The 72089-nt window shown below is 43.4% G+C and overlaps 3 protein-coding genes and 2 non-coding genes across 5 annotated transcripts; 3 read left to right on the forward strand and 2 right to left on the reverse strand.

Annotated features, from left to right (window-relative positions):
- Positions 1 to 24614: 24614 nt before the first annotated feature.
- Positions 24615 to 25330, forward strand: LOC123052112 (60S ribosomal protein L27a-3). Its single transcript, XM_044475206.1, has one exon. The coding sequence runs from the start codon at positions 24715 to 24717 to the stop codon at positions 25150 to 25152; it is 438 nt and encodes a 145-aa protein (XP_044331141.1). The 5' UTR covers positions 24615 to 24714; the 3' UTR covers positions 25153 to 25330.
- Positions 25331 to 41268: 15938 nt separating this feature from the next.
- On the forward strand, positions 41269 to 44845 carry LOC123052113 (probable GTP diphosphokinase RSH2, chloroplastic). Its single transcript, XM_044475207.1, has 5 exons — positions 41269 to 41765; positions 41888 to 42073; positions 42986 to 43446; positions 43908 to 44262; positions 44369 to 44845. The coding sequence occupies exons 1-5, from the start codon at positions 41394 to 41396 to the stop codon at positions 44603 to 44605; spliced, it is 1611 nt and encodes a 536-aa protein (XP_044331142.1). The 5' UTR covers positions 41269 to 41393; the 3' UTR covers positions 44606 to 44845.
- A 418-nt stretch (positions 44846 to 45263) lies between these two features.
- Positions 45264 to 45345, reverse strand: TRNAS-GCU (transfer RNA serine (anticodon GCU)). Its single transcript has one exon. It is a non-coding gene; the product is annotated as a tRNA-Ser (tRNA).
- Positions 45346 to 47645: 2300 nt separating this feature from the next.
- TRNAS-GCU (transfer RNA serine (anticodon GCU)) lies at positions 47646 to 47727 on the reverse strand. The gene has a single exon. It is a non-coding gene; the product is annotated as a tRNA-Ser (tRNA).
- A 79-nt stretch (positions 47728 to 47806) lies between these two features.
- Positions 47807 to 48480, forward strand: LOC123049015 (transcription initiation factor TFIID subunit 9-like). Its single transcript, XM_044472022.1, has one exon. The coding sequence runs from the start codon at positions 47858 to 47860 to the stop codon at positions 48164 to 48166; it is 309 nt and encodes a 102-aa protein (XP_044327957.1). The 5' UTR covers positions 47807 to 47857; the 3' UTR covers positions 48167 to 48480.
- Positions 48481 to 72089: the final 23609 nt, after the last annotated feature.

Raw genomic sequence — 72089 nt, forward strand, 5'->3', positions numbered from 1 at the left:
ATGCACGCCGGCGAATCTTACCCAGGTTCGGGGCTCTCCGAGGAGATAACACCCCTAGTCCTGCTCTGCGGGGTCTCCGCATGATCACTAGATCGATAAAGGGTAGCTACAATTGCTCCTAGAGCTGTTGAGATCAAGGGAGAAGAAGAACAAGGCTAGCTCTTGCTTCTCTCTATCTATGGTGTGTGTGCTATGCATGGGTGTTAACCTAGAAGCCAACCCTTTGCATGGGTGCTCCGGGGGGTTTATATAGGCCTACCCCCCGGGGGTACAATGGTAATCCGGCTGGGAACTGGTCCCAGCCGTCAGTGTCTACGCTCACCGGCTTCTCCGCCGGCTGCTGGGTCACACCGGCTGGTGGGTCCCGTCGGCTGCCGGCTACTTGGTCAACAGGCCGGCCCCACCGCCTAGGGTCTTGTCGGCGGCTGCTTACTGTAGCCGCGCCTCTGATGATGAGGGCTTTGTCGAGGTAAGCGTGGCTACAGTGATCCGCCTCGGAGGCTATCACTGTAGCCTCACCTCGTCTTGTCTCCTTAATGGGGCTCCTGCTTCGAGGAAGGGAGTAGCCGGCTTCTGGAGGCCGGCTATACTCTTGGCCGACTAGGAAAAGCCGGGCCCCCTTCGCACCTCTCTCTGGCTGAAGGGGCCCGCAGTCCTCAGGCCGTACAGGAGTGGGTCGTGGATGACGTCGAGGCCAGCGTGGCTACAGTGCCGAGCCGCACGGGAGACGTCCCTCCCGTACGGCCTCCTGTAGCCATGCCCGCCTCGGGCTTCAGGGGTCGTGGGCCGCACTGTGGCCACACCCCGTCACGTCGCCGTTATGTAGGAGTGGTTGTGGTCTTGGCCGGCTCCTAGGAGTCGGCGTCCTTCTTGGCCGGCTTCTTGGAGTCGGTGAGGCTGGGTCGCCTTCCGGGGGTCGGCTTTAGTGATAGCCGGCCGGGGAAGGCGGCCCAAATGCTTGGAGTGCTTGAAGGCCCAAAGGCCTGATAAATTTTCCGAAGAGCCAGGGATAGTCGGTTAGGCTACCCGTGGCCATTTACTCCGACACTTGCTCTGTTGGTGTGGGGCGAGCTGCCCCGGCAAGGGTCTTGCCGAGGCTACTGAGGCTGCCCCGGCAAGGGCCTTGCCGGGGTTACCTGCTTCGTCCCTCTGCTCTTTATGGTCTTGGCCTTGGCGTTGCTCTGCCTGTCTTGGGCTTTGGTTTTACCTTGGTTCACCTCCCCTGCTCTGTTTGGTGTGACCGTGGGCACGGCTCTGACTGCCCGTGCACAGGTAAAGGGGTACAAAGGTGTGCCCCTTCTTTTGTACACCGACACTCGTAGACCGAAAGTGGAAGCATTATGACAACGCGGTTGATGTAGTCGTACGTCTTCATGATCCGACCGATCCTAGCACCGAAGGTACGGCACCTCCGTGATCTGCACATGTTCCGCTCGGTGACGTCCCACGAACTCTAGATCCAGCTGAGGTCAAGGGAGAGTTTCGTCAGCATGATGGCGTGGTGACGGTGATGATGAAGCTACCGTCGCAGGGCTTCGCCTAAGCACCGCAACGATATGACCGAGGTGGAAATCTGTGGAGGGGGGCACCGCACACGGCTAAACAATCAACTTGTGTCTATGGGGTGCCCCCTCCCCCGTATATAAAGGAGTGGAGGAGGTGGAGGGCCGGCCCTCTCATGGTGCGTCCAAGGGGGGAGTCCTACTCTCGGTGGGAGTAGGATTCCCCCTTTCCCTAGTTGGAGTAGGAGAAGGGGGGAGGAGGAGAGAGGGAGAAGGAAAGGGGGGCGCCGCCCCCCTTCCCTAGTCCAATTCAGACCCAAGGGGGAGGGGGCGCGCGGCCTGCCCTGGCCGCCCCTCTCTCTCTCCACTATGGCCCAACAAGGCCCAATAACTCCCCGGGGGTTCCGGTAACCCCCCGATACTCCGGTAAATGCCCGAACTCACCTGGAACCATTCCGATGTCCAAACATAGCCTTCCAATATATCAATCTTTATGTCTCGACCATTTCGAGACTCCTCGTCATGTCCGTGATCACATCCGGGACTCCGAACAACCTTCGGTACATCAAAACACATAAACTCATAATACCAATCGTCATCGAACGTTAAGCGTGCGGACCCTACGAGTTCGAGAACTATGTAGACATGACCGAGACTCATCTCCGGTCAATAACCAATAGCGGAACCTAGATTCTCATATTGGTTCCTACATATTCTACGAAGATCTTTATCGGTCAAACCGCATAACAACAGACGTTGTTCCCTTTGTCATCGGTATGTTACTTGCCCGAGATTCGATCGTCGGTATCTCAATACCTAGTTCAATCTCGTTACCGGCAAGTCTCTTTACTCGTTCCGTAATGCATCATCCCGTAACTAACTCATTAGTCACATTGCTTGCAAGGGTTATAGTGATGTGCATTACCGAGAGGGCCCAGAGATACCTCTCTGACAATCGGAGTGACAAATCCTAATCTCGATCTATGCCAACTCAACAAACACCATCGAAGACACCTGTAGAGCATCTTTATAATCACCCAGTTACGTTGTGACGTTTGATAGCACACTAAGTGTTCTCCGCTATTCGGGAGTTGCATAATCTCATAGTCATAGGAACATGTTTAAGTTATGAAGAAAGCAATAGCAACAAACTAAACGATCATCGTGCTAAGCTAACGGATGGGTCAAGTCAATCACATCATTCTCTAATGATGTGATCCCGTTCATCAAATGACAACTCTTGTCCATGGCTAGGAAACTTAACCATCGTTGATTAACGAGCTAGTCAAGTAGAGGCATACTAGTGACACTCTGTTTGTCTATGTATTCACACATGTACTAAGTTTCCGGTTAGTACAATTCTAGCATTAATAATAAACATTTATCATGATATAAGGAAATATAAATAACAACTTTATTATTGCCTCTAGGGCATATTTCTTCACGCCCCACCTCTTGGCCGCCTCCTCTCTCTTCCACTAAAGCCCATGTAGGCCCATTAAACCCCCGGGGGGTTCCGGTAACCCCCCGGTACTCCGGTAAATGCCCGAACTCGTCTGAAACCATTCCGGTGTCCAAAGATAACCTTCCAATATATCAATCTTCATGTCTCGACCATTTCGAGACTCCTCGTCATGTCCGTGATCGCATCCGGGACTCTGAACTACCTTCGGTACATCAAAAACACATAAACTCATAATACCGATCGTCATCGAACGTTAAGCGTGCGGACCCTATGGGTTCGAGAACTATGTAGACATGACCGAGACTCATCGCCGGTAAATAACCAATAGCGGAACCTAGATGCTCATATTGGTTCCTACATATTCTATGAAGATCTTTATCGGCAAACCGCATAACAACATACGTTGTTCCCCTTGTCATCGGTATGTTACTTGCCCGAGATTCGATCGTCGGTATCATCATACCTAGTTCAATCTCCTTACCAGCAAGTCTCTTTACTCGTTCCATAATGCATCATCCCGTAACTAACTCATTAGTCACATTGCTTGCAAGGCTTATAGTGATGTGCATTACCGAGAGGGCCCAGAGATACCTCTCCGACAATCGGAGTGACAAATCCCAATCTTGATCTATGCCAACTCAACAAACACCATCGGAGACACCTGTAGAGCATCTTTATAATCACCCAGTTACGTTGTGACGTTTGATAGCACACTAAGTGTTCCTCCGGTATTCGGGAGTTGCATAATCTCATAGTCATAGGAACATGTATAAGTTATGAAGAAAGCAATAGCAATAAACTAAACGATCATAGTGCTAAGCTAACGGATGGGTCAAGTCAATCACATCATTCTCTAATGATGTGATCTTGTTCATCAAATGACAACTCATGTCTATGGTTAGGAGACTTAACCATCTTTGATTAAGGAGGTAGTCAAGTAGAGGCATACTAGTGACACTCTGTTTGTCTATGTATTCACACATGTACTAAGTTTTCGGTTAATAGAATTCTAGCATGAATAATAAACATTTATCATGATATAAGGAAATATAAATAACAACTTTATTATTGCCTCTAGGGCATATTTCCTTCATGATCACCATCATCACCGGCTTGACACCTTGATCTCCATCGTAGCATCATTGTCGTCTTGCCAACTATTGCTTCTACGACTATCGCTACCGCTTAGTGATAAAGCAAAGCAATTACATGGCGATTGCATTTCATACAATAAAGCGACAACCATATGGCTCCTGCCAGTTGCCGATAACTGTTACAAAACATGACCATCTCATACAACAATTTATATATCATCACGTCTTGACCATATCACATCACAACATGCCCTGCAAAAACAAGTTAGACATCCTCTACTTTGTTGTTGCAAGTTTTACGTGGCTGCTACGGCCTTCTAGCAAGAACCATTCTTACCTAAGCATCAAAACCACAACGATTTTTTTCGTCAAGTGTGATGTTTTAACCTTCAACAAGGACCGGGCGTAGTCAAACTCGATTCAACTAAAGTTGGAGAAACAGACACCCGCTAGCCACCTGTGTGCGAAGCACGTCGGTAGAACCTGTCTCATGAACGTGGTCATGTAATGTCGGTCTGGGCCGCTTCATCCAACAATACTGTCGAATCAAAGTAAGACGTTGGTGGTAAGCAGTATGACTATTATTGCCCACAACTCATTGTGTTCTACTCGTGCATATAACATCTACGCATAGACCTGGCTCGGATGCCACTGTTAGGGAACGCAGTATTTCAAAATTTTACCTACGATCATGCAAGATCTATCTAGGAGATGCATAGCAACGAGCGGGGAAAGTGTGTCCATGTGCCCTCGTAGACCGAAATGTAAGCGTTTAGTAATGCGGTTGATGTAGTCGAACGTCTTCGCGATCCAACTGATCCAAGCACCGAATGTACGGCACCTCCGTGTTCAACACATGTTCAGCTCGATGACGTCCCTCGAAATCTTGATCCAGTTGAGGCCGAGGGAGAGTCCCGTCAGCACGACGGTGTGGCGACGGTGATGATGAAGTTACCGGCGCAGGGCTTCACCTAAGCACTACGACGATATGACCGAGGTGTGTAACTGTGGAGGGGGCACCGCACACGGCTAAGAGAAGACTTGGTGTGTCTTGGGGGTGCCCCCTCCCACGTATATAAAGGGGGGAGGAGAGGTGGCCGGCCCAACAGGCGCTCCAGGTGTGGGGAGTCCTACTAGGACTCCCTAGTCCAAGTAGGATTCCCCTCTCCTTTTTCCTTTTCCGGGATAGTAAAGAGGGAAAGAGAGGAGGAGTAGGAGAGGGAAAGGGGGCGCCGCACCCACCCCTTATCCAATTCGGATTGGCAAGGGGGGCGCGCGCCACCTCCCTGGCCGGCCCTCTCTCCTCCACTAAGGACCATGTGTGGCCCATTAACTTCCCGGGGGGTTCTGATAACCCCCGGTACTCCGAAACTTATTCGATACTTCCCGAAACCATTCTGGTGTCCGAATATAACGTTCCAATATATGAATCTTCACCTCTCGACAATTTCGAGACTCCTCGTCATGTCCGTGATCTCATCTGGGACTCCGAAGAAACTTCGGTCATCAAATCACATAACTCATAATACAAATCGTCATCGAACGTTAAGCGTGCGAACCCTACGGGTTCGAGAACTATGTAGGCATGACCGAGACACATCTCTGGTCAATAACCAACAGCGAAACCTGGATGCTCATATTGGCTCCTACATATTCTACAAAGATCTTTATTGGTCAAACTGCATAACAACATACGTTGTTCCCTTTGTCATCGGTATGTTACTTGCCCGAGATTCGATCGTCGGTATCATCATACCTAGTTCAATCTCGTCACCGGCAAGTCACTTTACTTGTTCCGTAATGCATCATCCCGTAACTAACTCATTAGTCACATTGCTTGCAAGGTTCATAGTGATGTGCATTACCGAGAGGGCCCAGAGATACCTCTCCGTTACATGGAGTGACAAATCCTAACCTCGATCTATGCCAAACCAACAAACACCATCGGAGACACCTGTAGAGCATCTTTATAATGACCCAGTTACGTTGTGACATTTGATAGCACACAAGGTGTTCCTCCGGTATTCGGGAGTTGCGTAATCTCATAGTCTGAGGAACATGTATAAGTCATGAAGAAAGCAATAGCAGAAAAACTAAATGATCATATGCTAAGCTAACAGATGGGTCTTGTCCATCACATCATTCTCTAATGATGTGATCCCGTTCATCAAATGACAACACATGTCTATGGATAGGAAACTTAACCATCTTTGATTAACGAGCTAGTCAAGTAGAGGCATACTAGGGACACTCTGTTTGTCTATGTATTCACACATGTACTAAGTTTCCAGTTAATACAATTCTAGCATGAATAATAAACATTTATCATGATATAAGGAAATATAAACAACAAATTTATTATTGCCTCTAGGGCATATTTCCTTCAAATACTTGCACTCAACACAAACAAGGGGGTTGTCAATCCCCTCGGCGGTTAAATGAAGACCAAACTCGTAACTCAAATATTTGCCTCCGCAATCAGATCGTAGAAACTTTATTTTCTTGTTACGATGATTTTCCACTTCACTCTAAAATTGTTTGAACTTTTCAAATGTTTCAGACTTGTGTTTCATTAAGTAGATATACCCATATCTGCTCAAATCATCTGTGAAGGTCAGAAAATAACGATACCCGCCGCGAGCCTCAACACTCATCGGACCGCATACATCAGTATGTATTATTTCCAATAAGTTAGTTGCTCGCTCCATTGTTCCGGATAATGGAGTCTTAGTCATCTTGCCCATGAGGCATGGTTCACAAGCATCAAGTGATTCCAAAAGCCCATCTGCATGGAGTTTCTTCATGCGTTTTATACCAATATGACCTAAACGGCAGTGCCACAAATATGTTGCACTATCATTATCAACTTTGCATCTTTTGGCATCAATATTATGAATATGCGTATCACCACGACCGAGATTCAACAAAAATAGACCACTCATCAAGGGTGCATGACCATAAAAGATATTACTCATATAAATAGAACAACCATTATTCTCTGATTTAAATGAATAACCGTCTCGCATCGAACAAGATCCAGATATAATGTTCATGCTCAACGCTGGCACCAAATAACAATTATTCACGTCTAAAACTAATCCCAAAGGTAGATGTAGAGGTAGCGTGCCGACAGTGATCACATCGACCATGGAACCATTTCCGACGTGCATCGTCACCTCGTCCTTAGCCAATCTTCGTTTAATCTGTAGCCCCTGCTTCGAGTTGCAAATATGAGCAACAGAACTAGTATCAAATACCCAGGCGCTAGTACGAGCATTAGTAAGGTACACATCAATAACATGTATATCAAATATACCTTTCACTTTGCCATCCTTCTTATCCGCCAAATACTTGGGGCAGTTCCGCTTCCAGTGACCAGTCCCTTTGCAGTAGAAGCACTCAGTTCCAGGCTTAGGTCAAGACTTGGGCTTCTTCCCAGGAGTGGCAACTTGCTTGCCATTCTTCTTAAAGTTCCCCTTCTTTCCTTTGCCTTTTTTCTTGAAACTAGTGGTCTTGTTAACCATCAACACTTGATGCTCCTTCTTGATTTCTACCTCCGCAGCTTTGAGCATTGCGAAGAGCTCGGGAATAGTCTTCTCCACCCCTTGAATATTATAGTTCATCATGAAGCCTTTATAGCTTGGTGGTAGTGATTGAAGAACTCTGTCAATAACACTATCATCTAGAAGATTAACTCCCAGCTGAGTCAAGTGGTTATGATACCCAGACATTCTGAGTATGTGTTCACTGACAGAACTATTCTCCTCCATCTTGCAGCCATAGAACTTGTTGGAGACTTCATATCTCTCAACTCGGGCATTTGCTTGAAATATTAACTTCAACTCCTGGAACATCTCATATGCTCCATGATGTTCAAAACGTCTTTGAAGTCCTGATTCTAAGCCGTAAAGCATGGCACACTAAACTATCGAGTAGTCATCAGATCGAGCTTGCCAGACGTTCATAGCATCAGCATCTGCTCCTACAGCAGGCCTTTCACCTAGTGGTGCATCAAGGACATAATTCTTCTATGCAGCAATGAGGATAATCCTCAAGTTACGGACCCAGTCCGTGTAGTTGCTACCATCATCGTTCAACTTAGCTTTCTCTAGGAACACATTAAAATTCAAGGGAATATTAGCACGGGCCATTGATCTACAACAACATAGATATGCAGAAACTATCAGGACTAAGTTCATGATAAATTTAAGTCCAATTAATCATATTACTAAAGAACTCCCACTTAGATAGACATCCCTCGAGTCATCTAAATGATCACGTGATCCATATCAACTAAACCATGTCCGATCAACACGTGAGATGGAGTAGTTTTCAATGGTGAACATCTCTATGTTGATCATATCTACTATATGATTCACGTTCGACCTTTCGGTCTCAGTGTTCCAAGGCCATGTTTGTACATGCTAGGCTCGTCAAGTTTAACATGGGTATTCCGCACGTGCAAAACTGTCTTGCACCCGTTGTATGTGAATGTAGAGCTTATCACACCCGATCATCACATGGTGTCTTGGCACGATGAACTGTCGCGACGGTGCATACTTGATAACCCACAGGTATAGGGGATCGCAACAGTTTTCGAGGGTAGAGTATTCAACCCAAATTTATTGATTCGACACAAGGGGAGCCAAAGAATATTCTCAAGTATTAGCAATTGAATTGTCAATTCAACCACACCTGGATAACTTAGTATCTGCAACAAAGTATTTAGTAGCAAAGTAATATGATAGTAGTGGTAACGGTAACAAAAGTAACGGTAGCAAAAGTAATATTTTTGGTGTTTTGTAGTGATTGTAACAGTAGCAACGGAAAAGTAAATAAGCGAAGAACAATATGTGAAAAGCTCGTAGGCATTGGATCGGTGATGGAGAATTATGCCGGATGCGGTTCATCATGTAACAATCATAACATAGGGTGACATAGAACTAGCTCCAATTCATCAATGTAATGTAGGCATGTATTCCGAATATAGTCGTACGTGCTTATGGAAAAGAACTTGCATGACATCTTTTGTACTACCCTCCCGTGGCAGCGGGGTCCTAATGGAAACTAAGGGATATTAAGGCCTCCTTTTAATAGAGTACCAGAACAAAGCATTAGCACATAGTGAATACATGAACTCCTCAAACTATGATCATCACCGGGAGTGGTCCCGATTATTGTCACTTCGGGGTTGCCGGATCATAACACATAGTAGGTGACTATAGACTTGCAAGATAGGATCAAGAACTCACATATATTCATGAAAACATAATAGGTTCAGATCTGAAATCATGGCACTCGGGCCCTAGTGACAAGCATTAAGCATAGGAAAGTCATAGCAACATCAATCTCAGAACATAGTGGATACTAGGGATCAAACCCTAACAAAACTAACTCGATTACATGATAGATCTCATCCAACCCATCACCGTCCAGCAAGCCTACGATGGAATTACTCACGCACGGCGGTGAGCATCATGAAATTGGTGATGGAGGATGGTTGATGATGACGATGGCGACGAATCCCCCTCTCCGGAGCCCCGAACGGACTCCAGATCAGCCCTCCCGAGAGGTTTTAGGGCTTGGCGGCGGCTCCGTATCGTAAAACGCGATGAATTCTTCTCTCTGATTTTTTTCTCCCCGAAAGCAAATATATAGAGTTGGAGTTGAGGTCGGAGGGGCTCCAGGGGGCCCACGAGGTAGGGGGGCACGCCCTAGGGGGGAGGGCGCGCCCTCCACCCTCGTGGCCAGGGTGTGGGCCCCCTGGTCTTCATCTTTTGCAAGGATTTTATATTATTTCCAAATAGACGTTCCGTGGAGTTTCAGGTCATTCCGAGAGCTTTTGTTTCTGCACATAAATAACACCATGGAAAGTCTGCTGAAAACAGCGTCAGTCCGGGTTAGTTCCATTCAAATCATGCAAGTTAGAGTCCAAAACAAGGGCAAAAGTGTTTGGAAAAGTAGATACGACGGAGACGTATCAACTCCCCCAAGCTTAAACCTTTGCTTGTCCTCAAGCAATTCAGTTGACAAACTGAAAGTGATAAAGAAAAACTTTTACAAACTCTGTTTGCTCTTGTTGTTGTAAATATGTAAAGCCAGCATTCAAGGTTTCAGCAAAGATTATGACTAACCACATTTGCAATAACTCTCAGGTCTCATGTTTACTCGTATCAATGGCATAATCAACTAGCGAGCCATAATAATAAATCTCGGATGACAACACTTTCTCAAAACAATCATAATATGACATAACAAGATGGTATCTCGCTAGCCCTTTCTGAGACCGCAAAACATAAATGCAGAGCACCTTTAAAGATTAAGGACTGACTAGACATTGTAATTCATGGTAAAAGAGATCCAGTCATAGTCATACCCAATATAAATTAACAGTAATGGATGCAAATGACAGCTGCGCTCTCCAGCTAGTGCTTTTTAATAAGAGGGTGATGACTCAACATAAAAGTAAATAGATAGGCCCTTCGCAGAGGGAAGCAGAGATTTGTAGAGGTGCCAGAGCTCGATTTTGAAATAGAGATAAATAATATTTTGAGCGGCATACTTTCATTGTCAACATAACAACCAAGAGATGGCGATATCTTCCATGCTACACACATTATAGGCGGTTCCCAAACAGAATGGTAAAGTTTATACTCCCCCTCCACCAACAAGCATCAATCCATGACTTGCTCGAAACAACGAGTGTCTCCAACTAGCAACAGCCCCAGGGGGAGTTTTGTTTGCAATTATTTTGATTTAGTTTGCATAAAGCATGGGACTGGGCATCCCGGTGACCAGCCATTTTCTCGTGAGTGAGGAGCGGAGTCCACTCCTCTTGAGAATAACCCGCCTAACATGGAAGATAAGGGCAGCCCTAGTTGATACATGAGCTATTCGAGCATACAGAACAGAATGTTTATTTGAAGGTTTAGAGTTTGGCACATACAAATTTACTTGGAACGGCAGGTAGATACCGCATATAGGAAGGTATAGTGGACTCATATGGAATAACTTTGGGGTTTAAGGGATTGGATGCACAAGCAGTATTCCCGCTTAGTACAAGTGAAGGCTAGCAAAAGACTGGGAAGCGACCAACTAGAGAGCGACAACAGTCATGAACATGCATTAAAATTAATAAACATTGGGTGCAAGCATGAGTAGGATATAATCCACCATGAACATAAATATCGTGAAGGCTATGTTGATTTTGTTTCAACTACATGTGTGAACATGTGCCAAGTCAAGTCACTTAAATCATTCAAAGGAGGATACCACCCCCACTATACCACATCACAACCATTTTAATAGCATGTTGGCACGCAAGGTAAACCATTATAACTCATAGATAATCAAGCATGGCACGAGCAACTATGATCTCTAATTGTCATTGCAAACATGTTTATTCATAATAAGCTGAATGAGGAACGATGAACTCATCATATTTACAAAAACAAGAGAGGTCGAGTTCATACCAGCTTTTCTCATCTCAGTCAGTCCATCATATATCGTCATAATTACCTTTCGCTTGCACGACCGAACGATGTGAATAATAATATGAGTGCACGTGCATTGGACTAAGCTGGAATCTGCGAGCATTCAATAAACAGAAGAAGACAAGGCAATATGGGCTCTTGGTTAAATCAACAATAATGCATATAAGAGCCACTTCAACAATTTAATCATGGTCTTCTCCTATCGACCCCCGAAGAAAAGAAAAGAAAAAAAAGTTCTTTACACGGGAAAGCTCCCAACAAGCAAAAGAACAACGGGAAATCTTTTTGGGTTTTCTTTTTAATTATTACTACTACAGCAAGAAAAGTAAACTAATTAAAAGCTACACTAATCTTTTTTGGTTTTTCTTAAGGTTTATCAAACACACAAGAAGAAAGCAAGAAAAAGAAAATAAACTAGCATGGATATTACAGTGAAAGAGTATGAGCACCGACATCTAGCAATGAGTGTGTGAACATAAATGTAATGTCGGTGGGAAATACGTACTCCCCCAAGCTTAGGCTTTTGGCCTAAGTTGGTTCATTGCCACGGATGGCCTGGTGGATATCCATAGTTGTAGCTGGGGTCGTACTGAGATGCAGCGGTTATCGCCTCCTGAGCTGCAGCGTGGCGGCGAGCTGCCTCCGCCCTCCTCTCGTACTCATCTGCCTCCTCTCTGGTAATAAAATGTCTTCCTTTTGCCTGATAATCAAAGAAGGCAGGAGCAGGGAGAGTAATACGGACAGCATGACGTCTGTCAAAGATTAAGCGATATCGGAGAGGTGATTCATTCCTCTCGACAAACTGGTGGTAGACCATAGAATTATAGTCTAAATAAGTAGGAGGCAACTCAATATCATCCTCACGAACGTCCACACCAAGAAAATCAGCTAAGCGGGTTGCATAAATTCCTCCAAAGAAATCTCCATTAAATCTATTATTATGCAACCTACGCGTAACAATGGCTCCCAGATTATAAGATTTGTCTCCTAACACAGAACTCCTAAGAATACTAAGGTCAGGGACACACATATGACATGCTTCATCTTTACCATTTATGCACCTACCTATGAAGAGAGCAAAATAATGTATAGCACGAAAATGAATGCTCCCTATGGTAGCTTGTGCTATATCTCTAGATTCCCCCACGGTTATACCAGCAAGAAAGTTTCTAAATTCAAATTTACGGGGTTCACTAACACTACCCCATTGTGGAAGTTTGCAATCAGAAGTAAAATCCTCTAAGTCCATGGTATAAGATTTTTCATAAAGATCAAACAGGACAGTTGGAGAATTACGTGAAGATGAAAATTCAAACTTCCTCACAAATGAACTAGTGAGATGATGGTATTGGCTGCACTTCTCTGCCTCAAAGCTCACAAGATCAGCGTTACGCAAATATGCGTTAAATTCTTCCTTGATTCCCGCTCGATCCATAAAATTTTCTGAAGGCCATTCACAGGGCTGCACTGGAGCGTCCCTTGGTGGCTCCTCGTCAGCATCATGCATTGCAAGCCTGGGTCCTTGCTTCCTTGAAGAACCACCTTGGAACATTTTCCTAAGCATATTTCTTCCTCTGAAAAATTTCTGAAATTTTTAGTAACTTCAAACAAAAGTGAACCAAACTCAATAAAATTGATAGCAACTACTCCTACAAGTGCCTAGAGACTATATCATGCATTAGAACTACTTGCAACCATATAAATTTGACATGCAAGCTCAAGAACATGGTCACCTAGGCAGCACAAATTTGCAATGAATAGAACACTAGAACAAAAACTAATTGGACCAATGGAGGAGTCACATACCAAGGAACAATCTCCCCAAGCAGTTTTGTGAGAGGTGCTTTGAGAAAGGAGATCGAAAATCATAGCAAAATGAGCTAGAACTCGTGCTTGAGATGGATATTGGTGTTTGTGGGAGGAAGAAGGAGTGTATGGGTGCAGGAATAAGTGGAGGAGGGCCACCGTGGGCCCACGAGGCAGGGGGCGCGCCCTGGGGGTAGGGCGCGCCCTCCACCCTCGTGGCCAGGTGCTTGCCCCTCCTGCTGTGTTCTCAGTGCCAGATATTCTCAAATATTCCCGAAAAAATCATATTCCATTTTCAGGGCATTTGGAGAACTTTTATTTTTGGGGTATTTTTGTATTACACAGATAAATCAGAAAACAGACAGAAAAAATACTATTTTTACTTTATTTCAACTAAATAACAGAAAATAGAAGGAGGGTACAGAAGGTTGTGCCTTCTAGTTTCATCCATCTCATGCTCATCAAAAGGAATCCACTAACAAGGTTGATCAAGTCTTGTTAACAAACTCATTCCGAATAACATGAAACCGGAGAAATTTCGAATAACACTATGTTACCTCAACGGGGATATGCATATCCCCAATAATAATAATATCATATTTCTTCTTGACAGTAGGAAGAGAAAATTCAAAACCTCCAAATATAATCGATGGAATATTTCCAATAGAGTTGATACTATGAACTTGAGGTTGTTTCCTCGGAAAGTGTACCGTATGCTCATTGCCATTAACATGAAAAGTGACATTGCCTTTGTTGCAATCAATAACAGCCCCTGCAGTATTCAGAAAAGGTCTTCCAAGAATAATAGACATGTTATCGTCCTCGGGAATATCAAGGATAACAAAGTCCGTTAAAATAGTAACGTTTGCAACCACAACAGGCACGTCCTCACAAATACCGACAGGTATAGCAGTTGATTTATCAGCCATTTGCAAAGATATTTCAGTAGGTGTCAACTTATTCAAATCAAGTCTACGATATAAAGAGAGAGGCATAACACTAACACCGGCTCCAAGATCACATAAAGCAGTTCTAACATAGTTTCTTTTAATGGAGCATGGTATAGTTGGTACTCCTAGATCTCCTGGTTTCTTTGGTATTCCACCCTTAAAAGTATAATTAGCAAGCATGGTGGAAATCTCAGCTTCCGGTATCTTTCTCTTATTTGTACCAATATCCTTCATATACTTAGCATAAGGATTCATTTTGAGCATATCAGTTAATCGCATACGCAAAAAGATAGGTCTAATCATTTCAGCAAAGCGCTCAAAATCCTCGTCATCCTTTTTCTTGGATGGTTTCGGAGGAAAAGGCATGGGTTTCTAAACCCATGGCCCTTTCTTTACCATGTTTCCTAGCAACAAAGTCTCTCTTATCATACCGTTGATTCTTTGATTGATCAACAGCAGGTTCAATTTCTACATCATTGTCATTACTAGGTTGAGCATCATCATGAACATCTTCATTAACATTTTCACTAGGTTCATGTTCATTACCAGATTGTGTTTCAGCATCAAAAATAGAGATATCATTTGGATTCTCAGGTGGTTCAGCAATACGTTCACTAGAAGCATGCAAAGTCCTATCATTTTTCTTTTTCTTCTTTTTAGAAGGACTAGGTGCATCTATATTATTTCTCTGAGAATCTTGTTCAATTCTCTTAGGGTGGCCTTCAGGATACAAAGGTTCCTGAGTCATTCTACCAGTTCTAGTAGCCACTCTAACAGCATAATCATTTTTCTTACTATTCATTTCATTGAGCAAATCATTTTGAGCTTTAAGTACTTGTTCTACTTGAGTGGTAACCATAGAAGCATGTTTACTAATGAGTTTAAGTTCACCTTTAACTCTAGACATATAATCACCCAAGTGTTTAAGTGTATAAGCATTTTGTTTTAATTGTCTACCAAAATAAGCATTGAAATCTTCTTGCTTAACCATAAAGTTATCAAACTCATCCAAGCATTGGCTAGCAATTTTAGTAGGAGGGATTTCAGCTTTATCAAATCTATAGAGAGAATTTACCTTTACTACCTGTGTCGGGTTATCAAGACCATGAGGTTCTTCAGTAGGTAATGGATTAAGATCATATGTTTCTTCAACAGGCGGTAAATTAAGACCATGTATTTATTCAATAGGAGGTAAATTCTTAACATCTTCAGCTTTAATACCTTTTTCTTTCAAAGATTTCTTTGCCTCTTGCATATCTTCAGGACTGAGAAATAGAACACCTCTTTTCTTCGGAGTTGGTTTAGGAATAGGCTCAGGAGCTGGCTCAGGAAGTGTCCAATTATTTTCATTTGTCAACATATTATTCAATAGAATTTCAGCTTCATCCGGTGTTCTTTCCCTGAAAACAGAACCAGCACAACTATCCAGGAAATCTCTGGAAGCATCGGTTAGTCCATTATAAAAGATATCAAGTATTTCATTTTTCTTGAGAGGATGATCAGGCAAAGCATTAAGTAACTTGAGAAGCCTCCCCCAAGCTTGTGGGAGACTCTCTTCTTCAATTTGCACAAAGTTGTATATTTCCCTCAAAGCAGCTTGTTTCTTATGAGCAGGGAAATATTTAGCAGAGAAGTAATAAATCATATCCCGGGGACTACGCACACAACCAGGATCAAGGGAATTAAACCATATCTTAGCATCATCCTTTAATGAGAACGGAAATATTTTAAGGATATAAAAGTAGCGAGATCTCTCATCATTAGTGAACAGGGTGGCTATATCATTTAATTTAGTAAGATGTGCCACAACAGTTTTAGATTCATAGCCATGAAAAGGATCAGATTCAACCAAAGTAATTATATCAGGATCAACAGAGAATTAATAATCCTTATCGGTAACACAGATAGGTGAAGTTGCAAAAGCAGGGTCAGGTTTCATTCTAGCATTAAGAGATTGTTGATTCCATTTAGCTAATAACCTCTTGAGTTCATATCTATCTTTGCATGCTAAAATAGCTGAAGAAGCTTCTTTATCAAAAACATAACCCTCAGGAATAACAGGCAAGTCTTCATCGTCACTTTCATCAATATAATCAGTTTCAATAATTTCTTTCTCTCTAGCCCTAGCAATTTGTTCATCAAGAAATTCACTAAGGGGCACAGTTGTATCAAGCATAGAAGTAGTTTCATCATAAGTATCATGCATAGCAGAAGTGGCATCATCAATAACATGCGACATATCAGAACGAATAGCAGAAGCAGGTTTAGGTGTCGCAAGCTTACTCAAAACAGAAGGTGAATCAAGTGCAGAGCTAGATGGCAGTTCCTTACCTCCCCTCGTAGTTGAGGGATAAATTGTTGTCTTAGCGTCTTTCAAGTTCTTCATAGTGACCAGCAGATATAAATCCCAAGTGACTCAAAGAATAGAGCTATGCTCCCCGGCAACGGCGCCAGAAAATAGTCTTGATAACCCACAAGTATAGGGGATCGCAACAGTTTTCGAGGGTAGAGTATTCAACCCAAATTTATTGATTTGACACAAGGGGAGCCAAAGAATATTCTCAAGTATTAGCAGTTGAGTTGTCAATTCAACCACACCTGGATAACTTAGTATCTGCAGCAAAGTATTTAGTAGCAAAGTAATATGATAGTAGTGGTAACGGTAACAAAAGTAACTGTAGCAAACGTAATATTTTTGGTGTGTTGTAGTGATTGTAACAGTAGCAACGGAAAAGTAAATAAGCGAAGAACAATATGTGAAAAGCTCGTAGGCATTGGATCGGTGATGGAGAATTATGCCGGATGCGGTTCATCATGTAACAATCATAACATAGGGTGACACAGAACTAGCTCCAATTCATCAATGTAATGTAGGCATGTATTCCGAATATAATCATACGTGCTTATGGAAAAGAACTTGCATGACATCTTTTGTCCTACCCTCCCGTGGCAGCGGGGTCCTAATGGAAACTAAGGGATATTAAGGCCTCCTTTTAATAGAGTACCGGAACAAAGCATTAGCACATAGTGAATACATGAACTCCTCAAACTATGATCATCACCGGGAGTGGTCCCGATTATTGTCACTTCGGGGTTGCCGGATTATAACACGTAGTAGGTGACTATAGACTTGCAAGATAGGATCAAGAACTCACATATATTCATGAAAGCATAATAGGTTCAGATCTGAAATCATGGCACTCGGGCCCTAGTGACAAGCATTAAGCATAGGAAAGTCATAGCAACATCAATCTCAGAACATAGTGGATACTAGGGATCAAACCCTAACAAAACTAACTCGATTACATGATAGATCTCATCCAACCCATCACCGTCCAGCAAGCCTACGATGGAATTACTCACGCACGGCAGTGAGCATCAATTGGTGATGGAGGATGGTTGATGATGACGATGGCGATGAATCCCCCTCTCCGGAGCCCCGAACGGACTCCAGATCAGCCCTCCCGAGAGGTTTTAGGGCTTGGCGGCGGCTCCATATCGTAAAACGCGATGAATTCTTCTCTCTGATTTTTTCTCCCCGAAAGCAAATATATAGAGTTGGAGTTGAGGTCGGAGGGGCTCCAAGGGGCCCACGAGGTAGGGGGCGCGCCCTCCACCCTCGTGGCCAGGGTGTGGCCCCCCTGGTCTTCATCTTTTGCAAGGATTTTTTATTATTTCCAAATAGACGTTCCGTGGAGTTTCACGTCATTCCGAGAACTTTTGTTTCTGCACATAAATAACACCATGGAAAGTCTGCTAAAAATAGCGTCAGTCCGGGTTAGTTCCATTCAAATCATGCAAGTTAGAGTCCAAAACAAGGGCAAAAGTGTTTGGAAAAGTAGATACGACAGATACGTATCAATACTCAGGGAGAACACTTATACCTTGAAATTTAGTGAGGGATCATCTTATAATGCTACTGCCGTACTAAGCAAAATAAGATGCATAAAAGATAAACATCACATGCAATCAAAATATGTGACATGATATGGTCATCGTCATCTTGTGCCTTTGATCTCCATCTCCAAAGCACCGTCATGATCTCCATCGTCACCGGCTTGACACCTTGATCTCCATCGTAGTGTCGTTGTCATCTCGCCAACTATTGCTTCTACAACTATCGCTACCGCATAGTGATAAAGTAAAGCAATTACATGGCGATTGCATTTCATACAATAGCGACAACCATAAGGCTCCTGCCAGTTGCCGATAACTTTTACAAAACATGATCATCTCATACAATAATCATCTCATACAATAACGTATATCACATCATGTCTTGACCATATCATATCACAACATGCCCTGCAAAAACAAGTTAGACGTCCTCTACTTTGTTGTTGCAAGTTTTACGTGGCTGCTACGAGCTTCTAGTAAGAACCGTTCTTACCTACGCATCAAAACCACACCGATTTTTCGTCAAGTGTGCTATTTTAACCTTCAACAAGGACCAGCCATAGTCAAATTTGATTCAACTAAAGTTGGAGAAACAGACACCCGCCAGCCACCTTTATGCAAAACAAGTTGCATGTCTGTTGGTGGAACCGGTCTCATAAACGTGGTCATGTAAGGTTGGTCCGGGCCGCTTCATCCAACAATACCTCCAAATCAAAATAAGATGTTGGTGGTAAGCAGTATGACTATGATCGCCCACAGCTCTTTGTGTTCTACTCGTGCATATAATCTACGCATAGACCTGGCTTTGATACCACTGTTGGGGAACGTAGCATGCAATTTCAAAAATTTCCTACGACTACGCAAGATCTATCTACGAGATGCATAACAACGAGAGGGGGAGAGTGTGTCCACATACCCTCATAGACCGAAAGCGGAAGCGTTAGATTAACACGGTTGATGTAGTCGAACGTCTTCGTGATCCAACCGATCAAGCACCGAACGCACGGCACCTCCGAGTTCTGCACACGTTCAGCTCGATGACGTCCCTCGAACTCTTGATCCAGCAAAGTGTTGAGGGAGAGTTTCATCAGCACAATGGCGTGGTGATGGCGATGGTGATGTGATCCGCGCAGGGCTTCGCCTAAGCGCTACGTGAATATGACCGGAGGAGTAAACCGTGGAGGGAGACGCCGCACAGGGCTTGAAACAATTGGTGTGTCTCTAAGGGGTGCCCTGCCCACGTATATAAAGGAGGGAGAGGGAGGAGGCCGGCCCTAGGGGGCGCGCCAAGTGGGGGGAGTCCTACTAGGACTCCCAGTCCTAGTAGGATTCGGCCCCCCTCTTATTCCTTCTCGTGGAGGGGGAAAGAGGGAAGAGAGAGGGAGGAGGAGAAGGAAAAGGGGGCGCCGGCCCCTCTCCTTGTCCAATTCGGACTCCCATAGGGGGGGGGGCACGGCCACCCCTTGTGGGCTGCCTCCTCTCTCCCCTATGGCCCATGAGGCCTATTACTTTCCCCGGGGGGGGGGGGGTTCCGGTAATCTCCCGGTACTCCGAAAAATACCTGAAACGACCCGGAACCATTCCAGTATCTGAATACTATCATCCAATATATCAATCTTTACCTCTTGACTATTTCGAGACTCCTCGTCATGTCCGTGATCTCATTTGGGACTCCGAGCAATCTTTGGTCACCAAAACACATAACTCATAAAACAAATCGTCATCGAACGTTAAGCGTGCAGACCCTATGGGTTCGAGAACTATGTAGACATGACCGAGACACATCTCTGATTAACCAACAGCGGAACCTGGATGCTCATATTGGTTCCTACATATTCTACTAAGATCTTTATCGGTCAAACCGCAATGACAACATACGTTATTCCCTTTGTCATCGGTATGTTACTTGCCCGAGATTCGATCGTTGGTATCTACCTAGTTCAATCTCGTTACTGGCAAGTCTCTTTACTCGTTTCGTAATGCATCATCCCGTAACTAACTCATTAGTCACATTGCTTGTAAGGCTTATCATGATGTGCATTACCGAGAGGGCCCAGAGATACCTCTCCGATACTCGGAGTGAAAAATGCTAATCTTGATGTATGCCAACCCAACAAACACCTTCGGAGACACGTGTAGAGCATCTTTATAATCACCCAGTTACGTTGTGATGTTTGATAGCACACAAGGTGTTCCTCTAGTATTCGGGAGTTGCATAATCTCGTAGTCAAAGGAATATGCATAAGTCGTGAAGAAAGCAATAGCAATAAAACTTAACGATCATTATGCTAAGCTAATGGATGGGTCTTGTCCATCACATCATTCTCCTAATGATGTGATCCCGTTCATCAAATGACAACACATGTCTATGGTCAGGAAACTTAACCATCTTTGATTAACGAGCTAGTCAAGTAGAGGCATACTAGGGACACTTTGTTTGTCTATGTATTCACACATGTATCAAGTTTCTGGTTAATACAATTCTAGCATGAATAATAAACATTTATCATGATATAAGGAAATATAAATAACAACTTTATTATTGCCTCTAGGGCATATTTCCTTCACACGCAAAGTCTATCTAGGAGATGCATAGCAACGAGAGGGGGAGAGTGTGTCTACGTACCCTCATAGATCGTAAGCAGAAGCGTTTGACAATGTGGTTGATGTAGTCGAACTTCTTCTAGCTCCGACCGATCAAGTACCGAATGCACGTCACCTCCGAGTTATGCACACGTTCAGCTCGATGACATCCCTCGTCCTCTTGATCCAGCAAGATGTCGAGGAAGTAGATGAGTTCCATCAACACGACGGCGTGGTGACAGTGATGGTGAAGTGATCCGCACAGGGCTTCGCTTAAGCACTACGAGGATAAGACCGTGGGAGTAAACGGTGGAGGCGAGCGCCGCACACGGCTAACAATGTTTGATGTGTTTTCTAGCGGTGCCCCCCTCATATATATAGGTTGGAGGGGAGGAGAGGCAGCCAAGGGGGCGCCCCAAGTAGGAGGAATCCTACATGGGCACCTCCCAATTCGGCCTCCCCCCTTTCCTATTCCTATTCGGAGTAGGAAGGAAGAGGAGGAAAGGGGGAATCCTATTCCCCTTTTCCTTTCCTCCTTCCCCTTTCCTTCTCCAAATTGGCCAGCCCATATGGGGGGTGCACCAGCCCCTTTGTGGCTGGTTTGTTTCCCCTCCTGGCCCATAAGGCCAATATCTTTTGCCGAGGGTGCCCGGAACCCCTTCCGGTGACCCGATAAGTACCCAGTGCTTCCCGGAACACTTCCGGTGTCCGAATACCATTGTCCTATGTATCAATCTTTACCTCTCGACCATTTCGAGGCTCCTCGTCATGTCTGTGATCTCATCCGGGACTCCGAACAACATTCGGTCACCAAATCACATAACTCATATAATACAAATCGTTATCGAACGTTAAGCGTGCGGTCCCTACAGGTTCGAGAACTATGTAGACATGACCGAGACTCTGATGCCTGCTAGAACTACGTCGATATTTCCCCAAATAGGAAGGGATGATGCAGCGCATCGACGGTAGGTATTTCCCTCAGTGATGAGAGCAAGGTTATCGAACCAGTAGGAGAACCAAGCAACTCTACGTAAAACAGCACCTGCACACAAATAACAAATACTCGCAACCCGATGTGTAAAAGGGGTTGTCAATCCCTTTCGGGTAGCGGCGCCAGAGATGGGCAAACAGACGTGAGAGAGTTGTAAATATTGATAGATCGAATGCCAAATAAAATAAATTGCAGTAAGGTATTTTTGTATTTTTTTGGTTTAATAGATTTGAAAATAAAAAGCAAATAAAATAGATCGCAAAGGCAAATAATATGAGAAAGAGACCCGGGGCCCGTAGGTTTCACTAGTGGCTTCTCTCGAGAAAATAGCAAACGGTGGGTGAACAAATTACTGTTGGGCAATTGATAGAACTTAAAATAATCATGATGATATCCAGGCAAAGATCATTATATAGGCATCATGTCCAAGATTACTAGACCGACTCCTGCCTGCATCTACTACTATTACTCCACACATCGACAGCTATCCAGCATGCATCTAGTGTATTGAGTTCATGGAAAAACGGAGTAATGCAATAAGAATGATGACATGATGTAGACAAGATCTATTTATGTAGAAATAGACCCCATCGTTTTATCCTTTAGCAATGATACATACGTGTCGGTTCCCCTTCTGTCACTGGGATCAAGCACTGTAAGATCGAACCCACTACAAAGCACCTCTTCCCATTGCAAGATAAATAGATCAAGTTGGCCAAACAAAACCCAAATATCGGAGAAGAAATACAATGCTATAAGCAATCATGCATATAAAAGATCAAAGAAACTCAAATAACCTTCATAGATAAAAAGATAGAACTGATAGCACACAAGGTATTCCTCCGGTATCCGGGAGTTGCATAATCTCATAGTCGAAGGAATATGTATATGACATGAAGAAAGCAATAGCAATACAACTTAACGATCATTATGCTAAGCTAACGGATGTGTCTTGTCCATCACATCATTCGCCTAATGATGTGACCCCGTTCATCAAATGACAACTCATGTCTATGGTTAGGAAACTTAACCATCTTTGATTAACGAGCTAGTCTAGTAGAGGCTTACTAGGGACACTGTGTTTTGTCTATATATCCACACATGTATCAAGTTTCCGGTTAATACAATTCTAGCATGAATAATAAACATTTATCATGATATAAGAAAAATATAAAATAACAACTTTATTATTGCCTCTAGGGCATATTTCCTTCATCTTGTCCATCACTTCATTGTCCTAATGATGTGATCCCGTTATCAAATGACAACTCATGTCCATGGTTAGGAAACTTTAACCATCTTTGATCAACGAGCTAGTCAAGTAGAGGCTTACCAGGGACACGGTGTTTGTTTATATATTCAGACATGTATTTAGGTTTCCGATCAATACAATTCTAACATGAATAATAAATTTTTATCATGAATAAGGAAATACAAAATAACAAATTTATTATTGCCTTTAGGACATATTTCCTTCACTCGCAAGTTTTTGACAAAGGAGATCATGAAAGGAAAGATACCGTTGGAAGTGATGTCGGTGTAACCGAATTTAAGGAGTACCCCACCGACCATGGCCTGACCACCCCTAGTCGGACATATGGCGTTGCATGTCAATGACGCTTTTTCTAAGGCGGACGACACATCGGTAGCAGGTATGACTATGCATGGTCACGGTGCCCTAGTCGTGTTTGTAACATATAGCTTCCTGTTCAACCGTGGTGATGCTCCGAAGGTAGAAATTCACGCAATAATGTAAGGTGGCACTTCCATACAACGTACCGAGCATTCAGTCGTTGTGCAATCTTACTCGTCCATGGCCCTTTCCATCTTCTCCGGTGATTCTTTGGACCGCTCGGTGTATGGCGAGTTTACTTCGCTTAAACTTATTCGTAGTGAGAACAAAATTGCATACACTTTGGCAAGATACAACTGTATTGAACGTAGCATCGCCGTTTGACATGTACTCCCTACGTAAAAAAAACCCTCTTCATAGTGAGAACAGAGTTGAATATACTTTGTCTAGATACATCTATATCTCGATAAATCAAAGATAAGTTTTTTTAGGACAGAGGTAATATTAAGGAAATCTTCTCTAGTTTGAACTATACACATTCGGAATATAACTCTAATTTACCTCCCACCCCAAAACCCGATAATGTTACCTAGAGAGGGGTGGCAAGCAAACCCTCTTTGATGATATTTTTAGTTATGAGAAGTGATAAAATGATGACAGTTTTTAAACAAAAATTGCCTTCTCAGAAAGAAACTGACATGTCATGAAGAAAACGTCACCACCCAACCACTTTCTCACAACTAAAACTGCCACAAAATCATTTGTATATGTCACCCTCTGGCAAACATTCACCAGTTAACAGGGTCAATTTTTTTTATGTTCCTGTTCTATACGATCACAATATGCCATCACATCGCGAGCCCACACCCACCAACGGACTAGCTGTTCTTCCGTCGTGACAGCTGACTAGTGTCCCACTGCTAGTCTCAAACGCAAGAAAACTTTCGCAACGAGACCATGTTCCTCTTTTTTTTAAGGCGAGCGACGAGACAATGTTTTTTTCAGGGGAGCAGCGAGAAATGGTAACACGTCTCGCTATAGATTAGGCCGAAAGCCCAATATAGCACCCGAGACCCAGGGCACGGGCCATCGGTCCAGCCTATCACCGAAGCCAGGCCCAGCCCATAGCCCTCCCCCTCTCGGCCGCACCAAAGCAAAACCCTAGGAACCTACATCCAACGGCCTGAACCACCCAATCCCCCATCCGACGGTCGACGCCCCACGCACCAGCCTTATAAGTCCTTCCATTCCCACCCGCAAGGGTTCCCTCCCACACACCTCCGCCTCCACCCCACCCGTCCCGACCCCTCTCCTCCAAGGTAAGCCCGCGGCGGCGGCGAGCGAGCGAGCGGCGGCGATGACGACCCGCTTCAAGAAGAACCGGAAGAAGCGCGGCCACGTGTCCGCCGGGCACGGGCGTGTGGGCAAGCACCGCAAGCATCCCGGAGGCCGCGGTAACGCCGGAGGCATGCACCACCACCGCATCCTCTTCGACAAGTACCATCCCGGCTACTTCGGCAAGGTCGGTATGCGCTACTTCCACAAGCTCAGCAACAGGTTCTACACACCGACGGTCAACGTCGAGAGGCTCTGGTCCATGGTTCCGTCCGACAAGGCGGCGGAGGCCGGCGGCGACAAGGCCCCCGTGGTCGACGTCTCGCAGTTCGGCTACTTCAAGGTGCTCGGCAAGGGGATGCTGCCGGAGAAGCCCATCGTCGTCAAGGCCAAGCTCATCTCCAAGATCGCCGAAAAGAAGATCAAGGCCGCCGGCGGCGCAGTCGTGCTCGTTGCCTAGGGTTCTGTTCCCGACCGTGCCCCGAGATCTATATCTGAACTATTAGTTGTTTCCCGTACCAGCAATTTGTGTTGAAGAAGACATCGTTAGTTTGTTATCCTGGTTCCTGTGTGGTAAACCAACATCTTATGAGAATTTTGCGCTATGTTATGCCAGTTTATATCAGACGAGTTATCCATATCTGTGCTCCTATTTATGCTTCGTTTGATCTGTGTTAATCGTTATCGACCCCTAATGCATATACTGTTATTTTGCATGGTGCATCACTATAAGATTCTATGCCTGCTAGTCATGTTAACTGTGATTCTGTGCCTGCTAGTCATGTGAGATTTGCACTGCCAGTTTATATCAACTATTGTTTATGCTTTGTTTGATCTTTGTCTTTACTGATTTACTGATACCTTATGCCTATTCTGTTACTTGTCATAGTGCATTACTACAGGATTTGTAGTATTTCTTGCAGTCATAGTTAACTATGAATTGTATGATAGTGATTTGCTTGTTGATTACATTGAAGTTTATGTCTGTAAGAGGTTGTTTGTAGCCATACTAGTTAACATGATCTGGGTCCTAGTGTTGCCCAGGAGCTAGTTGGGCCAGCAAATTTCCCTCTTGTACTAGTATTTATCTTTGGAATTTCTAGCAGGTACTTGCAGATTGCATCTTCCTTTTAAATTTACACTAGTTTAGTGCAACCTCAATAGTTAAATAAACACCTGGGAGTAAGCTATCGTGCTGTCATTGTTGTGCTGTTGAGTGAAGTACTGACATCCATTTGCATCTTTGCTGAAAGGGCTACTTGTTCTTTGAGCAATCTTCCTTTGATCCCTTCTGTCTCCTTCGTTTTTGCTAGAACAAAGATGTTAATTCTTTAGGAGTGTTTTATTTGTTTTTGCTTGCTGTGGCACTTGACCACCTGTTTTATCTGTTGAGCTTTGTTATTCAAGCATTTGTTACTGTATTTCCCAGAGTGCATTAGTACAAGATTACGTTTCTGCTAGTTTCGTTCGGATGTTTATAGACTACTCCGTATGTTCAGGTTCATGTAGTCATACATCTGTTCGCCCATATAGTTGTGCCAGCAAATTTTCCTGTCAATAGTCCTACCTTTGGACAGGCTCTTGCAGTGTTAGGTTTTATCTTTTTAATTTTACTCTATTTGGCTTGTTTAGTGCCACATCCTGACTTCAAGAAACATGACGTGTTAAGCCATTGTGTTGTCTTAATATGTTGAAGTTCTTAATCGGTGCTTGCAAAGCAATTGAAACTATCCAAACGTGCTTTTCTGTGTATGTATATTCATTTGCCTCTTTGCTAAAATAGCTAGATGTTCATATTATCTTTGTAGGTGTTACTTGTGGAATCATGTTTGTTGTGTTTGCTTGTTGCTCGATTGATCTTTAGGGCTCCTTTGTTTCAAAGGATTTTATAGGAATTTTGGATTATTTGAGTTCCAAGGGATTTTTTCTCCGTTGGTTGTTTGATTCAGATGATTGAATCCTAATAGGGTTTATTTGTACTACTTCCCATAGGATTTCTAGGATCGATATGAACCTTTTTAAATAGTCCTTTGCCTTTGTTTTTCGTATGATGCACTCAAACGACCGGGATTGAGATGAGCATGACAATTCAATTCTACGTATTTCGTATTTCCTGTGTTTCCAGAATCCCGCGAATCAAATAGTCTGTTTCTTTGAAAATTGTGGTTTGTATAGATTTGGTGCAATGAAATTTTAAATGAAGCCGTCGCTTTTGTATTGCATCGGAAGTATCATATACCTACAATGGTGTTGATACAGCTTCCATAAGTACCATATCAGTACAGATGGTGTTGATACATTTGCCGCTCCCTTAATTTGTTTGCCCACGCACGTCGCCTGAATCTGTTGTGCACAACTGACTCCCGTGCCCTCTAGTATTCCACCACTCTGCCGGCCATCGGAGGCACAACATCCATCAGTTTCAGTTGATTGACAAGCGAGTTTTTGGGTCATTTTCTCCGGCCCGTTGCCATCGATCGAAAGAAACATTGGCGCCGTGACACGAGACGGTGAGTAGAACAAACGCATCAGCTGTTGGTCCGTGCCGCCAATGCCTGCTTTGCCCAATCGGCAAGCGATCCCTCGTCCACACGCACAAGGAACCCTCCGTTTGACATGCGTGCGCCCCGCCCCGTCGTATGCGGCCCTCCGTGACACGGGGGAAGTGGCACGTTTAAGCACGAGGCACCCTCACGTTGATGCATATCACTTCCGTGGTACGTGGACAGAAGGAACATGTCTCACGGTTGTTAGGTGGAGGAATTCAGAATTTTCTGTATAACGATGATATCTTAGGATTGGTGAGCTTAACGAGAGATAATAATTAATAAGAAAAAGGTTGTATTTTTTCTTAATTAGGATAGAATCTCTTAGCAATAATATCTATCACCCCTCGCCACATATTTAGAAATATTTAGTTATCAAAGAAAAGACTAGTGCCATGTATTTTTTTATTTTTTATTTAGATTACGTGACGGGTTTGATATAAGACTATCTTACTTGCCCTTATAGAAAACGTTGAAAAGAACATTTAAATACTCCGATGAACAAATACCTTCATGCGCCCTCCACGGGCACTAAGTGCACCGATGGAACATGGATAGGACGGGCAGGCCATTATTTCTAAACCGGGCAACGTCGTCGCCCCGCGGCCTCGACTAACACACAGAGAATTTTAAAACCAGGCTAAATAAAAACCAAGACGCTTATGCCGCTGTAAGCCAAATATGAGCCAGAGGTCGAGCCAAACGCCATCTAGGACCCTGTATGCCGTCGGTGCAGGTAGCACCGCCTGTAAGTGTCCTCGGTTGAGAATTGCCGCCGCTCGAACACAAATCAACCGCTATCACCAGCCTTGATCTGCCGCATCCGGCCAACCCGGTCGCATGAACTCCATGTGAACAGATCATCCCGCACCGCAGATGCCACATGGGTTTTGCTTGACGATGGACTTTGGCAGCAGCGAGAGCGTAACGTTGGTGGCGGCTTAGGGCTTTAGAGTTCGTTGCGAGATGTAAGGACGAGTGAATCAGGTTAGGTAATTACGGTCGGTGGAGCCCCGAAGCAGAAATGAATATGACTTTGAACTACATAATTTCACATGCTTATGAACATTACATGTCTAATATAAAGTATCATGTCTAATGATGGTGTACCACATTCCGATGGGCAGGGATAGGTTTGTGACAATTCGGATGAAAATCTTGCTCGTCTTTGGCTGGTGCCACCCGTGACGGCCCCCTGTGGGTGTCGTTTCCCCTCCTTGAAGGCGTTGCTTTTTTTGGAGATAGCGCCTTGGAGATGTTGCTGTGGTGTGTCGACACCTCACTCTTTCTCACTTGATTGGTTGTCTCTGGGCAAAAGCCTAGGTTCGGATCCGGATCGGTGATGGCGGCATCCTTGATGTCGTTCTTCTGTTGGGATCATTGCTTTTGGAGGCACGACTTGGAGGTCCTAGTTTGCTTTCCTGTGGTCAGGGCCGTCTCCAGGAATTCGGGACCCCGGTGCGAAAAGAAAAATGGGGCCCTAAATTAAAAAAAATGCAAATACGCAAGCATAATCACCTAATTATGTAATTAAAATTTATGTTATTTCATACAATGCTTAGAATATACTAAAGTATCAATGCGAAATACTAAAACCAATAAACTGACCTCATGCTCTATTGAAAAGTGTCATCCGTCTTGTGTTCCTTGAAATGAAATCTTCAATTACATCTTCATATTTAATCTTCTCCAAGACATCATTTTCAAGTGCTATTGTTGCCAAACCATTGAGTCTTTCTTGTGTCATAGTTGAACGCAAATAGGATTTCAACAACTTGAGTTTAGAGAAGCTCCTTTCTGCAGTTGCAATAGTTACAGGAATGGTTAACAAAATCCTGTACGCAATAATAGCATTAGGATAGAAGGGGCGCTTCATCAGAATCTCAAGAATATCAACATGGCCCATAGATTTCTTAACTAAATCCTGGATGAAAATTAACTCGTAAAACAATTCAACTCCATCAATGTCTTTGTGTTCTCCACTCTTAAGGGCATCCTCAAGATTAACACAAGCAGCCAACAAACTCTTATGATCCAAAGATCGCAGCCTATCTGAAGTAAATAAGAAACCAAAAGTTTTTTCATACTCCTGATATTGCTCAAACCTCCTGGTAAGTGAAACTATAGCTTGATCGACCACTTCCAGAAAATAATTGACCCTAAATGACTCCTCTGTAGATTGTGAAACAATAGATGCATCATCTGCGCCCTCATCGAATTGTCTTCTTCTTTTGATTTTCTGCTTGGTGCGGAACTCTAGATGAATATCCATCTCATGTGCAATTTCTTTTGCAGCTTCCAATGCTTTTGAAAAGCCAATTTCTCTATACTTCTTGAAAAATGAAAGCAGACCCTGTATAGACTCAATTGCAATATCAATAAGCATGTCCTTCGATTGTAGCTGCTTGCTGACCAAATTAACTGCGGATAATATATCATACCTGATAATTATTGACACTACAAATTCAAAACCACCAAGTTCATTTTCTGCCAATGATTGTGCTTCACTACTTGTCAATGGATCCTTATCAGTTTCAACCACTTGTAGTAAAGCCTCCCTTATTTCTGGCATTTGAATCCATATAGCCTTAACACTCTCAACATGACTCTCCCAACGAGTAGATGACAATGACTTGACAGTCAACTTCTTAAGTTATCTTTGAGAATTTGCCATCGTTTAGTCGAATTAGCAAATATTGTATAGATGCGTTGTATAACTCCAAAGAAGTGTGTTGCTTTATGGCAAGACTTCGCCATATCGCACAGTGCCAGATTTAGACTATGACAACCACAAGCTAAATAAAATGCCCTTGGATTTTTTTTCCAGAAATTTATTTTGTACCCCTTTATTGTTTCATTTCATATTTGACCCATTATCATAACCCTGTCCTCTCACATTGTCCACATCAAGGCTAAGATTATTCAACTCCTCCTCTAGAACATTAAACAAACCTTGCCCAGTGGTATCATTCACCTCCAAAAAGCCTAAAAAAGATTCTTCGATGCATCTACATAATTATCAAAGGCATCTGCTCTTGGTGGCTTGCATCAGGAGTACAATCAAGAATAACTGAGAAATATTTTGCTTCCTTTACCTTTTCAATGATTCTAGACCGAATGGCAATAGCGAGCATATTTATTAACTCATTCTGTATAGAAGGGCCGAGGTAGTGATCAAGAATTTTATCATTGGTGATGCGGTCAACATGCTCTTTGATAACTGGGTCAAATTCAGCCAACAATTCAACCAGTCCTAGGAAATTCCCATTGCTCTCTTGGTACAACTGTTGGAAATATGCCCTAGAGGCAATAATAAATAGGTTATTATTATATTTCCTTGTTCATGATAATCGTTTATTATCCATGCTAGAATTGTATTGATAGGAAACTCAGATACATGTGTGGATGCATAGACAACACCATGTCCCCAGTAAGCCTCTAGTTGACTAGCTCGTTGATCAATAGATGGTTACGGTTTCCTGACCATGGACATTGGATGTCGTTGATAACGGGATCACATCATTAGGAGAATGATGTGATGGACGAGACCCAATCCTAAGCCTAGCACAAGATCGTGTAGTTCGTTTGCTCAGAGCTTTTCTAATGTCAAGTATCAGTTCCTTAGACCATGAGATTGTGCAACTCCCGGATACCGTAGGAATGCTTTGGGTGTACCAAACGTCACAACGTAACTGGGTGGCTATAAAGGTGCACTACAGGTATTTCCGAAAGTGTCTGTTGGGTTGGCACGAATCGAGACTGGGATTTGTCACTCCGTGTAAACAGAGAGGTATCTCTGGGCCCACTCGGTAGGACATCATCATAATGTGCACAATGTGACCAAGGAGTTGATCACGGGATGATGTGAGTTACGGAACGAGTAAAGAGACTTGCCGGTAACGAGATTGAACAAGGTATAGGGATACCGACGATCGAATCTCGGGCAAGTAACATACCGATAGACAAAGGGAATTGTATACGGGATTGATTGAATCCCCGACATCGTGGTTCATCCGATGAGATCATCGTGGAATATGTGGGAGCCAACATGGGTATCCAGATCCCGCTGTTGGTTATTGACCGGAGAACGTCTCGGTCATGTCTGCATGGTTCCCGAACCCGTAGGGTCTACACACTTAAGGTTCGATGACGCTAGGGTTATAGGGAAAGTTTGTACGTGGTTACCGAATGTTGTTCGGAGTCCCGGATGAGATCCCGGACATCACGAGGAGTTCCGGAATGGTCCGGAGGTAAAGATTTATATATGGGAAGTCCTGTTTTGGTCACCGAAAAAGTTTCGGGTGATATCGGTAATGTACCGGGACCACCGGGAGGGTCCCGGGGGTCCACCAAGTGGGGCCACCGGCCCCAGAGGGCTGCATGGGCCAAGTGTGGGAGGGGACCAGCCCCAGGTGGGCTGGTGCGCCCCCCACAAGAGGCCCAGGGCGCAGGAAAGGGGGGAAGGGGGAAACCCTAGGCTCAGATGGGCCTAAGGCCCATCTAGTGGGGCGCCCCCTCTCTCTCCCCCTTTGGCCGCCCCCCAAGCCCCATCTAGGGCTGGCCGCACCCCTTGGGGGGGGGGGGAACCCTAGATGGGGGCGCAGCCCTTCCCCTCCCCTATATATATTGGGGTTTTGGGGCTGCCCAAGACACGAGAACGTCTCTCTTTCGGTGTAGCCCTACCCCTCTCCCTCCTCCTCCTCTCCCGCGGTGCTTGGCGAAGCCCTGCGGGATTGCCACGCTCCTCCACCACCACCACGCCGTCGTGCTGCTGCTGGATGGAGTCTTCCCCAACCTCTCCCTCTCTCCTTGCTGGATCAAGGCGTGGGAGACGTCACCGGGCTGCACGTGTGTTGAACGCGGAGGCACCGTTCTTCGGTGCTTAGATCGGAATCAACCGCGATCTGAATCGCTACGAGTACGATTCCCGCATCCGCATTCTTGCAACGCTTCCGCATCGCGATCTACAAGGGTATGTAGATCCACTCCCCTTCCCCTCGTTGCTAGAGTACTCCATAGATTGATCTTGGTGATGCGTAGAAAATTTTGAATTTTTGTTCCCCAACAGTGGCATCATGAGCTAGGTCTATGCGTAGTTTCTATGCACGAGTAGAACACAAAGTAGTTGTGGGCGTAGATGTTGCCAATTCTTCTTGCCGCTACTAGTCTTATCTTGTTTCGGCGGCATTGTGGGATGAAGCGGCCCGGACCGACCTTACACGTACGCTTACGTGAGACAGGTTCCACCGACTGACATGCACTAGTTGCATAAGGTGGCTAGCGGGTGTCTGTCTCTCCCACTTTAGTCGGAACGGATTCGATGAAAAGGGTCCTTATGAAGGGTAAATAGAAATTGGCATATCACGTTGTGGTTTTACGTAGGTAAGAAACGTTGTTGCTAGAAACCTATACAAGCCACGTAAAAACTTGCAACAACAATTAGAGGACGTCTAACTTGTTTTTGCAGCATGTGCTATATGATGTGATATGGCCAGAAGATGTGATGAATGATATATGTGATGTATGAGATTGATCATATTCTTGTAATAGGAATCACGACTTGCATGTCGATGAGTATGACAACCGGCAGGAGCCATAGGAGTTGTCTTTATTTTTTGTATGACCTGCGTGTCATTGAATAACGCCATGTAAATTACTTTACTTTATTGCTAAGCGCGTTAGCCATAGAAGTAGAAGTAATCGTTGGCGTGACAACTTCATGAAGACACAATGATGGAGATCATGGTGTCATGTCGGTGACAAAGACGATCATGGTGCCCCGAAGATGGAGATCAAAGGAGCAAAATGATATTGGCCATATCATGTCACTATTTGATTGCATGTGATGTTTATCATGTTTACATCTTATTTGCTTAGAACGACGGTAGCATAAATAAGATGATCCCTCACTAAAATTTCAAGAAAGTGTTCCCCCTAACTGTGCACCGTTGCGAAGGTTCGTTGTTTCGAAGCACCACGTGATGATCGGGTGTGATAGATTCTAACGTTCGAATACAACGGGTGTTGACGAGCCTAGCATGTACAGACATGGCCTCGGAACACATGCAAAACACTTAGGTTGACTTGATGAGCCTAGCATGTACAGACATGGCCTCGGAACACAAGAGACCGAAAGGTCGAACATGAGTCGTATAGTAGATACGATCAACATGGAGATGTTCACCGATGATGACTAGTCCGTCTCACGTGATGATCGGACACGGCCTAGTTTGACTCGGATCATGTATCACTTAGATGACTAGAGGGATGTCTATCTGAGTGGGAGTTCATAATCAGATGAACTTCATTATCATGAACATAGTCAAAAGATCTTTGCAAATTATGTCATACGCCTTAGTTCTACTGTTTAAGATATGTTCCTAGAGAAAATTTAGTTGAAAGTTAATAGTAGCAATTATGCGGACTGGGTCCGTAAACTGAGGATTGTCCTCATTGCTGCACAGAAGGCTTATGTCCTTAATGCACCGCTCGGTGTGATGAACCTCAGCGTCGTCTGTAGATGTTGCGAAACATCTGACATACACGTTTTGATGACTACGTGATAGTTCAGTGCGTAATGCTAACGGTTTAGAATTGTGGCACCAAAGACGTTTTTTGAAACGTCGCAGAACATATGAGATGTTCCGAAGACTGAAATCGGGATTTCAGACTAGTGCCCACGTCAAGAGGTATGAGACCTCTGACAAGTTTCTTAAGCCTGCAAACTAAGGGGAAAAAAAGCTCAATCGTTGAGCATGTGCTCAGATTGTCTGAGTACCACAATCGCTTGAATCGAGTGGGAGTTAATCTCCCAGATGAGATAGTGATAGTTCTCCATAGTCACTGCCACCAAGCTAGTAGAGCTTCGTGATGAACTATAACATATCAGGGATAGTTATGATGATCCTTGAGCTATTCGCGATGTTTGACACCGCGAGAGTAGAAATCAAGAAGGAGCATCAATTGTTGATGGTTAGTAAAACCACTAGTTTAAGAAGGGCAAGGGCAAAAGGGATACTTCATGAAACAGCAAGTCGTTTGCTGCTCTAGTGAAGAATCCCAAGGTTGAACCCAAACCCGAGACTAAGTGCTTCTGTAATGAGGGGAACAGTCACTGAAGCAGGACTACCCTAGATACTTGGTAGATGAGAAGGCAGGCAAGATCGACAGAAGTATATTGGATATACATTATATGAATGTGTACTTTACTAGTACTCCTAGCAGCACCAGGTATTAGATACCAGTTCGGTTGCTAAGTGTTAGTAACACGAAATAAAAGCTGCGGAATAAACGGAGACTAGCTAAAGGTGAGATGACGATATGTGTTGGAAGTGTTTCCAAGGTTGATGTGATCAAGCATCGCATGCTCCCTCTACCATCGAGATTTGATGTTTGCGTTGAGCATGATTGGATTATGTTTATCGCAATACGGTTATTCATTTAAGGAGAATAATGGTTACTCTGTTTATTTGAATAATACCTTCAATGGTCTTGCACCTAAAATGAATCTCGATCGTAGTGATACACATGTTCGTGCCAAAAGATATAAAATAGTAATGATAGTTCCACATACTTGTGGCACTGCCATTTGAGTCATATTGGTATAGAACGCATGAAGAAGCTCCATGTAGATGGATCTTTGGACTCACTCAGTTTTGAAAAGATTGAGACATGCGAACCATGTCTATTGGTATATATGCATGAAGAAACTCCATGCAGATGGATCGTTTGGACTCACTTGATTTTGAATCACTTGAGACATGCAAATCATACCACATGGGCAAGATGACTGAAAGGCCTCGTTTTCAGTAAGATGGAACAAGAGAGCAACTTATTGGAAGTAATACATTTTGATGTAAGCAGTCCAATGAGTGCTAAGGCATGCAGTGGATATCATTATGTTCTTACTTCACAGATGGTTTGAGTAGATGCTGAGTGTATTTGCTTGATGAAACACAAGTCTGAATTATTGAAAGGTTCAAGTAATTTCAGAGTGAAGTTGAAGATCGTCGTGACAAGAGGATAAAATGTCTGTGATATGATCATAGAGATGAGTATCTGAGTTACGAGTTTGGCACACAGTTAAGACATTGTGGAAAGTGTTTCACAATTAATACCGCCTGGAACACCATAGTGTGATGGTGTGTCCGAACATCATAACTACACCCTATTGGATATGGTGCATACCATGATGTCTCTTATCGAATTACCACTATCGTTTATGGGTTAGGCATTAGAGACAACCGCATTCACTTTAAAAGGGGCACCACGCAATTCCGTTGAGACGACACCGTTTAGAGAAACCTAAGTTGTCGTTTCTTAAAATTTTGGGGCTGCGACGCTTATGTGAAAAAAATGTTTCAGGCTGATAAGCTCGAACCCAAAGAGGATAAATGCATCTTCATAGAAAACCCAAAACAGTTGGGTATACCTCCTATTTCAGATCTGGAAGCAAAAGTAATTGCTTCTAGAAACGAGTCCTTTCTCGAGGAAAAGTTTCTCTCGAAAGAATTGAGTGGGAGGATGGTGGAGACTTGACAAGGTTATTGAACCGTCACTTCAACTAGTGTGTAGCAGGGCACAGGAAGTTGTTCCTGTGGCACCTACACCAATTGAAGTGGAAGCTTATGATAGTGATCATGAAACTTCGGATCAAGTCACTACCAAACCTCGTAGGACGACGAGGATGCGTGCTACTTCAGAGTGGTACATGATCCTGTCTGAGATATCATGTTGTTGGACAATACTGAACCTACGAGCTATGGAGAAGCGATGGTGGGCCCATATTCCGACAAATGGTTAGAAGCCATGAAATCCTAGATAAATGGATCTTTGAGAAGAAGACGGACGTGGACGGTAATGTTACCGTCTATGAAGCTCAACTTGTGGCAAAGAGTATTTCCACAAGTTCAAGGAGTTGACTACAATGAGATTTTCTCATCCGTAGCGATGCTTAAGTCCGTCGGAATCACGTTAGCATTAGCTGCATTTATGAAATCTGGCAGATGGATGTCAAAACAAGTTTCCTTACCAGTTTTCGTAAGGAAAGGTTGTATGTGATACAATCAGAAAGGTTTTGTCGATCCTAAGGATGCTAATAGGTATGCTAGCTCCAGCGATCCTTCCATGGACTAGAGCAAGCATCTCGGAGTCAGAATATACGCTTTGATGGAGTGATCAAAGTTTTTGGGTTTATACAAAGTTTGTTAGAAACTTGTATTTACAATAAAGTGAGTGGGAGCGCTACAACATTTCTGATAAGTATATGTGAATGACATATTGTTGATCCGAAATGATGTAATATTTCTGGAAAGCATAAAGGGTTGTTTGAAAGGAGTTTTTCAAAGGAAGACCTGGATAAAGCTGCTTACATATTGGGCATCAAGATCTATAGAGATAGATCAAGACGCCTGATGATACTTTCAAAGAACGCACACCTTGACATGATTTTGAAAGAGTTCAAAATAGATCAGCAAAGAAGGAGTTCTTGGCTGTGTTACAAGGTGTGAGTATTGAGTAAGACTCAAGACCTGACCACAGCAGAAGAGAGAGAAAGGACGAAGGTCGTCCCCTATGCTTTAGACATAGGCTCTACAGTATGCTATGCTGTGTACCGCACATAAAGTGTGCCTTGCCATGAGTCGGTCAAGGGGTACAATAGTGATCCGGGAATGGATCACATGACAGCGGTCGAACTTATCCTTAGTATCTAGTGGACTAAGGATTTTCTCGATTATGGAGGTGAAAAGGAGTTCGTCGTAAAGGGTTACGTCGATGCGAACTTTGACACTAATCCGGATGACTCTGAGTAGTAAACCGGATTCGTATAGTAGAGCAGATACTTGAAATGGCTCCAAGTAGCACGTGGTAGCATCCACAAGATGACATAGATATTCGTAAAGCACAAACGGATCTGAAAGGTTCAGACCCGTTGACTAATAACCTCTCTCACAAGCATAGCATGATCAAACCAGAACTCATTGAGTGTTAATCACATAGTGATGTGAACTAGATTGTTGACTCTAGTAAACTCTTTGGATGTTGGTCACATGGTGATGTGACCTATGAGTGCTAATCACATGGTGATGTGGACTAGATTATTGACTCTAGTGCAAGTGGGAGACTATTGGAAATATGCCCTAGAGGCAATAATAAATAGGTTATTATTATATTTCCTTGTTCATGATAATCGTTTATTATCCATGCTAGAATTGTATTGATAGGAAACTCAGATACATGTGTGGATACATAGACAACACCATGTCCCTAGTAAGCCTCTAGTTGACTAGCTCGTTGATCAATAGATGGTTACGGTTTCCTGACCATGGACATTGGATGTCGTTGATAACGGGATCACATCATTAGGAGAATGATGTGATGGACGAGACCCAATCCTAAGCCTAGCACAAGATCGTGTAGTTCGTTTGCTCAGAGCTTTTCTAATGTCAAGTATCAGTTCCTTAGACCATGAGATTGTGCAACTCCCGGATACCGTAGGAATGCTTTGGGTGTACCAAACGTCACAACGTAACTGGGTGGCTATAAAGGTGCACTACAGGTATTTCCGAAAGTGTCTGTTGGGTTGGCACGAATCGAGACTGGGATTTGTCACTCCGTGTAAACGGAGAGGTATCTCTGGGCCCACTCGGTAGTACATCATCATAATGTGCACAATGTGACCAAGGAGTTGATCACGGGATGATGTGAGTTACGGAACGAGTAAAGAGACTTGCCGGTAACGAGATTGAACAAGGTATAGGGATACCGACGATCGAATCTCGGGCAAGTAACATACCGATAGACAAAGGGAATTGTATACGGGATTGATTGAATCCCCGACATCGTGGTTCATCCGATGAGATCATCGTGGAACATGTGGGAGCCAACATGGGTATCCAGATCCCGCTGTTGGTTATTGACCGGAGAACGTCTCGGTCATGTCTGCATGGTTCCCGAACCCGTAGGGTCTACACACTTAAGGTTCGATGACGCTAGGGTTATAGGGAAAGTTTGTACGTGGTTACCGAATGTTGTTCGGAGTCCCGGATGAGATCCCGGACGTCACGAGGAGTTCCGGAATGGTCCGGAGGTAAAGATTTATATATGGGAAGTCCTGTTTTGGTCACCGGAAAAGTTTCGGGTGATATCGGTAATGTACCGGGACCACCGGGAGGGTCCCGGGGGTCCACCAAGTGGGGCCACCGGCCCCAGAGGGCTGCATGGGCCAAGTGTGGGAGGGGACCAGCCCCAGGTGGGCTGGTGCGCCCCCCACAAGAGGCCCAGGGCGCAGGAAAGGGGGGAAGGGGGAAACCCTAGGCTCAGATGGGCCTAAGGCCCATCTAGTGGGGCGCCCCCTCTCTCTCCCCCTTTGGCCGCCCCCCAAGCCCCATCTAGGGCTGGCCGCACCCCTTGGGGGGGGGGAACCCTAGATGGGGGCGCAGCCCTCCCCCTCCCCTATATATATTGGGGTTTTGGGGCTGCCCAAGACACGAGAACGTCTCTCTTTCGGTGCAACCCTACCCCTCTCCCTCCTCCTCCTTTCCCGCGGTGCTTGGCGAAGCCCTGCGGGATTGCCACGCTCCTCCACCACCACCACGCCGTCGTGCTGCTGCTGGATGGAGTCTTCCCCAACCTCTCCCTCTCTCCTTACTGGATCAAGGCGTGGGAGACGTCACCGGGCTGCACGTGTGTTGAACGCGGAGGCACCGTTCTTCGGTGCTTAGATCGGAATCAACCGCGATCTGAATCGCTACGAGTACGACTCCCGCATCCGCGTTCTTGCAACGCTTCCGCATCGCGATCTACAAGGGTATGTAGATCCACTCCCCTTCCCCTCGTTGCTAGAGTACTCCATAGATTGATGCGTAGAAAATTTTGAATTTCTGCTACGTTCCCCAACAACAACTTGCTATTGCTGCCACGAAATGCTATATTATGTTCTGCAAGAAATTTTACAATCAACAAAATCCTGAGCAAAACTTTTCTCCAATGCTCCTTTTCCTTTTCAAGTTCTCGCTGAGCAACTTTATCAATTGTTTCATTCTTCTGCATCCTGAGACGGAAGTCATACCATGCAGTCATATTTGTGATATGCTCTCTACTTGATTCATGCTCTTTTATTCTAGCCCCATGATGAATCCAGTCACTTAAACCCTCATTTGCTAGCTGTCCTATCACATGCCCCCTTTTTAATAATTTGCAACAAAAACAAAATGCTTTGTCGAGACCGTTGTTGTACACAAGCCACTCTCTGTCAAACTTTTCTTCATTTGAGAGAATTCTACTAAGTGATAATGCAGAAAACCTTCTAGAGAACTTGTCGTAAGGACCATACTCAATATCTTCTCTTTTAGGACCCTTTTGCAGCAAGATATCAATCTTTTTAGGATCAAGTCCATCCCAATTTCTAGGATCAAATATATCAGGCTGAACGGAATTATTCATGTCATCCAAAATATTAGGATCATGATCTTCGTCTAAAATATTGACATCATTACCTTCATCAATTTCTGTAGCGGCAACCTCATCCTCTTGTGCATTATCACCATGACCATGATCAACTTCATGAATTTCTGCAGTGACAACCTCAACCTCTACTGCATTATCATCATGACCATCATCAATATTACCATCTGAAGTATGATTTCCAGAATTAGTTTGGGGTACTATCACAACATATTTATCAAGAGCACCCCTTTGAATTTGAGCATCTTCTTCTAATTTCGGTTTCTTCTTACACTTGAAGGCACCAGAATCATACTTTCTTCCAGAACTAGAATGCATGATTGTTTCTGTTTCAATGAAATATATACTCTTTAAATTTATTTGAACTGACGAGCTCACATGAAACATAAGCTTGTGACATGTATAGGTACTAGTAGTTCGAAAAACTTACAATCAGATAGAACCTTGATTTTGGACTTGGACGATAGTACGAGCAACTACTGAAATTCTTGAATCTGTGACTACTTCTGAACTTGAATGACTACACAAAAAATCGTCCCCAAACATATTAACACAACTTTATATTTTTGTATCAAAATTAGAGAAAAGGGGAGAGCGTAGGGAGCAGGGAGGGCAGGGCACCACACCGGTTGGTCTTTCCTGTTGGGCGGCACCGCGGCAGTGTCGGCCGGCCGTCGGCGGCGCGGCGTCCAGCGCTCGAAAGTCGCGTGCAGTTCTGCTTCTTGCCCGTCGCCTCGTTGAACCTGCAAGGCTGAAATGCGATCGCCGCTGACGAGCCGCCGATTCAGTCGGAAAGCAATTGTGAGATGGAAGCCAAGCGATCAGGGAAGGAATAGGAAGCGGAAGTTAGGGAACATACTGCGCTGGGGCTGTCGTTTCGTCTACGATCGATCAATCTACCTCATCCACGCGACGGGAAAGAGGATCGCTCCGGACCAGGCCCAAGAAGGCCTAAAACTGAAATATTTTCAGACTATACATATATGTATATGGACCCTAGTTGGGGGCAGCGCACAGCTCGCACAGGCCCTTGGACGGCCCTGCCTGTGGTACTCGCCGTTGTTCTGAATTGTTTGTCAGGGCCTAAAGGTACTATGTACACCGTCGTGGGTGATTCCAAGATGATGACTTTCTTAGGGCCGTTCGCGTCTTGCCACCCACCTGCCAACTCTTTTAGGCAATCAAGAATGGTTAATGCCACACACTGGTTGAAGTTGTTGCTCATTAGAGGTGACCAACGTTGGTCGAGACGCGGCTCTTGTTGGTCAATTTAGAACAGATACTTTTGTGTTGGAGTTCTTTGTGTGCGTGTAAGTTGGAGTGGTGTTTGCCTCTCATCGGCATGTGGTGGGAGTTTGTCAGAATTGAATTCTTGTATTTTATCATGTGCCTTCTATAGAACTAAAACTACGGCACATAATTTAATCGTGCTTTCGAGAAAAAGGAATACTTCCTCGTTCGAAATTTAGCAAGCCAAGCCAACCCAAATGATTTGGCGACTTGAGGTCTAAAATAATAAACGACCACCCATCTTCCCACGAGTAGGCTTACTATTCATAACCACGCCAGCACGCGCGAAGAGCCCAACGTCCCAACTAGAGCTCTCTTCCACGCCTCTTTCTCCAATCTCCACCTCCCCACTCCCCCTCTTCCTCCGCCGAACTCCAACTCGCCAAGGCAACCAGCGGCCATGCCGGCGGCGGTCGCTTGCTCCGTCAAGTGCCGGCCCCACCACCGCCTCTCGGCGCCGCAGCCCCACGCCGCGCTGGAGCTCCTCCCCCGCGCCCCGGCCTCCGCCGCCGGCGAGCTGCGGGCGACCCGGTGCCGGACCCCGCCTTCCCTCTCCTTCGCGCGCGCCTCCGACCAAGGGGAGGCTCCCTATGCCCGCCCGCCGTCCGCAAGGCGGGCCCGCGCTGCCGTGGCGGGGTGCGAGGAAGTCGGCCCCGCTTCTTCCGCGGCCGCGGCCGCCCTGCTCGCCGGCGCGCAGTCGCGGCACGCTATCTTCCGCGAGGAGCTCGTGAGGAGGGCCTACTACGCGGCGGAGGCGGCCCACCGCGGCCAGGTGCTCGACCGTGCCCCTCTCGCTCTCTGTCTGCTCATCGTTTCAGCGTGGCTTGTCGAACGTCTGAAATTTGAAGTGACCGGGCCGCGTTTCTCGGCTGGGCGTTTTGGTGGTTTCTGCAGATGCGCGCGAGCGGCGACCCTTACCTGCAGCACTGCGTGGAGACGGCGGCGCTGCTCGCGGAGCTCGGCGCAGGCCCTCCGGTTATCGCGGCGGGGCTGTTGCACGACACGGTGGACGACGCAGGCCTGGATTACGGCTCCATCTCCGAGCAATTCGGTGCTGGCGTTGCGGACCTCGTGAAGGGGGTAAGAATTCGGATCTATCTAGTTACTGTACTGGATATAACTGACATTAGGATGTGACGAGCAGGCTCGCTGATACAGTATGTAACTATTCAGTAGAACTGTTTTTCTCTGTTAAAACTCGCTTAGTGTGGTAGTATTATTTTCTGAAACGAACCAAAGTAAGGTGCCATTGCTGCTACACCGTTTCCACCGTACTGATAAAGTGATAATGTAGCAATTCAGAGCTTCTTCACTGGTAGATTATTCGTACCGGCATATACAGATGATTTTCTGAGCATGACTTAGTCTGTGCCAGTGTCCAGGATCAGGCCGTAGTTTTTTAGGCGAAGGATCAGGTCATAGTCACAATTGATTAGTTATATGGTTATGTTTCCGCGTGGGTCCCTCTTCTTTTATTTTCATCTTTCTCGGTGTTGTCTTTTTCGTCATTTGGAGAAGTGGATGTTGCTAGTTTGGCTACCTTGCTAAAATAATTTTTTGCGATTATGACTGACAGACCATAATTGATTGTTACGTTATTGATAGGGCTTCTAGAACAAATACAAATCTTATGTTTATCTAAGTTAGGTATTAAGTTAACATCACCTCTATTAAAGTAGGCTGTAGGCATCTCCTAGGATTGACTTGTGCTTTGGTATATTTTAGAATTTCTTCCTCGCTGTTTACCAGATCAAAGCAGACACACGTTTTGGTGATTTTATGCGTCTTCTTTCATGATATCACATTTATTATCTGGAACTTGGGAAAGGCTGTTGTTTGTTCTGCTACATGTTGTCGCCTTGTCGGTCATCTTTATCAATATTACACCTGCAATATGTTAGGGCGCTTCACCATTTTTTGGCAACAAGGGTGCTCTGGCCGTTTGAGGACATTGTGGAATGACTTGACTTAGTTGTGTCGAATATTTGACAGGTTTCTAATCTAAGTCATTTGAGCAAACTGGCTCGTAGAAACGATACGGCGAGCAGAACTGATGAAGCTGACAGATTGCGTACAGTCTTCCTTGCAATGGAGGATGCGAGAGCAGTGCTTATCAAACTTGCTGATAGGCTACACAATATGAGGACGTTGGATTCATTGCCCAAGATCAAACAGCAGTGCTTTGCAAAGGAAACACTGGAGATATTTGCTCCATTGGCGAATCAATTGGGCATCTTGAACTGGAAGGAGCAGCTTGAAAATCTGTGTTTCAAGCATCTTTACCCAGAGCAATATGAGGAACTGTCATCCAACCTTCATGAGTTTTACAACAGAGATATGATTGCAGCTGCAATAAGGCGATTGGAACAGGCCCTTCAGGTGAGAGGTCTATCCTATCGTTCCATATCAGGGAGACACAAGAGCATATACAGCATCTACAGCAAGATGACAAGGTAAACTCGTGCGTCCTGTTTTCATTATGGTGTCTTTACTAGATTTTTTTTTTCAAATGATTTGCCTTTCATTTTAGTTGTGTTGTTAATGAAGTCAAATGAATCATTATCTAAAATAGATAAGTCCTGCACTGACTTCATCATGACCTTTGAAGTAACCTTGCTAGCCGGAGAGACATATGCCACTAAACATGCTAATGTGATTGCTTTTTTATTACACAAAAAAACTGGACATGGATGAAATCTATGATGTACATGGAGTGCGTGTGATACTCGAGAATAAAGCTGATTGCTTCACCACATTAGAAGTTGTCCATCACTTGTGGCCTAGAATTCCTGGGAAGTTTAAAGACTATGTCAGCAGCCCCAAATCTAATGGGTACGACCATGCAAAATATTGCTATGCTATGCAGAAAAAAAATGTATGTCACGGTGCTAACTTGATGCTTCTTAACTTGTAGGTACCAATCGCTGCACACGGTTGTTCTCAGTGAAGAAACACTCCCATTAGAGATCCAAATTCGTACTGCGGACATGCACTTGCAGGCAGAGTTTGGAATCGCTGCACATTGGAGATACAAGGAAGGCGTACGTAACTGCTCTTCATCTCTGCCTGAAATGGTTGAATGGGTTAGATGTGTCGTTACATGGCAGTGTGAAACTTTGCACATAGACCACCCTTCGCCTCCTGGACTTGGTTCTTCCCCAAGGGCAACATGCACCTTCCCTTCTGACTCTGATGGCTGTCCTTTCTCCTATTCAAAACAATGTGACCACACTGGACCAATCCTAGTGATACTTCTGGAGAATGAAAAGGTTGAGAACCGTCATAATATTTCAAGTGCTTTCTGATTAACTAAAGTTGCAATGTGTTAATTTAGAAGAGCAGCAGAACTGAATTTGCTATGTTTGTTTTCTTCAGATGTCGGTGCAAGAGCTCCCACAAAATTCGAAAATACTGGACCTGTTGAAGAGGGCTTCAAGCTACGACATGCAGTTGAGCCTAAGGCTGAACAGCCATGCTGTGCACAACCTGAACCAGGAGCTGAAGATGGGCGACGTGCTGGAGCTGATCCCTTCAACTCCATGCAAATCTGGAGGCTACATGAGGGAGCTCAACCAAATGTCTGATCACCGTCTCGCCGTTTCGCAGTCTTGACAGCCGTAGACCAGCAGATCTTGTGAATACATATATGACAGCGCAGCTAAATCGTCTGAAGTTTAGGTGACCGCACTGATAGAATCATAACAGATAGTGTAGCATTTGGTGTATATTTTTGTTGATACATTTGTTCAAGTAGAGCAAAAAAAGTTAACTTGTAAATAGTACGTGATACAGCTCGGGAATTGTTCTTAGTTTTAAAACACCTATTGAGAAAATAGAACATGGTTAGGCTAAGTGATTTCAGTTTTCTACTTGTTCAGATATTGGCTATGAATTTGCAATTACATGTGAATATTTTTTTGCTCGGTGAGCTTGACTGCTTAAGATGCAAAATGAGAAGTGAAAAAGAAAAAGAACAGAAAGGCTGTGATAAGTGATTTGAGTTCTCTTCTAATTCAGACATTGGCTATGGAGTGCGAATTTGTGAAAATATTTTGTTCAGCGAGCTAGACAACGAAAAGACTGGGTGCTTTACTGCTGATGGTGCAAAATCATAAGTGAAAGGGAAAAAATATATACAAAAATGCTATAATAAGTGTTTCAGTTATATACTTCAGACATTGGCTATGGCTTTTGCATTTCTGAAAAATATGCTGCTCAACGGAAATGTGTGCGTGTGGGGCTTGGCTGTTTCAAAAAATTAAAAAATAATCGACACCTGAGAGATTCGAACTCTCGCGGGGAAACCCCATGTACTTAGCAGGCACACGCCTTAACCACTCGGCCAAAGTGTCGTCGTTGTGCAGAGTAGTGAAATGATTTTATTTGGTAGGATATAAGCCATATTTCACTCAAACCCAAACTGTTCGTTGCCTCCACCAATAAGAGTCGCCTATGTCGCACAAATCAGTGCCATATTGTTCTCACAAAGGAGAGATATACGTTCATATGTTGACTGTTTCTTGGCTTTTGATGTTTGGTGGAAAGAGGCAGAGAACAAGGTCAACTCAAGTCATGCTAACAGAGAGGTGGAAGCAACTATTCTGGCTTTGTTCATGAATTGGCCTCCATGTAGTACAAAATGGTAGTGCTATAGTTGAAATATTGGCATTACCCTGACTCCCCGAGCAAAAGACGAGTCTAAACAAATGTAAAACGTGTGGGAGAAACATGACATGGATGAGATATGGTCAGTTCAGTTCCACTTGAGCTATTACGCGGTGGCATGGCGTGGTGCAGTCCTGTCAAAGGCGGATCTGTGCCGGCGATCTGGTGGTTTTTTCTACGGATTGGTTCGGATCAGAGACGGTGACGAGCGCGCGGGATCCATCTCGGCGGCTCTCACGGTTTGGCGAGGTGGGGTGGGAGCCCTCCTCCCAGGCTCCAGTGGTGGCACACTTAGGCAGTGGCCGGTGCGTCAGGGCTCCTACGGTGGCACTGCTGTTGCGGTTGGTCGCCGGATCTAGGCGTCTAGATCTGGGGCTTTGAAGGCGGTCGAGACGTTGCACATTTTGTCGGTTGGATTTCTTGGGACGGATCCGGGTGAAAACCTGGTCTTCGGTTGGTGGTCGGAGCCGGTGATGATGACACCCTTATCATCGTTTCCTTGATGAAGGCATCATCGAGATGAAGCTCCCAACCCCACCGAATACCTCCGGGGGAAACCCTAGATCAGCTGATCGGATGACGGCGACAATCTTGTGTCGTTTCCCCCTTGGGGGCGGCATTCTTGGAGGTGCACTCGGGCTAGAGGGACCAGTGGACGGCATCTTCGGTGGAGCGGTGTTTCATTCTACATATTCATGGCGGCGGATCTCGACAGCATGGAGCAGTGGAGGCTCGGCATCCGATGTGTGGCGACGGACTCGCGCAGGTGGACGACGTTGTCTGGTGTCGTGGTGGCATCGATGGCAGAGAGGCCTGACAAAGTCGATGCGTCAGTATCTGCTTTGAGGATGGATCGATGGAAGACGGAGGTGAGCGTGCGCATGTGGTGCTCACTAAGAGTGCGTTGAACCGGTGTGTCATCCAGTCCCGGCTTTGTGGCTTGGATGGGGCATCCGGTTTTAGATGTTAGTCTTTGGTGCGATGTCTGTTTGGTATTTGGTTCAGACATTCGCCACTCCTTTATAAAGGGATAGAAGTAGCGACAGGTGTTGTCAAGATGATGGCTTTGGACTTACGAATGTATTAATTTGTAAGGTCTTTATGAATAATTAATAAAATAATCGTATGAATCACCCAGATACAGAGGCGGGGGTGCATCCTCCTTTTAAAAGGGAAGTAAGTCGATGTTCTCTTAGTTGATGAGGTCCCTAGCCGTGATGGTTGATAACGACTCTGTAAAGGACAAGTTTCCAACTCTATTCTTAATGCAAAGCATGCACCTACTCCCTTTGCTAAGTTTTTTTTAGAGATTTCAATATGAATTACACACAAATGTATATAGACATATTTTAGGATGTTGATTCACTTATTTTATATTTCGCAAAAAAAAGATTCACTCATTTTATTTTATATGTAGTCTATATTAAAATATTTAAAAAGACTTATATTTAGAAACGGATGAAATAGTTCGTTAAAATACACTGGCATTTTTTTTTTTTTTGCGATTGCCACAACTCAAGCACGCAGTTCACGCTTCTCCCACACGTTTTCTATTTGTTTAGACTGGTCAGGCAGTTAAACTATTTTTGTGTTTGTGTAAAAGAAGCTAAAAACATAAATACGAAATGCGAGTCCTTTGAAAGGCCCAAGGTTCATGTTTGTCCCGCACAATTTACATTTATTTGTGTCGTTTTTGTTTTTTACTGTTTGAATTTTCGAGTAAAGCAGAAAAAAGAAAGCTACTCGTAGGTACAAATACTCAAAACACTTGCTTAAGACATGGAAATGCCAATATGTTTTCTACACATGAAATCGACAAATATATGAATATGTTGCGTTTTAAAACCGGGTGAGCTTTAGTGTCTGACAATATCTGATTGTTCAAAGTGCTCACTCCTTGAGATAAGCAAATGTTGTGGAGCTTGATTGCCTACGCAGCAAAAGGAAATGTTGTGCAGGCCTAAGCAGCAAAAAAGAAAAAAGAAATCGACGCCTGAGAGATTCGAACTCTCGCGGGGAAACCCCATGTACTTAGCAGGCACACGCCTTAACCACTCGGCCAAAGCGTCGTTGTTGTATAGATGGCTGAAATGACTCTATATCTAACGTGCAGATACATCCTTTTACTTAAACCCAAATTCTATTTTGCCTCTCCCGCGAAGAGTTGCCCGACACACCGCAAATCTGCGCCCTACCCTAATGGACACCGGGGTCGGACGGACCCCTCCTCCTGCGGCGGCGGCGGACGCCGGCGATGAGCCACGGGACGCGCGTGTCGTGAAGGAGATCTTGCGTTCGGTGGGGCTTAATGAAGGGGATTACGAGCCGGCGGTGGTCCACCAGTTCCTGAGGCTCGCCCACCGGTACACCGGCGACGTGCTCGGCGACGCGCTGGCCTACGCGGATCACGCTGGCAGGGCGTCGCTCCAAGCAGACGACGTCCACCTCGCCATCCGCTCCAACGCAACGTTCGGCCACGAGCCGCCGGGCCGCGAGGTACGTGCTTAGCCCTAAACCTCTCCGTTCCTCATGAGGATTTCGCTGCTGTTGGCTGCGTCAATCGCGTTCGCGGCTGTCGGGGATGGGGTTGTTTGGATCCTGCGCTTTCGTGTCCTGATCGATCGGAACTTTACTCGCGGATCACGGGATCGGTGGTTAGACTGGTGTTCAAGAAGCAGCATGAGTTTGCAGTTTCCACGCACTCTCCGTTCCTTTCAGATCGTGCGCGTTGGAAGTTCTGAGTTTTTATTCACCCGGATTTCCTCGTAGATACGAAACAATTGAATATTTTATTATCAGATAATGGAAGTATAATTCCCCTGCCTTTGCATAGAAAAACTAATTAAATCTGTAAAATGAAATTTGAACCATGACGTTCTGCGAAAACTTGCAATCAAGATGGAGAGACACAAACTCGGAGATCCGTTAGGAGTATCATAAGAACTGACTCGATGTCATCATGTTAAAACGGGTGTTAACGGCATCTACAAAGGTGGAGTCACTCCTTGACTCTCTGGTTCCTCGTCATCAGGAGTTGATAGTAAAACATTTTATATGAAGGGCATGTCTTTAGATTGACTCTACAGAAAAGTTATAACTAAATATGACGAAGGGGGTGTTTGGTTCCAGGGACTTTTTTGTGTTGGGACTAGAAAAAACCCTAGCAAACCAAATAGGGTGGAACTTTTTTGGGACTTTTTGTTAAAAGTCCTTAGAAGCACCTCCTTGAGAGTCTTTTTCAAAAAGTCCTAGGGACTAGAAAAAGTCTTAGGACTAGAGAACCAAACACCACCGAAGTACATGGCTTGACTCTTATTAGCACATGTGCAATAGTGCTATCTTAACAAAATCAGTATCAGATAGGTTGATTTCTAAGTTGGGAAGAGAGAGCGAGACTAAAAAAAGAGGTTTGCATTCTCTTAGCTAAGGGACGATCTCTTAGTAAGGAGGATAAGACAATTCTCTCCCTTCTACCAAAAGTCATCACTTAGTTAAATATTGTCTAGTTTAGTCCATAATTTTAGGAGCATGCAACAATCAAGTGTCAGAGATATCTATAGCACGATATGTTTTTCTTGCCTTCTCTAGAAGGCATGCATTGCATATGAAAAAGTTGTCTTATCATTCAAGAACAAGTTTGACTCTAAGAAACCAAATTTGTTTTTCTCTCCTTATTATCTCCCTCCCATATCAACAACTAATCAATTAAGTGACAACATTAAGAGTCAACATGTATAGATCCCTTATAAAGTAACCTAGCCCCTCTTTTGTTGCTTTAACACATGGACTAGGGCATTCCTGCCCAATATGTTATTGTATGAATGCAAATAATGTACAAAAAGGCACATATGAGGCCCATCATCCCATATAAGGATCAACTCCATCCTTTTGTATGAACATAATTCATAGTGGCAGGTGGCTTACCACTACCAATCATATGTAACTTTGGTGCTTTAACTAGATTTTTGTTTATGCTCTCTTTTAGATTTCTGGCCAATCCATCTACACTGTCAGTAGGCAAATAAGACAATATGATCCTCACATGTAAGACTTGGAGAAAAGAAATAAAACATTTTCTTATGATTCACTTTAACACCCAAAATAACAAAATATTTTTTTGGAAATAAAGGAATTCTTATTGTCCAGTATGCCATTTGGATAAATTTTCACTTATTATCTAGTCAAGTATAGAATACACACGATGATTGAATTATCAAACTATACTCCATAAGTTATCTAGCTACATATTAGCGAGGGGATTTAACTAAACTTTCTCTTGGCTTGGATCCCTCAATGGTGCCAAGTTCACAATATTAACATTTAATTATGATGATTAGTTGTGTTTTTTATGTATATATGTATGTCATTTTCAAGGAGCCATGAAGTTTGAACGGGCTACTGACCTAATACCTAATGCATCACATACATTTCATGCGGGCATTATATTGTTATCATAACATTCAAATTCTTCACTTTGGGTAGGTTTTTCTTGAAATGGCTCATAGCTTGAACAAAAACCCTCTACCCAAGCCCCCTCCCGGATCAACCTGTCTGCCACATGATCAAGACATGATGATGGGACAAAAATACTTATGCATTCCACAAATGAAGCCACCGACTGATAATGTTAAGGGAACCAAGAGCGACAACACCTGCGAAACCTCCAATCCTAAAGTTGCTTCTCCCAGTTGCAACAATGAAGATCAAACTAGTAGTAGTAATCAACAATGTTCTAAGAGGATTTCCTCCCACCTCAATGCTATGGCCGCTAGGGCAGCAAGGCGATGTATAATGAAGAACAGAAGATCCAAAATGTCCCAGCCTTGAATATATGATTAATTTCTGTTCAACTCATTATGTGTTTTTTGTTTAATTAGTTTCTTGTTGGTGGAAAAATCTAGCATGATGATGTAAAAGGGTGGTTGGTACACCAACAAGTGCATCTCAACTTGGCACATCTAAACTTTATGCAAATCCCTTGCTAGTGGTCATGATTGTTTCCATAAATTGTTGTGTACATGGTTATTGGATTGTGTCACGCCAAAAAATTATTGTATACATGGTTATTGGATTGTGACGTGCCAAAAATAGCATGGAGGCTAAAACCCCACATGGCAAGATTGACATATGGAAGGAGTTTGTGTGTGGTGTGAGGAGGTGAACCATATGAATCAAAACAAAGGTTCAAGATTAGACTTCAGTCAGCTCAATCCAGACACAAAAGTTACTATGATCATAAACATCTCGAGGTTAACTTTGAACCCGGAGAATATGCTTACCTCTGAGTGATACACACTACAGAGGTTTCAAGCAAAACAAAAACTTGTCCAGGATTTATTGGACCTTTCCAAGTCTCGTCAAGAAAAGGAAATGTGGCATATCTGCTAGGTCTACTAGAAGACCTAGCAGAGGTCCATGATGTGCTTCACATATCACAACATGGATGCCAACATCGTGTCCCACAACAAGGATGCCGTGAGGCCAGAGAATGAGCCGATGCTCGTGAAGGCGAAGGCCGAGGAGCAAACATAAGGTAACTGTTCTGATGAACCCTTACTCTTTTGTCCTTTCTGTAGGTTTGATGACATATGTTCTGAAGATGTTGAGGAGGAGATCCATCGTATTCGTGTAACGCCCCGGGAGCGACACTATATAACTCTAGCACCTCCACTAGCATTCACATAGTATCGACCCCAAGAGGCCCACCAAACAAACGTGAACACGACAACATGCTCCGTATGTGGGCGGTCAGTATCACAACACAATTCCTCAACATGTCTGCAATAATATATATACAATGACTCCAAGGAGTCAAATTTAACGAATGAATACATATAAGGGTTTGACAACCAAGACACATATCTCATAACTCAAGCGAAATATACCTTAGACATGTCACAAATGCCTTAGAAAAGGCTAAAGAAAAGCAAGTGGCGTCCATATCCCTGCCCAGACCATTTCTGGGGGATAACCATAGCTCATGTCGTCCTTCACCAAGAGATTATCCGCTCCAAATGCTACTATTTGATATGGAGCATCCAGGTCAAAAGAATAAATAAAGCATGGTGAGTACCCAACTATACCCGCAAGACTTACATCAGATCTATACTAAGTACTAGATCATCCATGGCGCGCGTTGCTGCACTCGTCTTTTTGTAATATTGAATGTTAGTTCTTGAAGCAAATATTGAATGATTGTTGCAACACAACAATTGGCGTAATCGACATCTCTAACACAACTAAGAGAAACCACATTTCCAGTGATGAATCCCATGGCACAAACACATTTAAAACTGAAAAACAATGTTGAAAACTGGAATAGGAGATTAAAAGAAAAATTAAATCAGCAACAAAGTTCTTTATTCATGATGTCCACCTACGCAGAAATGTTAGTAGCCTTTATTGAAACACTTAGCATATTGTAAACTGGCCTTCCTCACGCTTTTCACCCATCTCGATATTCTGGTAGGTTACACTGATTTTTCATCACAAAACACAAACCTAAGCAAACAATGTACTATTATGGCAAACCATATGGATTAACTTGTTCCCAGGTGAGTGTACAAAATTTTCTCTACTCACCACTCCTTTCAGCACAAAGTGTAGTGGAGATCTCCATTTTACACCCAACCATAAAAATATGAGATTATATTTACACAGAAATAGCAAAGAAACATCTAATGAGGGAACAAATGCGCTGCTAATCAAGTATGCAGTTAACATGGCGTTGTTAATCAAGCCACGTCAGGCTTTCATATTTTCCCTTGCTGGCCATGTTACCTACACCACTACCACCAAGAGGAATAAGGGCTTCGACAACCAACGATGTAGCAGCTGTTGAAGGAACGACGCATAAGCCGAGCAATATATATGGATACTAAAACATGAAAAGACGAGGTATGGCAGTCGTGGTGAAGTAATCTAGTCAGGAGCAATTGGAGACAGGGAGGTGAGAAGTGAAGAATTCATCAAATCAAAATTTGAGAACTTGTCTAAAATTTTTCCCCAATGGATCGACCATCAACACCACCCGCAAAAAAAGTTTGGAAAGATATTATTAGAATGTAACCTACGGTGGGAATGGGGATCACAGAATGACAAAATAATGTCGAGTCCATTTTTAGTAGAACAATAGAAGTTCATGTAAATATGTAGCGGAATATCATGGAAACTCACTACAAAAATTTGGAAGTTGCAGTAGATAATTGCATAGTTATATTACCAGGCAGATAACTTGCACCTTCATAGACACATTCTTTACTAAATACATACATGCCCTTGTAAGTTTAGATTTTATGTGCATAAATGTACAACAGGAAATGGAAAGGGACAAAAAAATGGAGTAGACTTTACGTAAATACATGCCAAGGAGAAAGACAGGAAGTTCTACCATTATGATTTGATAAACTAAGAAGGAAAGGTGAACCAACTTACCTCAAAAGAAATGACAATAAGACCTGACTCAATGCCGCAACAAATCATGAATTACCTAAATCAACCACTCTGATATATCATAGAATCGACAATGATTGATACTTAATTCTCAGTCCGCACACAATTTCTCAGAGTCTAAAATCTGATAACAACGGTACGGTGCACCCATTGCTACATCTAGAGAGGATTCTACCTATAATATAGAGAAAATAGATGCCAAATAGAATCCATGGAATAACATATATATCTTCTGGCATCAACAAACTATTATATAGGTTTGGAGGATTACAAAATAGGCTCATGTGTGAGTCAAAATTTGTTCATAGATGAGACATGCCAGCTGACAACCCGTCTTCAGCGTAAGTAATGAAGTTCCCTAAGAAAACATGAAGGCTTTTATTGTTGGTGAAGTCAAAAGCTGGAGCCTCAATCTGCACAATCAACTACAGTTGCAGAGATGGAAGAAACTTCCAAAGAGACTACAATACATGAATTGAACATGTATTACATACATGAATCATCAATATTTGGAGGAAATGACATACCTGATATGGTTGTACTGATAATTGACCGAAGAGGCATGCCATGTGTGATATGTAATCCGGCTTAACATGTATTACATGCATGGAACATCAATATATGCATTAACAAGCAAAACAAAAGGCACACAAAGTAAGAGGTGCCATTTATTGAAGGAGACAGTAAGAGGCACCTCACCAACTAATTTGGTATGCACACCAATGTGAATAATACTATGCTAAGGATATTTGTATATGCCATTGACAAGTTTCTGGATATAGTCAAAAAAATATATTTATTCTCTGCACCTCACGATTAAATGAGAAACATGTATTATATGGTGCCTACAAGTAATCAAGATCATCACTGGAGTTGTGCTCCTACAATGGCGAGTAGCAAGCCGCAAGCACTTTGGATCCAGTCAACAATGGGTGATGCCGACGGGGCTAGATTTAATGGAAAAGCCAAGAGGAAGGGAGGAAAGCAGAGAGGTCGCTCACCGCCTGCTTTGTTCCAAGGCACTCCATGCTTCCGACAAAACTCGGTTGTGCCGTTTACCTACGTTCACTCCCTCGTGACGTGTACATGCGTCTGCGCCACCGAGATGGGAATAGAACGAGGAGATGGGGCTCAAGAGACCTACGTATGGGAGGACCGAGGATGAGTTGTCGTGCACTAGAGCTATAGTGATTAGGGTTGGGGATATTAGAGAGAACTAGCAAAAGAGCCCGTGCGTTTCAACGGGAAAAAACTACCACTGGCCCCTAATCGAATGATCATGACTCAAGAACTCAATAGTCCACTTCCTTTATTTGAACATGGTATTAGCAATTGAACCCGTGAGTTGCAATCATAGAAAAAATACCACACGCCGCTAACCTAATAACCATGACTCAAGACCCAAATAGGTCCACGTGCATCCAACCTGTGTTGTGGCTTATTGATACGTCCATTTTGCATCATGCTTTTATATTGATATTTATTGCATTATGGGCTGTTATAACACATTATGGTACAATTTATGCCTTTTTCTCTTATTTTACAAGGTTTACATAAAGAGGGAGAATGCCGGTAGCTGGAATTCTGGACCGGAAAGGAGCAAATCTGAGAGACCTATTCTGCACAACTCCAAGAGTCCTGAAAATTTACGGAGAATTATTTTGGAATATATAAAAAATATTGGGCGAAGAAAATACCAGAGGGGACCCACCAGGAGGCCACAAGCCTGGGGGGCGCGCCCTACCCCCTGGGCGCGCCCCCGTGGCTTGTGGGCCCCCTGGCAGGCCTCCGGTGCCCATCTTCTGCTATATGATGTCTTTTGACCTGACAAAAATCAAGACAGAGCTTTCGGGACGAAGCGCCGCCGTCTCAAGCCGGAACTTGGGCAGAATCAATCTAGGGCTCCAGCGGAGCTGTTCTGCCGGGGAAACTTCCCTCCCGGAGGGGGAAATCGAAGCCATTGTCATCACCAATGATCCTCTCATCGAGAGGGGGTCAATCTCCATCAACATCTTCACCAGCACCATATCCTCTCAAACCCTAGTTCATCTCTTGTATCCGATCTTTGTCTCAAAACCTCAGATTGGTACCAGTGGGTTGCTAGTAGTGTTGATTACTCCTTGTAGTTGATTCTAGTTGGTTTATTCGGTGGAAGATCATATGTTCAGATCCTTAATGCTAATTAATACCCCTCTGATTATGAACACGAATATGCTTTGTGAGTAGTTACGTTTGTTTCCGAGAAGTCTTGTTATAAGTAATCATGTGAATTTGGTATTCGTTCGATATTTTGATGAGATGTATGTTGTCTCTCCTAGTGGTGTTATGTGAACGTCGACTACATGACACTTCACCATGATTTGGGCCTAGGGGAAGGCATTGGGAAGTAATAAGTAGATGATGGGTTGCTAGAGTGACAGAAGCTTAAACCCTAGTTTATGTGTTGCTTCGTAAGGGGCTGATTTGTATCCACATGTTTCATGCTATGGTTAGATTTATCTTAATTCTTCTTTCGTAGTTGTAGATGCTTGCGAGAGGAGTTAATCATAAGTGGGAGGCTTGTCCAAGTAAGGACAACACCCAAGCACCGGTCCACCCACATCTCAAATTATCAAAGTAACGAACGCGAATCATATGAGCATGATGAAAACTAACTTGACAACAATTCCCATGTGTCCTTGATACGTCTCCAACGTATTTATAATTTATGAAGTATTCATGCTGTTATTTTATCATTCTTGGATGTTTTAAATCATTTTATAGCAACTTTATATCAATTTTTGGGACTAACCTATTGACCCAGTGCCCAGTGCCAGTTGTTGTTTTTGCTCGTTTTTTACATCGCAGGAAATCAATATCAAACGGAGTCCAAACACCGCGAAAGTTTATTGTGGATTTTTTATGGACCAGAAGACCACCAATGGGCCAGAGCAACACCTGGGGGGTGCCCCAAGGGGGTCACAACCCACCAAGGCATGCCTAGGGGCCCAGGCGCGCCCAGGTGGGTTGTGCCCACCTCGGTGGCCTCCCGCACCCCTCTTTACCCTATAAATTCACAAATATTCTGAAAACCCTCGGGGTTAACCTAGATCAGAAGTTCCACTGCCGCAAGGCTCTGTAGCCACCGAAAACCAATCTAGACCCTTTCCGGCACCCCGCCGGAGGGGGGAATCATCACCGGTGGCCATCTTCATCATCCTGGCGGCCACCATGATGAGGAGGGAGTAGTCTACCCTCGGGGCTGAGGGTTTGTACCAATAGTTATGTGTTTAATCTCTCTCTCTCTCTCTCTCTCTCTCTCTCGTGTTCTCGAGATGTCACGATCTTGATGTATCGCGGGCTTTGTTAATATAGTCGGATCATATGCTGTTTTCCCCTCCCTATCTTGTTGTGATGAATTGAGTTTTTCCCTTTGAGATTTCGTTGTTATCGGATTGAATACTTTTATGGATTTGAGAACACTTGATATATGTCTTGCAATTGAATACTCGTGGTGACAATGGGGTAGCGTATTGATTCACTTGATATATGTTTTGACACTCAACTCGCGGATTCCCGAGGTGACATTGGGGTAATCTATGCATAGGGGTTGATGCACGTTCTTGTCTTTGTTTCTCTGGTAGAAATCTTGGGGCACTCTTTGAAGTTCTTTGTGTTGGATTGAGTATTATGAATATGAATTTGCTTTGGTGTTATTTTAGTACGAACTCTAGGATAGATCGAACGGAAAGAATAGCTTTGTGTTATTTTAGTACGAACCCTTGAATAGATCGAACGGAAAGAATAGCTTTGAGGTGGTTTCATACCCTACAAACAATTTATTCTTATGTTCTCCGCTAGATGGGAACTTTGGAGTGATTCTTCATCGCACTTTGAGGGATGGTTATATGATCCAATTATATTAGCATTGTTGAGAGGTTGCACTAGTGAAAGTACGGACCCTAGGCCTCATTTTCAAGCATTGCAATACCGTTTTTGTGCCCGTTTACTATTTGCCACCTTGCTGTTTTTATTTATTCAGATTATAAAAATATATTTCTACCATCCATATTGTACTTGTATCACCATCTCTTCGCCGAACTAGTGCACCTATACAAATTACCATTGTATTTGGTGTGTTGGGGACACAAGAGATTTATTGTATTTGATTGCAGGGTCGTTTGAGAGAGACCATCTTCATCCTACACCTCCCACGGATTGATAAACCTTAGGTCATCCACTTGAGGGAAAATTGCTACTGTCCTAGGACCTCCAAGCGCAGAGTTTTGTAGGACAGTAGCAATTTTTACTCAAGTGGATGGCCTAAGGTTTATCAATCCGTGAGAGGTGTAGGATGAAGATGGTCTCTCTCAAATGACCCTGCAATCAAATACAAGAAATCTCTTGTGTCCCCAACACACCCAATACAATGGCAAATTGTATAGGTGCACTAGTTTGGCGAAGAGATGGTGATAAAAGTGTAATATGGATGGTAGAAATATATTTTTATAATCTAAATAAATAAAAATAGCAAGGTAGCAAATAGTAAACGGGCACAAAAACGGTATTGCAATGCTTGAAAATGAGGCCTAGGGTCCGTACTTTCACTAGTTCAATCTCTCAACAATGCTAATATAATCGGATCATATAACCATCCCTCAACGTGCAACAAAGAATCACTCCAAAGTTCCTATCTAGCGGAGAACATAAGAATAAATTGTTTGTAGGGTACGAAACCACCTCAAAGCTATTCTTTCTGTTCGATATATTCAAGAGTCTGTAGTAAAATAACACAAAGCAATTCTTTCCGTTCGTTCTATCCTAGAGTTCGTACTAAAATAACACCAAAGCAAATTCATATTCATAATACTCAATCCAACACAAATAACTTCAAAGAGTGCCCCAAGATTTCTACCGGAAACAAAGACAAGAACGTGCATCAACCCCTATGCATAGATTACCCCAATGTCACCTCGGGAATCCGCGAGTTGAGTGCCAAAACATATATCAAGTGATCAATACGATACCCCATTGTCACCACGAGTATTCAATTGCAAGACATATACCAAGTGTTCTCAAATCCATAAAAGTATTCAATCCGATAACAACGAAATCTCAAAGGGAAAAACTCAATTCACACAACAAGATAGAGAAGGGAAAACACCATATGATATGACTATATTAACAAAGCCCGGGATACATCAAGATTGTGACATCTCAGGAACACGATAGAGAGAGAGAGATTAAACATATAGCTACTGGTACAAACCCTCAGCCCCGAGGGTAGACTACTCCCTCCTCATCGTGGGCTGCCGGGATGATGAAGATGGCCACCGGTGATGATTCCCCCCTCCGGCAGGGTGCAGGAATGCGGTCTAGACTGCTTTTCGGTGGCTAAAGAGGCCTGCGATGGCGTAACTTCTGATCAGGTTAACCCCGAGGGTTTTCGGAATATTTGTGAATTTATAGGGTAAAGAGGGGGTGCGGGAGGCCACCGAGGTGGGCACAACCCACCTGGGCACGCCTGGGCCCCCAGGCGCGCCCTGGTGGGTTGTGCCCCCCTCGGGGCACCCCTAGGTGCTGCTATGGTCCATTGGTGGTCTTCTGGTCCATAAAAAATCCACAAAAAGTTTCGCGGTGTTTGGACTCCGTTTGATATTGATTTCCTGCGTTGTAAAAACAAGCAAAAAACAGCAATTGGCACTGGGCACTGGGTCAATAGGTTAGTCCCAAAAAATGATATAAAGTTGCTATAAAATGATTGTAAAACATCCAAGAGTGATAAAACAACAACATGAATACTTCATAAATTATAGATACGTTGGAGACGTATCAAGGCCCAACACGTGTCTACAAGAATAAAGTTGCCTAGTAGACATCAGTCCTCGGCAGCGCTTTTCTTTATATACGAGTTCGTCTAGGCTTGTCCTTTGCTACAAAAATATTGGGCCACCTTGCTGCACCTTAGTTACTTTTGTTACTTGCTACCCGTTACAAGTTATCTTATCACACAACTGTTTGTTAGTGCCTGCAGAGAATACCTTGCTGAAAACCGCTTGTCATTTCCTTCTACTCCTCGTTGAGTTTGGCACTCTTACTTATCGAAAGGACTACGATAGATCCCCTATACTTGTGGGTCATCACTTATCTCCTTCCCACCGTCGTCATCGTCGGTGTCCTCAGTGTTGGAAGTATGCCCTAGAGGTAATAATATTGTATTATTGTATTTCCGTGCTCATGATTACGAGTTTATACTCTATGCTATAACTGCTATGATCCTGGAATATGTGATTCAGTGGAAACTCATATGCACGCGTGAAATGATAAATTGTAAAATAAGATCCGTAGTCCCGCCTCTAAGACTAGCTCAAGTGTTGTTGGTGATCATGTTTTCCGAATCTTAGGACATCGTTAAGTGTAACGGTAGTTCTAAAATAGCATTGAGGGTATGATGTTAGAAGAGTGATCATATTGAATTGACCCAAAATTGTTTGTTATAATTTGAGATGATACCGTCACATGTCAATAGTTATAACACGGAGTGTTAATGTGTGATTTAGTTCCTTAGACCATGAGAGTATTGCTCAAACGACATCTGTAACAAGGTGACCATAACGACAACTTACAGGTTCATCGAACAGTTTGATAAGGGACTCAATAGCTCGAGAGTGGAATTTGCTGCTCCGACGATGGTGAGATATTATTTGGCAGCCATCATCGTCTGGCCAGACACAGGTGACTGTCACGTGGATGTCAGAACATGCCAACGAGAAAGAAGAACAAAACCGGCAATGAGGAGACCGATATAGTGAGCATGTGTATGACTCAAGAGGATATTGATACATCTTACCTCAGGTTTGGGAAGTATCAGAAGCAAAGGGAAAGGTTCACTTGAATGTCATTCGTGTAGTCCACGGTTCCTCTATCGGTCATTGAACGAACGGGTTTCGTTCATCTCTATGTTTTACAGAACCTACAGGGTCACAACTTTAAGGTAATTATGATTTGCTGAGTGTTAGTAGGATGAGAGTATAGAGGATTTATTTGTGGAATTATTTCATTTATATTCAAAATAGTCTGATAGGAACCGAAAGCATTTCAGCGTCAGGGAAAGGGTTTCAGAGTTTATCGGGCAATACTGGGTATTACGATAAATAATATATAGGTGGAAATTTTTTCTAGGGATATTAAATTAATAATGAAATTATCTATTAATTTTTAGGAGGCTTTTATAATTATTTAAATATTAATGGGCCTCAAAAGGCCAAGAGATGGAAGGCAACTTGGGCCACAAGGGCCCAAGAGGGGAGGTGCCCCCCTTTCGGCCTAGGGGAGGCCAAATTTGGGTGGGGGAAGGACTCCCCCTCCCTCCTTTGGCCGGCCAAGGGGAGGGAAGTCCTTCCCCCTTGTGGCACCCCCTCCTCCCCTCCAACCTATATATACTAGAGGCTTTGGGCACTTTTGGACACACAAGTTTTGGAGCCTCCTCTAGTTCTCTAGTTCTAGTTGGTCCTAGTTGATCAATTAGAGCTAGACCTAGATCCTCTAATCCTCATAATTAGAAGCCTAGTGTGGCTCTAATCTCCTCCCTCTAATTCTTTGGCAACGATTAGCTCTAGATGGCAAAGCGCTACGGATCATGAAGATCGTACGCTTGCAAGTTGTAGAGGGACCATGCTTTCGGTCTTCCGTTCAAGGGGCTGTTCGGGGAAGGTTAGCCGGATCGTTCATGCACGGTTTGAGGGACTCCAAGTATGATCTTCCTTGCTAATGCCACCCGACTTCCTCGCTAATGCCAACGGCCACCACTTTCATGCATAAGGACTTACAAACTTTAACACCGATATTCATGCTTAGCTCTAATTATTTACTAACACACTCACATATTACAATCTCACTATAGCAAAACTATTACAAGGAATCAAACTTATCATATTCAATGATCTACAAGTCCATGTTAGTTTCTGTTATACCACCTTCATATACCTATCATTTTCGGACCAACCATATAAATCCTGTGAATTACCACTTACTATTTAACTCTGAAAAATATTTAAGTGAAGCAAGAGAGTGCAAATAATTTCTACAAAACATATCTCCATGCTCAAACAAATATAAGTGAAGTACTAGAGCAATTGCCTCAACTCAAATAGATATAAGTGAAGTACGGATGAGCATTCTATAAATTTAAGATGAATGTGTGTCTCTCTTAATAGGTGTGATTAGGAAAAGATGATTGCAAAGATCAGCAAACAAAACTAAAATAAAAAAAAGACGCTCCAAGCAAAATACATATCATGTGCAGAATAAAAATATAGCTCCGAGTAAGATATACTGATAGTTTTGACGACAAAAGAGGCAATGCCATCCGGGGCATCCCCAAGCTTAGATGCTTTAGTCTTCCTTGAGTATTTCCTTGGGGTGCCCTGGGCATCCCCAATCTTAGGCTCTTGACTCTCTAATTTTTCTCATATCTCCATCTCACCTCAGGCTGGCAACGGGGATTACCCAGGCAGGTATTGGACTCCCATCCCCGTCCCCATGACAGCCTTACCATGCCTGTCCCCGTCCCCATACCCATCTGTGGGGATACAAATATTCCCATCCCCATCCCCGCCAGGTTTTTATACCCGTGGGGAAACCCATGCGCGCAATCAACAACAACCATAGATAGCATTTTAGTAGAAAAATAGCATCTAAGCATAATAAATAATATGTTGTGGCTAGGTTAGGATTTTCTTTGGGCTTTTCGGCCAAAGGGGTGGGGTGGGTGAAAATTTGGGTAGGTAAGGGTGGGAATTACATGGGGTCTACTAATTTTAAAGCCCACATGTAAGGCCTTCACGGGTAATGCGAGTAACGACCACGGGTAATGCTATCCCATCCCCATGCCCATCGTGCATGATGGGTAAGGTATTTGACCCACCAGCTGAAGGAAATATGTCCTAGAGGCAATAATAAAGTTGTTATTTATATTTCCTTATATCATGATAAATGTTTATTATTCGTGCTAGAATTGTATTAACCAGAAACTTAGTACATGTGTGAATACATAGACAAACAGAGTGTCCCTAGTATGCCTCTACTTGACTAGCTCGTTAATCAAAGATGGTTAAGTTTCCTGACCATAGACATGTGTTGTCATTTGATGAACGCGATCACATCATTAGAGAATGATGTGATGGACAAGACCCATTCGTTAGCTTAGCATTATGATCGTTTAGTTTTATTGCTATTGCTTTCTTCATGACTTATACATATTCCTCTGACTATGAGATTATGCAACTCCCGAATACCGGAGGAACACTTTGTGTGCTATCAAACATCACAACGTAACCGAGTGATTATAAAGATGCTCTACAGGTGTCTCCGAAGGTGTTTGTTGAGTTGGCATAGATCAAGATTAGGATTTGTCACTCCGTGTATCGGAGAGGTATCTCTGGGCCCTCTCGGTAATGCACATCGCTATAAGCCTTGCAAGCAATGTGACTAATGAGTTAGTTGCGGGATGATGTATTATGGAACGAGTAAAGAGACTTTCCGGTAACGAGATTGAACTAGGTATGATGATACCGACGATCGAATCTCGAGCAAGTAATATACCGATGATAAAGGGAATGACGTATGTTGTTATGCGGTTTGACTGATAAAGATCTTTGTAGAATATGTAGGAGCCAATATGAGCATCCCGGTTCCGCTATTGGTTATTGATCGGAGATGTGTCTCGGTCATGTCTACATAGTTCTAGAACCCATAGGGTCCGCATGCTTAACGTTCGATGATGATTTGTATTATGAGTTATGTGTTTTGGTGACCGAAGTTTGTTCGGAGTCCCGGATGAGATCACGGACTTGATGAGGAGTCTCGAAATGGTTGAGAGGTAAATATTAATATGTTGGACGAAGGTATTCGGACACCGGAAAGGTTTCGAGACGTTTTGGATATTTATCGGGGAACCGAGGGGTTATCGGAACCCCCCGGGGAAGTTATGGGCCTTAATGGGCCATGAGGGAGTAGGAGAGGGCAGCCCGTTGTTGGAAATATGCCCTAGAGGCAATAATAAAATGGTTATTATTATATTTCCTTGTTCATGGTAATTGTCTATTGTTCATGCTATAATTGTGTTATCCGGAAATCGTAATACATGTGTGAATACATAGACCACAACATGTCCCTAGTGAGCCTCTAGTTGACTAGCTCGTTGATCAATAGATGGTTACGGTTTCCTGACGATGGACATTGGATGTCGTTGATAACGGGATCACATCATTAGGAGAATGATGTGATGGACAAGACCCAATCCTAAGCATAGCACAAGATCGTGTAGTTCGTCTGCTAAAGCTTTTCTAATGTCAAGTATCATTTCCTTAGACCATGAGATTGTGCACTCCCGGATACCGTAGGAATGCTTTGTAGGAGATATGCCCTAGAGGCAATAATAAATGTTATTGATTATCTCCCTGTTCATAATTATGTTTATGTTCCATGCTATAACTGCTGTGGTTCCCGAGCCCGTATATCCATAAAGGCTCTGGGGAGAACCCATATGCACGTGTGGAATAATAAACAGTAAAATGTATTCCTAGTCGTGCCTCTAAGACTAGCTCAAGTGTTGCATGATGCTTATGTTTTCCCAATCATGGGCATGTCTATGCCAAGCAATTTTGAGGGCACAATGTCAGGAAGGACATTTGTGTTGAATCGACCCGAATTGATGTTATGCTATGAGATACATTCGTCACAAGTTAATGGTTTATAACACAGAGATAGTTAATGTTTGCATAATTCCTTAGACCATGAGAGTATCGAGTTTCTTCATGCTTGCTTCATGAACTTTGGGGTTTGTTAAATGTCATCCGTAACTGGATGGCTATTACGGCGGCTTACGGGTTCATGGGAAAGTATGTTAAGTGACTTGATAGCTCGAGATTGGGATTTGCTCCTCCGACGATGGAGAGATATACTCGGGCCCTCTCGGTGTTACGGTGTCCATCATCGTCTGGCCAGACACTTTGTGATTTGATCACGGGGATGCCGGAACACGAAACGAGAAAAGAGAACAAAACCGGTAACGAGGTAACTAGCATAGTGGACAAGTTGTTGATCCACGGGAATGCCAACATGTCTCACCTCGGGTATTTGTAACATATCGCGAAGCAACAGGAATAGCACACGGCAACTGGAGGTTCACTCGAATATTTATTCGTGTGGGTATATGGGTCAATATGGGTGTCCACGGCTCCGATGTTGATCATTGATCGGAAGGGGTTCCGGGTCATGTCTATACTTCACCGAACCTATAGGGTCACACGCTTAAGGGTCATCTATCTGCTGAATACTAGACAGGGAGTCTGAGAGAAAATCACCGAAAAAGTTTCGGACACCGAAAAGTTTCGGACAACGGAATCGTACCGCAGAGAGAGGTGATCGGATAAGTTTCGATGATACCGAAAAGTTGTTTCGGGATACACCATTAAGTCAAATTCGTTTCGGCACATGCCTGATAATTCTTGGAGGATGCCAGAATCATTCTGGAAGTTTTTTGGAATTTTCAGAAATAAAAACCAAAAATGTTTCGGAGCTGCCGGCACCGCTTTGGTTGTTCTTCGCAGATGCAATTCGCTACTCTGAAATTGTTTTAGAATGAATCCGAAATCATTTTAGTGGGTACTGGAATTATTCTAAGACCCACAGAAATATTTTCGGATTTAGTGGACGCGAAAAATTGTCTTCATGAATAGTGAAAATGCATTCTTGTTTGCTTTTCGCAGATGAAAATCACTAAACCGAAATTGTTTCAGAACGCGTTGAAAATTATTTTAGTGGGTACTGGAAATGTTCTGAGCCCACATAAATATTTTCAGTTCGAACGGACGCTGAAAAATGTCGTCATGAATAGTGAAAGTGCTTTTTGCTTGGCTTCTTGGAGAAGCCACCTTGAGGGCCTTTTTGGTATTCCCCCCTTGGCTTCTTGGAGAAGCCACCCTTGGGCTTGGCCTATAAATAGGGGTGGAGGGGGCTGCCTAAAGGATCATCCCTTGCTCTCATACACATGCCATGCATTATCTGGCTTCTTCTCTCCCTCCCACGAAAAGAGTTTCGTAGAGCCGTAAGGCTGTCTGGGTTCCGGCAGGAACTAGTTCTGGACGGCGAAGCCCTGCCGGATAGATGACACCGTATATGTGCAACTCTGTAGAGAGATCGTAGTTTCGGTCTTAGTTCGTGAGTGCCTCCCGAAGGGCTGTCCGTGTGACCGTCCGAGTTTCGAAGGTCCTCCCGAAGGGCTGTCCGAGTGACCGTTCGAGTTTCGAAGGTCCTCCCGAAGGGCTGTCCGTGACACCGTCCGGGGGGCTGTTCGACCGCCTCCCGGAGGGCTGTCTGAGGAGCAGATGAGGGTATACATCCTCGCGGTTGGGAGGTTGTAAATCCTAGCTGCGGGGATCTGCACCGCCGATCGTCATCGACTCTACTTCCCGCTGCGCTACGGGTCGGTAACGAAAAAGATCAAACCATGTATGCAGTCTCCATAGTGGTCCTGGGCTGGTGCGTAGGTCGGAAATATTTTGTTTTCTATCACGTTACCCTACAGTGGCATCAAGAGCCGTGCTATGCGTAGATGCAGGTTTCGATCTAGAATACATGGAGATGTATGGGTATTGCATAATATATTTAGGTAGTAGATGAGATCTATTGCTGAAAATTATTTATGCGGGTGACAGATGAAATCTATTACCCGACATTCTTGTTGCTTGCCTAGAATTTGCGTTTGCTCAATCTCGAGACAGCATGGTGGAATTTGACAAAGTTTTGGCAATCCGTGATCCTGATTGATCATGGAAGTGCTATCAGTTCTTTGGGTTCTGCCGTAGTCAAAAGAAAGATGAAATTCGCAGATGAAAGGGCATTGCAGATATGATCTGCACGGGGGTCATGCGTATGACGAAGTTTATTATGGGGCTCGAGATTTAATTATCTCGTGTTTCATACACCCGAGATGTTAATCTAGCAACTTGAATAATCATACTTGATGATAAAACGTTGGTAGCTGCGGTTTAACTCAAAACCTTAGAAGCCACGTAAAATAAATTTTGCATAAACCGATTAGAGGCGTCTAACTTGGTTTTGCAGGATGTGCATGTGATGTGGTATAGCAGTGCTCATACTAATTCGATTATGTATGAGATGACTACATGATGTAATTTGATTAACATGACCCGCGCGTCATGATTCGGCATGATGGCTGGAGCCATATGATTGCACTTTAATGACCTGCGTGTCAACCTTAAGTAATGCATTAATTTTATACGCTATGGAGATAGCAATATTATCTGGTGCATCGACAAGGTGGTGGCAATCTTCGCGAAGGTGAACACCGACGCGAATGCCGAAGACGAAGAAATGAAATACTTCTCCGTCAGAAAGGGCTATGCCATATCATGCTATTATGAATTGCCTGAGATGTTTATCCCTTATGATGCACCCTTCTTGATTGCGCGGTAGTCGCTTTCTATTAGGGTGATCTCTCACAAAAAATACCAAGTAGTTAGTGTTCTCCCAAGTGTAGCACCGTCACGGCACCTATCTTTTCGGGGTGCGCCGTGTCACACGGGTACGAACGATTAGAGAAGTGTGAGGCGGGTGAGTTGAGACCTTGCAGCGAGATCACTTGGTTGTCTTGACGTTCAGGCATGACCGTCATGAGCTCGGAACACACGCATCAAAAGATGAACAAGAGTCACATAGAGATGTGATTGGCAAGTTGGCCTACCGGTTGAGATTTTTCGTCATCAGTGGTGTTACACCAATGGCGAACAATTGAAATGTGGGTCTTGTATCACTCACAATCAATTTTGAGAGATATTGATTTGAGTGGGAGCGCACTATTGAATTAACATGTTTAATTCTCAATGCAATTAATTTTGAACACTGTCTAAGTGTGGTTTGCATAATAGTTGTAGAATAATGGCTCGCATTTCCACCTTCCCTATTAAAATTGAATAGTTGTTAAATATCTGGTTAAAACTTTACGATTGGTAACGTAATATGAGGATTGTCCTCAAAAGTGCCGAGAAGGACTTTGTCCTATCGCATGCTTTCCGTATCCTCCCGCTAATGCTGTGGATCATCTGATTCTCGTCCTTCGATCCAAAAGCTAGAATTTTGTTACGGTCAAGTGGAATATGTTTTCTTCCATGAAACCCAAACTTCAAAAGTTGGGATAGTTATATGATATTCATGGAACTGAAAATTATTTTCAGATACAAACAAAGCAATGTTTGTTTGCAAGTATTAGTAAAAGTGTTTACTATGCATTTGACTGTTGGGAAAGGGATCCAGAAGAACGCCTGTCATATAATGAAAGGTGAATAAAACAACAACTTAAAGAGAAAGGAAGTGTCCAAAGGGTGTTAGTATGACTTACACGCCTAGGAAGTCCGGGGCTAATGCCACTCTTAAGTTGGGTGCTTCTTCTGAGAGTAGGAGAAATACTAAAAGTTAAACTGTTAGAAGTATAAAGGCAAAAGGAAAGAAGACTGGAATATCCAGCTCATATATGAATGTCATACAAGTTTTTGATGTATAGAAGGCTGGTCAAAGATATAGTTCTTGCGAATTATGGTTAAACATGTTAAATCACTAATTCTTGGGTATTGTGAGTTCATCACAAAAATGCCCGCTCGATTGCATTCTGTTGCAACTCGATGTAAGAACTACTATGGCTTGAAAGACTAGCTAGAAATGAGGTTAAGGTATACACAGGGAACATAGTAAATGTTACTATACCTTCCATCGGTGTATTGCCATCTGTATTTATTTTCATAATTCATTTAGAGTTTTACAAACTCTATCCCATTGCATAAGGTATCTTGCAAGAAGGTTGTTCATAAGAGAACTTTTTATGTTCGATGTTATGAATAACACAAGGGCCATACTTTCATTATGAATAAGATGTATGTTATGAATATTGATAATAATACAATACCTCTGGGTTTACTTTCATAATTCATTTTAGAGTTTCATACACTCTAGCCCATTGCACAATGTTTGTTGCAAAAGAGTTGTTCATAAAAACAACAATTGTTGTTAAGTATTATGAATAACATAAGGGCCATACTTCCATCATCGATGGGACGTATGTTATGAATATTGATGGTAATATGATACATCCATAACACTGACGCTAAATGTCGCAAGACTAAAGAATACCACACAAGTGTGGCACTACATTTGGTCACATTGGAGAAACCCACATGGAAAATTCCATTATGATGGATTTTGAAGTCTTTTTGATTTTGAATCATCTGACACTTGCAACTTCCCTCCGAAAAGTGAAGTGACTAAAATACCGTTCACAGGCCATAAGGAACGAACAACAAACTTATTAGTGATCATACATTTGATGTGTGTAGTCCGATAAGTGTTGTTAGTGGTGGATTTATTTATCTTCAGAAATGACTCAAGTAGATATATGGATATTTACTTGATGAGACATAAGTCTGGATCTTTTGAAATCATTCGAAAGGTTCTCAAAAATGAAGTAGAAGTTATTGTAACAAGAAAATTATGTTTCTGCAATTTGATTGCACAAAGGAATATTTGAGTTACATGTTTAGCAAATGTCTGATGAGTTGTGAAAGGGGTTTCATAACTTGCACCTCCCGGAACACCACTGCAAGTGGAAAGTCTGTTGAGATGTAATCAAACCATTTATGACATGGTAAGGTCAAAGATGACATAAATAAATTTGCCATTATCCCTTTTAAAGTGTTGCTTTAGAGACTGCGGCTTTTACACTGAAAAGAGCTACATCGGGTCTGTTGAAATGAAGCCATGGTATGGTACGCCCAACCATGTTATATCTTTTCTTAACATTTGGAATATGGGGCTTGTGTAAAAGGTTACAAACCTATTCCAAATCAGACAAGTGCTACTTTGTAGGTTATACCAAAATGTTGGGTATTCCTCCCTCACTATACCGAGGCAAATAGTTTTGCCGCGAAATGGTGTGCTTTTAAAGAGAATGGTTCTTTCAAAAAGGTGAGTGGGAGAATAGTGCAACTCGACGAGATAAACAGTATCTACGTCATCAGATCAAAGGAAAGAGACCTTGGAAGTAATTCCAGAGTTTCCTACTGCGACTGATACGGAAGTCTCTACAATAAAATGTATGAACTTCGGTCGAACTTGCAGCTGAACCATGTAGGCAAGGCTCGTGCAAACCTCTCAGGTGCGCAAACGAGATATTGTTGTTAGACAACATTATACCTACGATACACAAGGAAGCGTTGATGGGCCCTGACTCCAGAATTGGCTAAATGCCAACACAACCCGAGTTAGTTTCCATATAAGTGATTCAAGATTTAAACCTTGATACACCTTTCGGAAGACTTAGAGTCTAACGAATATTTATGGAACTTAAAACTGATACGGATAAAAATGTTTTATCCATAAAGCTCGAGTTGTTGAAATAACAAGTTCAATAGTTGACTATGATGAGGTTGTTTTCATCGTAGCGATGCTTAAAGTCGGTTCGGGTTGAACTAGCAATTAATACATATTTCAATCATGAGATATGAAACATGGATGATAAAAGGATTTCCATCTGATGGAAATGAAAGCTAGGACTTGTATATGATACAGTCCAAAGTAATTTGTCGATCCAGAGGATGCTAGTAGGTATGCAAACTTCAGAGTTCCAACAATGGACAGAAGAGAGCAAAATGGAGTTGGAATCTTCGTGTTTTGATGAAATGGTCAAAGGGGTTTTGACTTCATCAATGGGTAACAAAGATGCTTGTAATTCAAGAAAGTAAGTGGGAGCGTAATAATATTTCTAAAAACCTTATGTGCTTGGCACATTGGTAATTGGAAATAAATTTCTTGACATGAATTAGGACTTCATTTGAAAATAGTTTTTCGATGAAATGCTTAGGCTAAATAGCCTCAATATTAGGCATGATGATCTATGGAGATAGATTTACCTAATGGGGCTAAGCAATGAATACATATTGACAAGATGCTAAAACCTTTTAGCATTTAAAACGCCAAGGAGTGATTCTTGCCGAAGTCACATGGAAAGAGTTTTTGCAAGACTCGGTGTCCCAAAACACTAATGAGTAAAATACATGATGCAGATTCCACACACTTTTGTGTTTGGATTAATCATGTATTCCATGGTATGTAAAACAACCAGATATGTCCGATACTCCCAAGGTGTTGCGAGTATGGATACCAAAGTGATCAAATTACTGATCATGGGACAACAGTGAAAGATGTCACAGAGTACTAGAGTAAGTACTGATGACATGGTTTTCTCGCAAGCAGAGATCATGAAGAGTTCGTTGTAAAATGTTACATCGATACAGTCTTCATCTTTTCTCCATGCGATTTTCGATTTAAATTAAGGGTTTTGTGTAACACACAATGTGGTGGTACAGTTAGTTGGAATTTGTTCAAACTAGTTACTGTGGCGAATTCTATAACAAGGGCTAAGTATGTTGACGCTTTAGAAGCGATAAAGAAGATGTTGAATCATATAGTTCATTCATGAACTTAGTATAGTTCCAAGATGGCTTTTGACAATGGGACACTACTGCAGGTAGTTGCTCCATAACTCAGTTTCAGGAATCCAGGTTCGACCTGTGATTCACATACATACAAAGCCAAGTCCACACAAATATGAATTTTGTGAAAACGTGAAAACGCGAGGACATGCAAAGATACACACGGAACTGAAGTCGTCAGATCCGTTGGACATCAGGCTATACCACAAGCGAAGCATATTTACACCGGTGTGCCACAGGTGTGAAGTGCATTAGCATAAGCTAGATTATTGTCTCTAGTGCAAGTGGGAGTCTGTAGGAGATATGCCCTAGAGGCAATAATAAATGTTATTGATTATCTCCCTGTTCATAATTATGTTTATGTTCCATGCTATAACTGCTATGGTTCCCGAGCCCGTATATCCATAAAGGCTCTGGGGAGAACCCATATGCACGTGTGGAATAATAAACGACAAAATGTATTCCTAGTCGTGCCTCTAAGACTAGCTCAAGTGTTGCATGATGATTATGTTTTCCCAATCATGGGCATGTCTATGCCAAGCAATTTTGAGGGCACAATGCCAGGAAGGACATTTGTGTTGAATCGACCCGAATTGATGTTATGCTATGAGATACATTCGTCACAAGTTAATGGTTTATAACGCAGAGATAGTTAATGTTTGCATAATTCCTTAGACCATGAGAGTATCGAGTTTCTTCATGCTTGCTTCATGAACTTTGGGGTTTGTTAAATGTCATCCGTAACTGGATGGCTATTACGGCGGCTTACGGGTTCATGGGAAAGTATGTTAAGTGACTTGATAGCTCGAGATTGGGATTTGCTCCTCCGACGATGGAGAGATATACTCGGGCCCTCTCAGTGTTACGGTGTCCATCATCGTCTGGCCAGACACTTTGTGATTTGATCACGGGGATGCCGGAACACGAAACGAGAAAAGAGAACAAAACCGGTAACGAGGTAACTAGCATAGTGGACAAGTTGTTGATCCACGGGAATGCCAACATGTCTCACCTCGGGTATTTGTAACATATCGCGAAGCAACAGGAATAGCACACGGCAACTGGAGGTTCACTCGAATATTTATTCGTGTGGGTATATGGGTCAATATGGGTGTCCACGGCTCCGATGTTGATCATTGATCGGAAGGGGTTCCGGGTCATGTCTATACTTCACCGAACCTATAGGGTCACACGCTTAAGGGTCATCTATCTGCTGAATACTAGACAGGGAGTCTGAGAGAAAATCACCGAAAAAGTTTCGGACTGTAACACCCCGCATGTAACTTGCCATAATTGTAACTCCGACTCTTGCCATTTCCGGCTATGTGATATGTTTTTCCCTCCGTTGTTGGGTTTTGTCTTTCGTTTTGTTTTTTGTCATGTCATGCATTTTCATATCATATCATCATGTGCATTGCATTCGCATACGTGTTCGT

This window comes from Triticum aestivum, chromosome 2D, assembly GCF_018294505.1.
Source record: "Triticum aestivum cultivar Chinese Spring chromosome 2D, IWGSC CS RefSeq v2.1, whole genome shotgun sequence".
NCBI classification, from domain to species: Eukaryota; Viridiplantae; Streptophyta; class Magnoliopsida; order Poales; family Poaceae; genus Triticum; species Triticum aestivum.

Bases quoted from the DNA above. Each gene is read 5' to 3' on its own strand.
- LOC123052113 (XM_044475207.1), top strand. From the start codon at position 41,394: ATGCCGGCGGCGGTCGCTTGCTCCGTCAAGTGCCGGCCCCACCACCGC. The intron at 41,766-41,887 runs GTGCTCGACCGT...TGGTTTCTGCAG, and splicing joins AGGCGGCCCACCGCGGCCAG to ATGCGCGCGAGCGGCGACCC. The intron at 42,074-42,985 runs GTAAGAATTCGG...AATATTTGACAG, and splicing joins TTGCGGACCTCGTGAAGGGG to GTTTCTAATCTAAGTCATTT.
- LOC123052112 (XM_044475206.1), top strand. From the start codon at position 24,715: ATGACGACCCGCTTCAAGAAGAACCGGAAGAAGCGCGGCCACGTGTCC.
- LOC123049015 (XM_044472022.1), top strand. From the start codon at position 47,858: ATGGACACCGGGGTCGGACGGACCCCTCCTCCTGCGGCGGCGGCGGAC.